Source organism: Rhinolophus ferrumequinum, chromosome 22 (genome assembly GCF_004115265.2).
Source record: "Rhinolophus ferrumequinum isolate MPI-CBG mRhiFer1 chromosome 22, mRhiFer1_v1.p, whole genome shotgun sequence".
Taxonomy (NCBI): Eukaryota; Metazoa; Chordata; class Mammalia; order Chiroptera; family Rhinolophidae; genus Rhinolophus; species Rhinolophus ferrumequinum.
The window spans coordinates 41,928,896-42,000,289 of record NC_046305.1 but is presented as its reverse complement, the minus strand read 5'-3'; the positions used below and the strand labels follow the sequence as shown (position 1 = coordinate 42,000,289).

General features: G+C 47.5%; 1 protein-coding gene across 2 annotated transcripts; it reads right to left on the bottom strand.

The window, feature by feature from the left end:
* Positions 1-35,313: 35,313 nt before the first annotated feature.
* CSF1 (colony stimulating factor 1) lies at positions 35,314-54,225 on the bottom strand. Of its 2 annotated transcripts, none has more exons than XM_033093357.1 (9): positions 53,982-54,225; positions 50,704-50,826; positions 49,369-49,431; positions 47,638-47,802; positions 44,276-44,423; positions 42,074-42,201; positions 41,429-41,481; positions 41,019-41,077; positions 35,314-37,397 (listed from the first exon to the last, which is right to left on the bottom strand). In XM_033093357.1, the coding sequence occupies exons 1-8, from the start codon at positions 54,018-54,020 to the stop codon at positions 41,032-41,034; spliced, it is 765 nt and encodes a 254-aa protein (XP_032949248.1). In that variant the 5' UTR covers positions 54,021-54,225; the 3' UTR covers positions 35,314-37,397; positions 41,019-41,031. The 2 variants fall into 2 exon arrangements, with proteins under 2 accessions (XP_032949248.1, XP_032949247.1); XM_033093356.1 differs by having other exon boundaries at positions 35,316-37,397; positions 42,074-43,095; positions 53,982-54,222.
* Between the last annotated feature and the right edge of the window lie 17,169 nt (positions 54,226-71,394).

Here is a 71,394-nt window from a genome sequence, read left to right as displayed (position 1 = left end):
TGTAGTAGAACTTTTAATGAAAATTTGTTGGCCACAGGGGAGAGATTACATCATACAGCAAACAATTTAAAATCACATTTCTGAAATGTTCTGAAAAGTTATTTTGGCTATATCGTCACCTGGGATTTCTCGTTGGCGACACCACCCCACAAAGCTCCCCAGGCCATTGTGTCTAATCTAGCTTCCTCCTGCTACTCCCTTCCCATCCTCCGCCTCATCTCCCTTCCTGGATTGACTCTGGGAAGCCTGATTCTTTGCTCTGTGATGAGTATTCGAGTCTTCCCAGCTCTCTTTTCCTAAATTACCACCCCACCCCACCCCGCAGTCCACCTTTTTATATCTAGAAACCCACTCGCTATCTGACAGGGTCAACTCTTTCAAGAAAGAAGTTGTGGTTTTCAACACTGGTTTATTTTCAAGGTTGGGAAGAGTGTGAAATACTTGCCTCTGGGGCCCCAGAAGTCTTAGTCACAGAAGCCCATGTTCCAACCACCCAGCCCCGCCCGTGAGGCTGTCTGTTTAAAAGTGGACGATGGAAGCTACTGGAAAGATGCACACTTCTGCAAATCCTGATCTTTACTGTTAGGAGTCTCTCATCTGCCCACTCTTCGAAGCCCCTCGTCTCCTCTCTCAAAGACATTCCTGTAGCAGAAGGGACAGAAAGTTGGGGGGGGTCGGAATACCAGATTGATTCAGAGGTGCCACTGGTACCTACCTCTTCGTCTCCCAGCTGGAACCAGGAGTCCCCCTGCCCACCCAGGATGCTTTGGGTGTACAGCGTGAAGTAGGTTTCATCCTGTGTGTCTGCCCAAACTGTCATCGGATCCCAGGAACCAGAGCTGCCTGCTCAGAGAGCAGAGGCAGAGCCAGTTGGAACAGAGGTCAAACTCCACATCTTTCGAATAGGAAAACACGTGGCTTAAGTTAGCTTGTTTTAAAACATAAAAGAAAAGCATACATGTGTCTGTCCTTTGGATTTGATTTTCTAAACTCCCGTTGTCCAAGAGCTTAGTCTCTGCCCTGCATGTTAGCATTCAAACTATGAGATTCCTCGAGACTGAAGTTCAGCCTCTCTTTTACTCCTCAACCAAAGTAACAGGTTTCCCGTAAGAGCAGGCTCACAGAATTGACTGTTGCTGAGGATGGTAAAGACAGGGCCCTGCCTAGAGGAAGAAATACCTCTGCGGTTGGAGCCAAGAAGGAGATCAACAGGTCCAACTCCACTTACCTGAATGCCTGGCCCACGGGAGGCTGGGAAGGCTGACTTAGGGAAATTGGAAGTGCTTCGGCTGGAAGGCAGGCTTACACTGCCCTGGTGGAAAGGCAGCAGGGGCCAGCGCCAAGGGCATTCCTGGAAACCAGCCTGCTGTAGAGGACATGGATGCTTGCCATTCCCGGTACCGTCAGTGGACTGGAGATCAAAGAGCTCACCCAGCCCGAGAGTGTGATGACATATCAGTGAGAAACACTGTGTGTTGCCCCCACTCCTAGATGGCCCCACATGGCCCCGCTAAGGGGGTTGCCTCTCATGGATGACGAGAGCTGCCTGTCTTCAACACCACCCGCCTCCCCCCCACCGCCCCACATCTACCTGGTGACTCAGCACCTGTGAAATGGGTCAGGAAGGTGTGTCAGGGCTCACTGTCCTGAACAGCATAACCCTCACACAGATCAGAGAAGAGACCAGGGGCCAGTGTTTGAGGAGCGCAGGGACCAAGGAGCGGTGTACTTGTGTGTGGTGGGGGCCAGGCCTCTAAGTGGCCTCTAAATGGCCTAAAGGACTAGAGGGGACCCTGCTCTAGAAAGGAGTAGAAATGACTTGGAAGACATTCTTATCAGAAATGTGGTGGCACTGGGGTACCACATGTGGGCTTGGTCTGGTTTATCAAATTCAACCCCCAAAATCACCTTCCACATTCATTCATTTTTTTTTTTTAATTCATAAAATATACATCAAATGCTGATGATATGCCAGGAGCAGCACTAGATCTTGGACTACAGGGACAAATGAAGTCCTGAGCTCTACCTGGGGACCAAGGGTAGGGGTGGGGGTTGAAGGGATGAGCAAGAAAGGCTTTGTAGAGGGAGACCTGCTTGACCTGAACTCTTGACAGGTAAGCAGCTGGACAAGGTAAGGAAGGGATTCTAGGCTGAAGGACTAGCATGACAAAAAGCAGGACAATGAAACAGCTTGACGTATTACGGGAACTAAATATTTCAGTGTGGGTGGGGCACAGGGTGCAAAGTAGGGCAGAACAAGGGCTGAGGCCAAAGCCAGGTCCTGCAGAGCTTGGTGAACCACGGGTAGACAGTGGTGATGTCCACCAGGATGGGGAAAGCGGGAGGAGAAGCAGGTCAGGGTGCAGGGGCTGCTGAGATAAGGAGCCAGCTTAAGGCATGTTGACTTTGAAATGTTTGTGGAGTTCACTGTCCCCAAGTCCCAGGGGAGCCTAGGTTGGCACCTCTCCCACCCATCTGCTCCCCGCCAGGCTGGCATTCCTCAAGAGTAAGGCCGTACTCTCCCTGTAGCTCCTTCACCTCCTGTGGCCAGGTCCCCCTTTAGTCCTCTAAAATGAAAAGTGCAGAAAGATTGCTGGAGATCTTGGGTGACCATAGAAGTAAGGAAACAGGTAAATGGCTCTACATCCATCCAGCGGATGCCCTCCCATGTTCTTTCTGTCCCAGAACCACCACACGGCACACTCTGGGTGGCACCATTGACATTGTCATTGAGGTGAAGGGTGCCCCTCGAGCAAGATTCCAGATTGCCAGTCTGCCCTGCTGCTCCCCAGGGGCTCCCAGCGCGGGGTCCTCAGGCATGCCTGGTTCCTCCTTCCCCAGCTCCTTGGTTCCCCTCTTCCAGCTTCCCTGCCTCCCCTCTCTGCAATTCCAGCTCTTTGGAGAAGATGAGCAGTCCCCCAGAGGCCAAGAAAGACTCCTTCTCTACCTCCTTTGCTTACTATGACATTTATTATTTATTGTGCTATTTATCATTATTTCAAACATAATCTTTATCGGAAAAGAAAGCCTGTGAAGATAAAAATCTCTTTATATATCTCTAAGTTCACTTCTGATTCCTGTTAATTTGCAGGTGTTCACTTTTACATACCTGTGATCAGCATGTCGTTTGTGTTCTGCTTTGATCAAATTGCGATATTTCAAAGTGCATTATTGTTTACATACCTGTCGTCAGCATTTCCTAAGTGCTCCATCATATTGCCATAGGAATTTTCTCAATTGTTTTTTTTTTATTGTGGGGCATTTGAGTTGTTTCTAACTTAATGCAATATAAATACAGTGTGTATCAGGGTAGGCGTCACAGTGGGAGGGGCTTTCAAGCCAAACAGACAAGGTTGGATCACAGCCCCAGGTCCTGCCAGAGAGAAGGAGCAAAAATGTAAATAATGGGGCCAACTGTCTTGGCTATAAAAAGGGCCCGGGGGGAAGTTCCCTTATGGCTGTAAGGGGACATGAGGAGCAGTGCCCCCGGAACTCGTGATGGCTGACTCTTGGGGAGGCTGCATGGTGTGGAGGGAAGCCGGGCATCTGGGCAGACGAAAACGTGGCCTCAAGTCTTGACTCTGCTACCAACTAAGCTGCTGGGATCCTGGGTCTTTCTGGGTCTGTTTCCTCATGCAAAACGGGGTGATTGCTCCTCCTCTGGGGCTTGTGATGATCCCGTCCAAGAAAATAATAAGTATAAGAGAGCTTTGAACAAGTTACAAGTATTGTGCAAACATAAGTCACTAAGATGTGGTTCCAGACTGAAAATCTGGAGGGGAAAGGAGTTATTGTCGTGAATTTGGAATTCTCTCCTTGCCCTGCTTCCCAGAAGGACAAGAATAAGCAGAAAGACCCGCTGCCTGCCACCTACCCCGGCTTGCTGCAAGAAAGGATTATCATTGCTGGTACTGAGCGTTTGTTTACGCTGGGATTTTACTTCCTTGAAAAGGAGGGCTGGAACTGCCCCAGCCGGGAGCAACGGCCACATCCCTGGCCCAACCTGGCCCCAGGTCTGGCTACTGTGTGTCCAGCAGCCCCTCAAAGCTTCCTCAAATGCTTTCTTCTGGGTTGGACCTGAGAGCCTGACATCCAAGGTGTGATAAAAAAAAGTACGGTGAATGGTTAAATTAAAAATAATTTGTTACAGTAAAAGACACATTGCCATTAATCCCCTTCAAAATACTCTCCTCACTTTGAACACACTTATCATTCTTGCCACTTTCTGAAGCAGTTCTGGAAGTCCTCTTTTCGTGCGTGTCCAGCCACGGTCGTGACTGCCTCGATGTCCTGAATCAATTCAAAATGTTCACCTTTCATGGTCATTTTGACTTTGGGGAAGAGCCAGAAGTCAGACGGTGCCAGATCCAGTGAATAAGGTGGATGAGTACACACCGTAATGTCTTTATTTGACAGAAATTTCCGTACCAGAAGCGACGTGTGACATGGAGCATTGTCATGAGGGAGGATGAAACCGTTTGCCCATTCCATGATTTATGGGACACTTTAAAACACACCTTCTCTCAACCATAGCTCACACCTGACTGACTGCACTGAACAAGCTGAAACTTGTCACACACTATCACTGAGGTTTGATGCGCCGCTTCCCATATTGAAGGTCCCTGCCTTTCCATTGGATGGCACTCAGCAGCACATTCATTGTATTTTTTGATCACAATGGAAAGGCTCCCTGTTCAGATCCACATGTTCACCCTTGGAGTTGCCCTGAATCTTTTACAAGTTTCTGAAATACTGTCTCCCTGGAAGATACCCTGTCTCAAGACAGTAGAGAGTGGGCTGGTGAGGGGAGGTGCCAGTTTGCTGGGATCAGGTACTGTATTGCCTGCCTGTGCCTGTCACAGGCGTGGCCTCTCCACCCGCTGCCTGCCACCTACCCCTAGGACTAGAAACGGTCCTGGAGTTGGCAGAGATGAGAAGTTGGCCAAGCTGATTAGATACCCTGTTGAGGGCTAGCAGAAGGGTTTGCCTTGACTAGAAAGGCACTGGGGCTGGATGGAGTGGGACAGGCAGAAGCCGCAACTTTCCAAACCTCAGGTGACCAGGGCCTTGCCCCCTTTGCCCCATAGGCCCCATGGCTGGTGTGTTGGAGCTCGAGGAGGGAGAATGGTCAGCTGCTGGTTGTGTGGAGGCTGTCGCTGGGTGGGAGCCTGCCTTCCTTACCCTCTCTGGTGTGTAGGGCGGGCCCCATTGCGTCACCCTTGGAGCCTCTGTTCCTAGCTTTGCAGCCAGCTGGGCCCCTGGAGGAGGGACTCTCCCTGTTTTTCAACAAACTTTTAACCATTTCACCCTCCTAGTCCTTCCTATGGGCAAACTGGATTCCTAAGGCTGACCCTCACGCCTGTCTGTCCCAATCTTGGACACCTCCCTTCTGCTCCATGATATACAGGGTTCCACCTGGGCAGCCTTTTGAGGGTTGAAGGCTCCGCCTGACCCAATGCCAGCCTGGCCTCTTCCCCAGGAAAACAGTTAACCTCCCACATCCCCACCCTCCGCGTGTGTCCCATCCTCAGCAGTGAGGGAAGACGCCTCAGCGTGTAGCATGAGCTCATGCCCCTTCTACACAACAAACAGCGCAGACAAAGGGTCAACACAACGTTTTAGACCAAGAGCAAGAGTGGGCCCCGAGCTAGAAACCAGGCTCGGACATTGGCCTCTCCCCACAACCCCGCTAGCTATTTCCTGCAGACCCACTTGGGCCTCTGCCCTCTTCAGAGGGGCTCAGGAAAGGAGTGGGCAGAGCGAGGCTCCTCAGGGGCCTAAGGGTCTGATGGAAGAGAGTCCCAAGTGCACAGTGTTTCCTGCTCTTGGAAGGGCTGGGCCAGGAGGAGGGGGTGGGGCGAGGTGGGTGCAGGGAGGTCTTCCAGTCACTAAAGCCCAGGCCACATTCCCGCTCAGGCCTTTTGTCTCCCACCTCCAACATCCTCCTCACCTCCCCACCAGTCCCAGGGGCTGAAATAGCCCGAAACTTCATCCAAGCCTAGGCCCAGGGCCCACTTTTAGTTCCACAGACTTATCTGGCTGCACCTCAACTTGCCGAATCCTGGGCTGGGTTCTGTGGGGGATACAGAGATGAATGAGGCCCAGCCTCTCTGCCTTCAGGGAGCTAGCAAAATGTACTCTGCTGGCTGTGCTCAGAGACATAAAGACGCCTGTGGAAGAAGATAGAAACGTGGCTTCCTAGGGAAGGAGTGGAGTGGCCTTGTGGAAGAGAGGAGTTTTTGTTGAATCCTAAACAATGAGTAGGATTTCCACAGGCAGACATGAGGTGCACTCTCTCTAGGGGAATAGCAAGAACAAAACTATGGAGGTGTGAAACAGAGCAGGTTCTGGAACAATTACCTACAATCTGGTTTGACCGGAGCACATGGGAAAATACTGAGCTGCTTACGGTTTCAGTGGATATGTCATTTAATTTACCGAAGGGACAAAGACGTTTTGGTGCATAGAACTGTATAAGACCAGAAAATGGAGGCAGAGAGAGGTGAAGAAACGTGCTGGGAGCCATAAAGCACAGGAGTGATTTAAGTGAGTGCTTAGTGATTAATGAGTAATTAGTGATTAGTGAGTAAGGACTAGAACCAGGGTCTCCACCCTTATCTGTCTTAATCCAAGGAGCTAACTCCCCGGAGCTGACTGACCCGGCAGAGCTTGCCACCCCTTAAGGGCCAAGAAGATGTTTGAAATGAAGAGCCAGCGATCAAGGAAGAACACAGACAAAGATTTAGCCACATGAATGTCCCTCATGCTGTTGCATGCAGCGAGGAATGAATAGCTCCGTGACACTTGATGGGAAAGAAATGCCAATTGTCTTTATTTTTCCAAGTTTATTTATGTGTGGTCCCAAACCCCATCCACAGTTGCTGAGAAGTTTAATATCGTTATTAGGGCTTCCTCCCTTGGCTCATTGGATTGTACAAATAAAACAAAGCAAAACAAACCTCCCCGGATAAGCAAAGAGCTAGATCTTGTGGAACTGGGGCAGCTGGTCCTTATTCCATGGAGGTGGCCACAGTTACGGTTGCTCATTGTGCTATGCGTTGAATTTTAATATCATTATCAGGGCTCCCTCCTTTGGCTCATTGGGTTGTACAATCAAAACAAAACAAAACAAAACTCCCCACATAAGCAAAGGGCTAGATCTTGTGGAACTGGGGCAGCTGGTGCTGGAGGTGGTGTACTTGGAACTCTTTTCCCTGGAAGTGGGCACAGTTACGGCTGCTCATTGTGCTATGTGTTGAACGTTGGTCCTTCTGTCTGTGAGCCCTGCTTCTCCAGGCAGGCTGCTTAGCTGCCGGCTCACAGCGGCCTCTCCCGGCAGCTGGCCACTAGAGGTTTTCTCCCAGCCTCCTCCTCACAGCCGTCTCTATACCAGGTTTTGCCATCCTGCAGGGGGGGGGGATGTGTGTGTTCCAGTTGGATCTCAACATCTGCCACTTGTGGACACTCACGATGTCCCACCCTCTTCTGCGGGACTGGAGGTCACTGCTCCACAGGTACGGCAGCTCCCGCTCCCCAACTGGAAAACCAGCTCCAGTCCTCTTTGACCACCAGGACTGGAAGCCCTGGAACCCTCCTGGGAGGATGTGGGAAAAATACTTCACATTCTTTCCTGAAGAGTCCACAGTCAAGAAAACCAGATATGGCTGATGTCTCAACCAGGTATTCTGCCACATTAAATGCTCAATTAATCACCCTGTTTCACTTCCAATAGCAAAAGAAATGGTCAGCAGTCGGCAACCAAAAATATGGTAAAGGCAACGTTGTGCAACCAGGAAGAATGTTTAATGACATGGAAAGAGGGTCATGATAAAATTACTAGCTGAAAAAGCAGCTTTGAAAAATAGCATACGGTGTGAACCAATTTTTTGATCACCATAAAAATTATATATTTAGACAAAGAAAAAAGAACTGGAAAGGTAAACCCCAAAATGCTTGTTTCCTCTGTATGGTAAGGTTATAGGTCATTTTTATTTACTCATTTGAGCTTGTTTTCATTTTCTAAAAATTCCACAATGAGTGCATGCTACCCTTTTTTGATGCATATTTGAAGAAAATTTTAATTTTAAATGATAAAAGTAATGCATACTCATAAAAACAACTAAGCAAACAGATGTGTGTGCCACAAAAGTGAAAACCCTCTTTGCCCAGGCTTAGCATGGGGAATCTCGGGTCTACATCGTATTTTTGTATTTTCGTATGTGGATTTATTTTTTTTATTGCACAAATAGGACTGTCCATATTATTCTGCAACCCATCTTGTGACCCTTTCCCAGTTAAATTGAGATAAGAATGATACCAACCTTATTGGGGGTTTTGTTGCAATCAAATGAGTTAATATATAAAGCACTTAGAGTGGTGCGTGGCATATAAAAGGCACTTCGTGAATTTTAACTCTGACTCTTTTAATGCATTATTTAATTTTCCACTCTGCTATGTTCACAGGCATCCCTTTACATTAGGACTACATCAACTTAATACTTAGGAAAAAAATTTATTTTTTTGAAAATGAAACAAAATACATGAATAGCTGACTTCTCATCTTTTCCTCCCATCGCTTGGAGAGGGGCTGCCTGATGGGAAATTCCCTGTTCACCTACTTTCACATTGATGACTCAGTCTGACTCTTACCATGGGCCTCAAATAGGTCATCTATTCAGCCAAATGCTGTGCTTACCTAGAGTCTTGGGGTAATCTGAACTACCGTAATCCCCCCTTATCCTCGACAATATGTTCTAAGACCCCCAGTAGATGCCTGAAACCGCGGAGAGTACTGAACCCTACATACACAGAGGGTGCCAGAAAAATGTATACACATTTTAAGAGATGTTATCTATGTAGCAGTAGTTCGCCGTAATCAGAAGTGCCTGGCAGCTGATGGTAACCACTTTCAGCACCTCTTGTCGTTGCAGAAGTCAAATGTGACTCTATATTGAGTACTACTATTTTAAAAATTTTTTCATTTCTTAAAATGTGTATACATTTTTTGGCACCCTCTGTAATTAATGCAAACAACCACACGTGCATATATATGTAAGTGTATACTAAATGTAAGATTTCGTATATATACCAGGGGTGCCAAAAAAAAAATGTATACACATTTTAAGAGATGTTATCTTAAAATGTGTATACATTTTTTTTGTCACCCTCTGTGTGTGTGTGTGTGTGTGTGTGTGTGTGTATACTATGTTTTTTTCCTATACATACATACTTTTTCACTTAAAGGAGCACGTTATGGGTTCTCTTTGGCATATTTGAATTGCCAGCATCACTACTCTTATACTTTGGGGTCATTATTAAAATCAGGGTTACTTGAACATAAGCACTATGATACTGTGACTGGTAACTGAGATGGCTACTAAGTAACTTAATGGGCCAGTAGCATAAGTAGCACAGAAACATTGGACAAAGGGATGATTCATTTTCCTGGGCAGGACAGAATGGGATGGCGTGCGATCTCATCATACTACTCAGAATGGTGCGCAATTTAAAACTTATGAATTGTTTATTTCTGGAATTTTCCATTTAATATTTTTGGACCACAGTTAACCATGCGTAACTGAAACCACAGAAAGCGAAAGCATGGAAATGGGGGCCTACTGTATTTACACCTTCCTGGAGGAGGAATAAGCAGAAATGCCCTAGGACCCCTAGAAATCTACATAGTTGTGAACTGCACAGAGGCCTTAACTCACCTGGCTGGTAGAGTTTGTCTCATTCTAGTTGTGGCTGCAAAACAGAAGAAGAAAAAAAGACATCCATTGACAGTGCAGCTGTAGGAAAACAAAAGTGTTTGTGTCATCCATCACTGAAAATGTGTCAGCAGGGAAGACCAGTTTCAATAATTAGCAATAAGATAGTGAGATTACAAAAATCGGTTCTCACCGCAGTCAACATAACTACCATCTGTATTTTGGATTCAGGAGCAAACATAAATAAAACTATATCCAATTCACAGCCCAGTGAATGCCGCTGGCTCAGAATCCAGGAAGTGTCTTCATTAAGATGTTCACAGAATCCTTATCATTTCTTAGGTTCTATCTTTTTTAAAATAAAGGATTGGTCTATTAGGATATCATGATACTCAAATCAGAAATAGACATCACAAAAAAAGAAAATTGCAAACTAATATCGCTCATGAACACAGACTGATTTTAGGACTTACTACAAAGTTACAGTAATCAAAACAATGTGGTATTGGCAATAGGAGAGACATATATATCAGTGAAACAAAATAGAGAATCTAGAAATAGACACATGCAAGTATGGCCAATTGATATTTTAGAAAGGTGTAAAGGCAATTCATTGCAGAAATGATAGTTTCTTTCAACAAATTGTGTTAAAGCAGTTGGACATCCATATGCAGAAATACAAACCTCATACGTTATACAAAAAATTAACTCAGAGTGGATCATGAATTTAAATGTAAAACATGAGAAGAATGAAAAGACAAGCTACAGACTGGAATAAAATATTTACAGTTTATATGTCCAACAGAGGATATGTATCAAGAATATAAAAAGAACTCTCAAAGCTTGACAGCAGGAAGGCAAATAATCCAATTAAAAATGAGTAAAAGACTTAATTATTTTACTAAAGATAAACACAGCAAATGAGCACACAAAAGTATGTTGCACATCATTAGTAAAATATGTATTAAAACCTCTGTAAGGGGCTGGCCCGGTGGCTCAGGCGGTTAGAGCTCCATGCTCCTAACTCCGAAGGTTGCCGGTTCGATTCCCACATGCCCCAGTGGGCTCGCAACCACAAGGTTGCCAGTTCAATTCCTCGAGTCCCGCCCCCTGCGCCTTCCATAGCTAGGACTGAAAGGGCAACAACTTGAAGCTTACTGGCACCCTCCACGGTTGGGATTGAAAGGACAACAACTTGACTTGGAAAAATGTCCTGGAAGTACACACTGTTCCCCAATAAAGTCCTGTTCCCCTTCCCCAATTAAAAAAAAAAAAATCTTTAAAAACAAAAAACCTCTGTGAGATAACATGACATATGATGGAATGGCTAAAGTAAAAATACTGACAATATCAAGTGTATCAAGTGCTGATGACCATGCTCTCAAACACTGGAACATTGTTCCAATACGTTGTTTGTGGGGATGCAAAATGGTACAGCCACATTGGAAAACAATTGGACAAATTCTTATAAAATGAAACATAAATTACCATATGATCGAGCAATTGTGCTCCAGGTAGTTACACTAGAGAAATGAAATTTATGTTCACACAAAAACCAGTACAGGAATGTTTATAGTAGCTCTATTCATAATTGCCCCAAATGGAAACAATTCAAATGTCCTACAACAAGCAAATGATTTTTGAAAACTGTGGTTCATCCATATAATGGATTAAAATGGAACAAACTATTGATACGTGAAATAACTGTGATGAATCTCAAAGACATTATGCTGAGTGAAAAAAAGCTACGCCTACTCTCTCGATTAGCATGAGAATGGTGCATCATTCCCCATCCTTTTACTTTTCATTTATATTTATATATAATCTACATTATGTTTAAAGTGGGTTTCTTGTAGACAACATATAGTAGTCTTGTTTTTTGATCCACTCTGATAATCTCTGTCTTTTAATTGGCATATTAGATCCTTGACATTTAACGTGACTATTAATATAGTTGGATTAATAGCCATCATATTTGTTACTATTCTATTTTCTATTTGTATCCTTATTCTTTTTTCCTGTTTTCCAAAAAAAGAGTCTTCCACTCTTTTTCTGGCTGTTGTGGTTTTAATTGAGTGTTTTATATTATTCCATTTTTTTCTCCTTTCTTAGCATATCAATTATACCTTTTTTTTTTAACTTTTGTTTAGTGGTTGCCTTAGATTTCGCAATATACATTTACAACTAATCCAAGTCCACTTTCAAATACCACTGCAGGACTAGTGCAAGTATCTTACAATAACAAAATACTCGTAATTCCTCCCTCTTCTCCACTGTATCTTTACTGTCATTCATTTCACTTATACATATGAATGTATTATACATATATATGTTATATGCTTATATATTACATATACAAACACATAATCAAATACATTGCTACTATTATTTTTTGAACAAATTGTTATGTGTTAGGTCAATTCGAAAAAGAAAAAGTTTTAATTTAACTTCACTTATTCCATCTCCAATGCTCTTCCTTTTTTAAAATGTAATTTCAAATTTCTGAACTATATCATTTTCCTTCTCTCCGAAGAACTTCTTTTAACATTTTTCGCAGGTCAGATCCACTGGCAACAAATTCCCTCAATTTCTGTTTGTCTGAGAAAGTCTTTTATTTCTCCTTCACTTTTGAAAGATAATGTCACAAGGTACAGAATTCTAGGTGGGTACTTTCTTTTTCTCTCTCAACGCTTCAAATGTTTCACTCTACTGTCTTATTGCGTGCGTGGTTTCTGAGAAGTCAAATGAATTCTTATCTTTGATCCTCTATAGGTAGGGTGTTTTTTTCTCTGGCTTCTTTCAAGATTTTTTTCTTTATCTTTTATTTTATGCAGTTTGAATATGATATGCTTGGGTGTTTGGGGGGCATTTATCCTCCTTGGTGTTCGCTGAGCTTTCTGGATCTGTGGTTTGATGTCTGACATTGATTTGAGGGAAGTTCTCAGTCATGATTGCTTCAAATATTTCTTCTGTCCTTTTTCTTCTTTTGGTATTCCTATTATGCAAATATTACCCCTTTTAGAGTTGTTGCACAGTTCTTGGATGTTCTGTTCATTTTTTTTTCAGTCTTTTTTTTCTCTTTGATTTTCAGTTTGGGAAGCATCTATTGACAGGGTCTCAAGCTTTGAGATTCTTTCCTCCGCAATGGCCAGTCAACTAATGAGCCCATCAAAGGCATTCTTTATTTCTGTTACCGTGTTTTATATCTGTAGCATTTTTTCATTCTTTCTTATCTTTCCGTCTCTCTGCTTATATTACCCACCTGTTCTTGCATGTTGTCTATTTTTTCCATTAGTGCCCTTAGCATATTAGTCATAGTTGTTTTCAATTCCTGGTCTGATAATTCTACATTCCCTGCTATAGCTGATTCCGGGTTTGATGCTTTCTTTGTCCTTTCAAACTGTGTCTCTCGTCTTTTAGTATGACTTGTAATTTTTTTGTTGAAAGCCAGACATGATGTGCTGGGTAAAAGGAAATCTAGTCCTGTACTGGTGTGGTGGTATTGTGTGTGGGGGTGGGGAGAAGTGTCCTATAGTCCTGTGATTAGGTCTCACTCTTTTAGTGAGTCTGTGGCCCTGAGCAGTGAACTTCACAAGTGCTTCTCAGTTTTCTGTTCCCTTAGGTGGGATAGGATGGCTAGAATGGACTGGAGTTGGGTATTTCCCTTCCCTCAGGTTGATTAAACTCTGCTAAAACCCCAGCAGGTTAGGTTCTGGTAAAATAGTTTCTACTGAAAGCAGGTCTTGTTAAGAACAGAATGCTCTGGCATACTTAAAAATGGTCACTTTTCCCCTTCTCCTGCTGGAAGCATGAGGGGATTTTTCTCTGAAATTCTCTATGAGAACCTGGTAGAGTTTCTGGAGCTAACACTCACAAAAGCACGACATCCTCCCCCCACCCCCACCCCCACCCCCACTCCGCCCCAGGGTTTTTAACTCTGACTTGTCCACACTGAGCCTCTAGCAATTCACCAATGACAGTTTAGGTTTTCCACCCCGGTGCTTGTTCCCACGAAAGTTTCTGCTCCAGTAAGTTGTGATTGTCTGTATCTGGCTGTCTGTTTCTCCAATTTTGAGCGTAGCAGTTTGTCCTGTGACCTCACTTGTCTGATGAACCTAGAAAAAGTTGTTGATTTTTCAGTTTGTTCAGCTTTTCCCTTGTTAGGATGGAGTGATGATTTCCAAGTTCCTTCCATGCTGGACCGGAAACCAGAAGTCAACTTTATGCTAATTAAAAAAATAAAAGTCTCTTAAAAATGGTTAAAAGGTACAGCATGGTACTGTCATAAAAACAGACACATAGATCAATGGAACAGAATAGAGAGCCCAGAAATAAATCCACGCCTATATGGTCATTTAATCTACGCCAATGGAAGCAAGAATTTACGGTGAGGTAAAGACAGCCTATTCAATAAATGGTGCTGGGAAACCTGACACATGCAAAAAAATGAAGCTGGACCACCTCCTTACACGATATACAAGAATAAATTCAAAATGGCTTAAAGACTTAAATGTAAGATCTGAAACCATAAAATTCCTAGAAGAAAATATAGGAAGAAACTTTACAGACATTCCCGGAGTAAGATTTTTACTGATATATCCCCTTGGGCAAGGGAAGCAAGGGAAAAAATAAACATGTGGGATTACGTCAAACTAAAAAGTTTTTTCACAGCAAAGGAAACCATCAATAAAACAAAAAGGGATCCTACTGAATGGGAGAAGATATTTGCCAATGATATATCCGATAAGGAGTTAATATCCAAAATTTATTTAAAAACTCACTGAACTCAACTCCAAAAAAAAAAACACAAACCAATTAAAAAATGGGCAGAGGACATGAAGAGACATTTTTCTAAAAAGGACATACAGATGGCAAAAAGACATGAAAAAATGCTCGACCTCACTAATCATCAGAGAAATGCGAATAAAAACCACAATGAGATACCACTTCACCCCAGTCAAAATGGCTATCATCAATAAATCAACAAACAACAAGTGTTGGCGAGGATGTGGAGAAAAGGGGACGCTTGTGCACTGTTGGCGGGATTGCAGATTGGTGCAGCCACTATGGAAAACAGTATGGAGGTATCTCAAAAATCTGAAAATGGAACTACCTTATGATCCAGCAATTCCACTCCTAGGTATCTACCCGGAGAAATCCAAAACTCTAATTCAAAAAAATTTATGCACCCCTATGTTTATTGCAGCACTATACACAATAGCCAAGACATGGAAACAACCGAAATGCCCATCGTTAGACGACTGGATTAAGAAACTGTGGTACATTTATACAATGGAGTATTACGCAGCCGTAAAGAAGAAAGAAATCTTACCATTTGCAACAACATGGATGGACCTAGAGAACATTATATTAAGTGAAATAAGTCAGACAGAGAAAGGCAAATACCATATGATCTCACTTATATGTGGAATCTAAAGAAGAGAATAAATGAATGTACTAATCAGAAACAATCTCAGAGACATAGAGAAAAAACTGAGGGTTGTTAGATGGGAGGGGCGGTGGCGATAAGGGGGAAGGTGAGGGGATTAGAAAGTATAGTCAGTAACCACAAGATTGCCATGGGGATACGAAAGTCAATTTGGGGAATGTAATCAATATGTTGTAAAGATTCTGTAGGGTATCAGATGGACACTTGTCTCATTAGGGAGACCACCTCAAGGATGATGTAGATGCCTGATCACTGCACTGTACACATGAAGCTGAAGCTGAACAATAACGAATGTCAACTACAATTTTATATGTGTATATATATATATGTATATATGTATATATATATATATACACACACACACACACACACATATATATATATATATATTTACAAAAAGCGGAGTCCAGCATTAGGAATAGAGACAGTGGAAATGAAATGGCTGTGTGCGATGTCAGAGGGTTAGTGGATGGGGGAAGGGGGGTTGTCACTGTGTGAGGGATATAAATGATAAATGTCTAACTATTACATTGTTTTGTGCACCTGAAACTAATTTAAAAAAAAAGTAAAAAAAAAAAATGGTTAAAAGGTAAATTTTATGTTATGCACATTATGTTACGTAACACCCCATCCCATGCCCAAACTGTCTCCTCCAAAGCTACCTAAACTCTAAATTTAATAGCTTCCTAAAAACAATAAATTTATTTTGTAAAAAAGAATGAGAAATTACAAATGGGGAACAGGGTGTAAGAAATGAGATGATTTTTCTAAATGCTTGCAAGATATTTCTACCTGATAACGCCATCAACACCTCAAATTCAACATATTTTGAATACTTTTTACTTACTTTGCCTCCTTGTTCTTGATTTTCATCACAGGACCACCTTTCTATTGGTCACCTGTGACGGTGCCCTCTCTCCACCAGTCTGTCAGTTGCTATGTCATGTCTTTCCTTCCCTCTTGTCCCTCTTCCAGTTCATGACCAGTTGTCAGGACTTTTGAAATTGCTTCCTAATATCTCGTTCCCTTAAGAATCAGCTTTGGAGTCAGACCCACCTGAGTTTAAATCCTGGCTCTGCCACTTACCGCTGTTTGACCTTCGTTATTTAATATTTAACCTCTTTGAACTCTGCAGGCATCATCTGTAGAACTGAGGTGATAACCACATTCAACTCACAGGGTGATAGTGAGGACTGGAAACCACCACGTGCCCGGCACTGAGTCTTCAATGCATCATCCATTGCTTTTATTGAACGAGACAGTGTATATAAAGTGTATATAAAGGAGTTGGTGCTGGATACGTACTAAGTTCTCAACCATTCCTGCCTGCTTTATATGATCCTTCCCCTCAGTCCGTTTTAGGCCCTACTGCCAAATGATTTCCTAACGAGCAGTTTTGATTATGTCCATCCCTCGCTTAAAATCTTTCTTCGACACCCTTCTGCCTGTTAAAATAAGCCGAAACTCGTTTGCCAAGTATTCAAAGACATCTTGATCAGTTCATCCTATCTTCCAGATTTTATCTCCTGAATTTCACTACTCACTGGACACCCCACCCCGACCCCACCCCCCACCACACACACCTCTGGTTTTCCTTCCTCTGTAGCTTTGTTTAAACTGTTCTCTCCCTGGAATGCCCTTCCTCCTCCCATTTTGCTCAGTAAATATTTGTTGAGTAAATAGATGGTGTCCTTTGGAAAAGCTCCCCCAGAGAAGCCAGTTCTTATCCCTGCCATATACCCCTCCTGTGGTGGAGACACACAGAGCAGGTTATGTTTATTTTCAGCAGGACTCTCGGTGGGGGAGACATATACACAGAGAGATTTGAAAGAAGTCATCCCTGCTCCACAAGCCCCTCAACCCTTCTCGAATACTGATGCCCCCTAATACTGAAGCCAAGAGATGATGTCACTCATCTTCTGTTCAGTGAACCTCTCAGTTTAGAACATACTTGTTGAGTACCTACCATGTGCTCTGCAACTTACTGGGGATGTGGGGGTCAGAGCACATTTAAAACCATCTGGCTGGTGGAGAGAAAGCTTGTGTAAAAATGGCAAACAGTGCCCGGAGAATTCAGAATCGGGTTCTAAGTTCTGTGATGCCAAAGAGAAGTCTTTGACCCCTATGAGCATGTGTACTAGAGAAGAGGTCAGAGGCAGCAGCCAGATGAGGCTTTGCAACAGCCATGCCTGGGGTGAGTCTCCGTGTCTTGCATGCTTTGAAAATGTACGGTATGCTAAGGCAAACATCTGCTATATGCTGGGGAAATGCAAACCAACGAAATTCCTGTGATAAGCTAGGCCCAGGGCAGTCCCCTAAAAGGCAGCTTTCCAAAACCCACTGGTAACTTGCTGCTGTTGCTGAAACAAATGCAGGTGGAGATTCTTTCTCCCCCACCCCACCAAGAACTAGCTCTTCACACACAGTACAGTCCATTTGGTCCAGCACAAGCTCAGTTGTTTAAAATGCTAAGACATCTTTAATGACAATAGGTAAGCATGATGACAAAGCGGTAAGCACAGGTTGAGGGAAAATTGGGCATATGTAGCCTTGCAACTTTACTCAGGACCTTAGCCCAGCTTAACTCACTATTTAGGTGCTTGACAAGTCTGTAAAGTAGGTTTTATTCCCAGAAGATTTTCAGTGCCTGTGTTATTCAGAATAGGATAAGAGTTACGCTTCGCTTGGAGCACAAACTTGGAAATCAGATGGATTTGGGTCGAACTCAGCTCAACCACTTACTAGCTCTGTGACCTTGAAACTCAGAGAGGTGCTCATTTTGTCAATTGCGCTGATACCACTGATGTTGAGGTTTGTTGTAAGTATTTAATGAACTGATGTGTGTGGAGCTCCTGACAGAGGAGGTGTTCGGTATCTGATGGTTATTGTTACCATAGTAACTACTGGGCAGCCCGCCTATGACACTTCCATCCCATACCCAACCAACCACCTCCTCCAAAGCTACCTCAACTCTAAATTGAACAGTTTCCTCTTTATTTTCCCTATGCCTCCTAATAACAATAATAGTAAATAATAATAAAAACAGTAACAACACAGCTATTATAGAGGGCCCACTACATGCTGTGCCCAATGGGGGGACTTTCGAACTTTATACGCGGTATGGCAATTAAGATCGCGAACTCATCCCAGAAAAAGTGCTACGTACCTCATTGCTGACTATCACTACGGTCACCTTCCAAGTACTCCTCTTTGGGAAGCTATGCACTGACGCCAGTGCCTAGTCCACCCTTCAAAGCAATTTTGGAACTCTTTTTCTGGAATGGCCATCAGAGCTTTCATCGTATTACCCTTGATGTCCTGAATGTCATCAAAATGTCTTCCTTTCAATATTTCCTTTGTCTTCGGGTAAAGAAATAAGTCATTGGGGGCCAGATCAGGTGAGTAGGGAGGGTGTTCCAGTACAGTTATGTGTTTACTGGCTAAAAATTCCCCCACAGACAGTGCCATGTGAGCTGGTGCATTGTCGTGATGCAAGAGCCATGAATTGTGGGCGAAAAGTTCAGGTCGTCTAACTTTTTCACGCAGCCTTTTCAGCACTTCCAAATAGTAAACTTGGTTAACTGTGTGTCCAGTGGTACACATTCATAATGAATAATCCCTCTGATATCAAAAAAGGTTAGCACCATGATTGCAACAAGTTCATGAACTTAATTATCAGACCTCGTGTATATATAAAATTTTCTCCAGAATTGCTCATATCAACCTGCCTTCCATGACCTTAGTTGCTTACTCAGTGGAATGCCCTGGCTGCTGCCCTCATTGCCTTGTCCTCAACAACCCTGCCTGGCTTATCATCCAAAGCTGGGCTAGGGCCACAGTTGCAGTGGTACCAGATCTGTAAGGTGTGACTCTCCTCTTTTCTGGACTCAGATGAAACACTGTGTCATGGGACATGGGATCTGGCACCCAGAAGTGCAGGGCAGCTAATGCCCTGTGGGACAAATGTTGACCTACAAGAGACTGCAGATGGGAGGGAGCTGACAGATAAAAGCCTCTCCTCCCCATTGCCACCATGTCCACCCTGACGTTGATGTAGCTGAGCAATTGTCTGTGTTTCTTCGTGAAGCTGTGGCCAGCTCCATAATGTAGTATAATTCCATCTAATATATACTTTCCCTTCTTTTTGCCCTCACTTCCACTTCCCCCTTCATTCTTGCTGTCCTGGGATTGCTCTCCAGCAGTAAAACATGAGCATGGAAACTTTGTCTCAGCCTCTGTTTCCCAGGAAACCTGAGCCAAAACCATGTATAAAGAAGTACCTAGTAAGTTCTAGTAAAAGAACATTTTTTTTTTGTCTAGTAAAAGACATTTGTCTAGTAAAAGACAATATGAAATAACCCAGTAGAAAAGTAGGCAGCTATGAATAAATAGTTCACCAAAAGTTAACTGTAAAAGCAACTATCAACAACTCTTTTAAAAATGTGAAAACATTATCTATCTCCCTCATAATAAGAGAAATACAAAATAAAATTATGACATATTTTTTCCCCTCATCAAATTGAATAGCCTGATGACATATGTGTCATCAAGGGTGTGGAAAAAATAGGCACTCTCATTGCTGGTGAAATATGTATCAATATATAACCTCTATGGAGGGTAGTTTAGCAATATATTTAAAAATAAAAAAACATGCACATACTCTTTAGCCCAGTAATTTAAGCTCATTGTTGTTTTCTTGGGGGAAAAAAATTGGAAATAATCTAATATCCATCAATTAGAAACAGGTTCAGTAAATTGTGGTATAGCCATTAAAGGGACAATTGTATAGCTATTAAAAACAAGAAAGAGGAGATTTTTAAATGTACTGATATGTAAAGATCTTTGATTTATATTAAATAAAGATATCTCTAGAAAGATACACAGGAAACTGTTAACAGTGTTTCCCTCTGGGGTAGGGCAGACTTACTTTGTGCCCAACTTTTTGAATTTGGTACCACGTGGATCTATTTATTCCTTATCAACTTTACTGAGGAATCAAGGAATGATTTATATAGAGTTAAACCACACCCACTTAAAATGCACAAATGCAATGAGCGTGGAAAAGTGCATGTAATTGTGAAACCACCACCACAGTCATGATACCAAACATTTACATAATCTGCCCCAAATTCCTCCTGCCCCTTTGCTGTCCATTTCACTCTCTGCCCTGCCCCTCCCACAACCACTGGACTACCTTCTGTCATTAGAGTTTACTTTGCATTTTTTATAAATGGAATCATACAGTATGTACCCTTTTGCATCTGGCTTCTGCACAGTGCATAATGATTTTGAGATTCATTCACGTTATGGGTATCAGTAACTTGTTCCTGAATAAAAGCCTATTGCATGGTTGTACCACATTTTATTCATCCAGCCAACGGTTGATAAACATTTGGGTTGGGTTGTTTACAATTTGGGCTATGTGTATAACACTGTTGTTAATCTTTGTGTACAAGTCTTTCAATGGAAATATGCTTCCATTTCCTTTGAGTAAATACCTAGGAGTGGAAAGGCTAGATTGTATGGTATGTGTAGGTTAACTTCCTAAGAAATGCCAGTTTTCCAAAGTGATTGGAACATTTTCCATTCCCTCCAGTACTGTATGAGAATTCCAGTTGCTCTATATCTTTGCCAATACTTAGTGCTGTTGGTCTTTTAAATTTTATAATGAGTATATGAGTATATTGCTGTATTATCTATTTTTAAAGATACATTTAAGATTAAAAATAAAGAAATAGTTAATTACTTACAGCCTTTCCCCCCTCCCAGGTCTGTAAATAATGTGATAATAAGAAAACTGGGTGTTAAAATTTTGAGAAGGGTGGTGTATTCATTTTCTATTGCTATGTAACAAATTATCACAAACTAAGCAGCTTAAAACAACATGCATTTATTATCTCACGGTTTCTGTGGGTCAGGAGTCCCGGTGAGGCTTTGCTGAGTCTTCTACTCAGGTTCTCACAAGACTACAATCCAGGTTTCAGCCAGGCAGTGCTGTCTGTGTTCTTTCATTGAGCTCAGAGTTCTATCCCAGCTCACATGGCGGTTGGCAGAATTCGTGTCCAGTGACCATAGGACTGAGATCTCTGTTTCCTTGCTGGCTGTCATCTGGGGCCTGCTCTTAGCATCTAGAGGGAACCCATGTTTTCTAGCAGGTGGCCCTTTTACAGGCTCTTACAACATGGCAGCTTACTGCTTCATGGCAGCAGGAGAATCTCTCTCTCCAGTCCTCTAAGATAATCTTATATAACACAACAATCACAGGAGTGTCTAGTCTATCACCTTTGCCATTTTCTATTGGTTAGATGCAGGTCACAGATTCTGCCTACACTCAATAGAGAGACTTACTCAAGGACATGACTCATTAGAGGATATTCTATGGTGTGTTCAACACAGGAAGTGTATGTCAAACTTGGACAGTGGTTCTCCAATTTGAGTGTGCGTAAGAGTTTCTGGGGGCCTGTTAAGATTAAGTCAAGATTCCTGGGACCGATGCTCAGATTGTCTGACTCATTAAGTCTGGATCGGGCCCAAGAATGTGTTTTGCTAGGGAGCAGTTCATTTCTCAGATGCTTCTGAAGCAGGTGGTCCCCAGGCCCCATCTACAGAAACACTGTCACGGAGGTTATTTCACACTATGGAGAGGGGCAACCTTGGACCTGAGTCTCCCCTTTGCCAAGAAGCAAGTGAGATTGACCGATTCCATCTTTTCTTCTTGAAGACCAAAGGAGAGGCTGGATACTGCTGATCAGCAGAGCCCTACAGAGGCAAAGGCCATCGCCAGGGACAAAGGAATCTACAAAACAGCAAAACCCTTAGGACAAAGTAATCCACTAGGACACTCATGCAAGGCAAGGCTAGTGAATCGAAGTGCAACCAACTGGTAACATCACATTTAATCAAATTTAAATTATGGTTCTGTCACTTACTAGATGTAAAACATTGACAAGTCTCTTAAACTCCCCAAGCCTCAAAGTCTGCAAAATAAGGATAATAATACCTATTTCCCAGATTTGGTACCATATATCAATGAGACACTGTCAGAAAAAAAAAAAAAAGAAAAAACCTGCATTCAGATATCTGCTAAATCCTACTAAAAAATTAAAATCTCAAAAAGGATTCCAGACTGTCAAAATATTACCACAAAGGTTGGTACTTCTGTTTCTCCACAGAGACAGCTTAAACAAAACAGGAAAGTTAAAAAAAAAAAAAAAGCAATAAAGATAAATACGAGGGACAATGAAAGATCATACAAGTGTATCATTTATATTACATGTCAAGGAGATAAACTTCCTTTTGAGGAGAAAATAAATTTAAAGATTAGATTATAAAATAAATATAACTAGTCATTACCTGTAATAAAAATAATTAAAATCTAAAGACTTTAAAAGAAGACTAAAATGATGAGAATATTTTAAATTCTCTCATGACTGTAAAAACATGATGCAAAATAAAATAGATTTTACAGTTACAAATATTAAGGATAATTACATCGAACAATGAATGCCTAACAAGTCTCAAGTTTTAGGTTTTAAATAATGTAATAATAAAGACATGCAAAAAGCTGGTAAAAATTAAAGAGGAAAACAAAAATATAATTGCATTTGGACTCCTTGGCACTTCATGAACGAGTTAATTTTCATTTTAAAAAAGAGAAAAAGGAGAACAGTAAATCATGAATGAAAGAGAAAAGCAATTTTAAAGCATATAATCCTATTTTTAATAGTGGTGGAAATGACAGTTAATAAAGTTTTATATTGACTTCTTCTTAAAGCTTTGAAATAAAATGTGGAGATTTTTATTCTTTGATGAGAAGAACTATGTACTTCTTCTGAAGAGCCAATATTACACTTGCTGGAGATGTACAAGCTCCTTGACTTGAAAGCAAGAACAGACGGTTCACACAGCACTATTCTTTTCAACATGGCTTTGGAAACACTAGTCATAGCTATTTGGGAAGGACATAAAAATATAGGGATAAAAAAATTACTACTTTTTTGTAGTTGACATGATTACATACCTGAAAGTTCCAAGAAAAGCAGCCCCTAAATTACTAGAAATAATAAATGAATTCAGCAAAGATGTAGCCAAAAGCTACCCACATAGAACAATTGCATTTCTATCCGACAGTGAACTACAGCTGCATATTAATAAAACAAAATAAAAATAGAGAAAGATTCCATTTATAACCACAAATCAGAAATAAATTTACTTGAGGGATTTTCTTTGAGCCATGAGATTTAATCCAAGAATATTATTCAACCATAACAGGAAAAGTAAAGGAGAATGTGAACAAATGGAGAGATATACGGGATCATTATTGAAAAAACAAAATTGAATAAATGTTACAGTGTTTTCTAAGTTAATAGATGTAATGCAATACTAGTTTAAGGCCTTATAAAATAATTATAGAAGCTGAATAATTGACATCAATTTTATGGAATAATAGGAAAAAATAAGGACTCTCTCACAGGGTTTAAAAATGCCTTGCAAAAAACCACATTTATCAAAACTATAGGTCTGCAAACAGAAAGAAAATCAGTGGAACATCTCCATTTGGTGTAGCATCTTGGGCTTAAAACAGGATCAATTCCAAACTGCAAACTCTTCCTGCTACAGTCTGACCCATCTCAGTAAACGGCAAAACCACCCTTCCAGTGGTCTGGCCAAAATATGTGCAGTCATCCTGAGGTCAAAAATAGATCCAGAATCGACCACTTCTCACCGCCCTGCCAGAAGCCACCCTGGTCTCTTGCCTTCCCTACTGTACAGCAGGGGCCTCCTGACAAATCTGCGGGTTCTGCCGGGCTCCTGTGGACTTTCTCAGTACCACAGCCAGAGCACACTGGGCGCCTTCGTCCTCAAGGAGCCTGATGTTCCTTTACAACTGCTGTTCTCTCCACTGGAACCTTCTTTCCCCCAGATATCTGCATGCTTGTTCCCTTCCTTCCTTCAGGTCTTTGCTCAAATGTCATCTCCTTAAGTTCCCCATTGAAAATTCCCACTTTTCACCCCCACGCCAGGTTCCCTATCATTCTTTCCTACCTTGCTTGTCATGTATCCCTCTATCACCTATTTCAAAAATTTGTCTCCCTCCCCCAACTCCTCCACCAGGATGTTTGTTTTGCTCACAGCTGGAGCCTTAGCCCCTAGAACAGTGCCTGGCACATAGTAGGTGCTCAATAAATATTTGTTGAGTGAACGAAACAAAACAGAAATTCCCACAGCATACATGTCCTACGTTATAAACTTAATTTACAACAAAGGAGAAACAATATAATGCAGAAAGATTCCATTGCTCACTAATTGTTTGGGCAATGGGATGGATAATAGAAAGGAACTTAATTACTTTAGAGTAATACATTACATCATGTTGAATAATAAATTGTAGATGGGTTAAAACACACTAATGTTTTTAAGAATGGGGAAAAATAACATGGCATGGTTATCTTGTGTTTGAAGGGGTGGTAAACATCTGACTATTGAAGAAATAAAAAAATATTGTTGAGGACGAGAACTGCATATGTAAAAATTGTTCTAAAATTTACAGTAGACACATATAAAACAAGGTTATAGAAATAAGAACTATGTGAAAATATAACTATTAGAAGTTTATTTTAAAATAGGAAAGAACTGATACAAATATATAGTTTGTGTCTGGATTTCACTCTGTAAGTTGCCAAAGGAGATGAATAGTTTACTCCCAAATAAAAAGGAACAACAAACATCACATAGAAAAATATACAGCCTTGGAAGCAGGAAAAGCATATCCAAACAACTTTAACATATCATTCTAGAACTGTTAAACTAGTAAAATCAAATAAAAATGTTAACAAAACTTTGGGGAAATTGCTTACATGTTGCTGGTGACAATATGAGTTTGTGTAATTCCTTAAACAAACAATCAGATGATATGTATCAAAAGCTATAAAAATGTTCTTATCTTCTGGACTACTTATTTCATTTTAGGAAACTTATCTTCAAGGAAATAAATAAACCAACAATTAAGCAGACAAAAAAGTAATCTATTTTATGCTGTGTAGAAAAGTGAAAAATAGGAAATAACCCAAGTACCAAACAACAGAGGAATTTCTAAGCAAACTTTCTTATAATAATACATTGAACAATTAAAATGGACAACGTAGGGACTTTTTGAACGCGAGACAATGTGAATAGCAGCACAGCAGAACTACCATCCAAGACTCCATATTTGAAGTGTGCTCTTGCTATAATTCAGCCGAAGTCACTTTTGGGATCACACCTAATTTTTGGGACAATGCATCATCCAAGACTGATTGTACCAGACAAAGAACGACCTTACACAGGATTACTCCAACTCTTCAGAATGAAAAGATAAGAAACTTCCTGATGAGGCTTGAGGCAGGAAATTAGGATTTAACTTAGTTCTTGGGTTCTGTTAACTCGGCTTCATGGATACACTTGTCCTGCAGTCAATGGAGAGGAGTACGGCTGGACAGGCACAACTGAAAGCTCAGAGGCCGAGGCCAGCCTCATCAGAGACTGGGCTCCTGCTGAGGAGGACGCAATAAACCATCATCTCAGGAGCCCCGAGCTCCTGGAAAGGAGAGAACTTCACAAGGAGCTCGGCCCTCAGAGGCCACAGGTGTGGAAGGGCTTGGGTGGGAAAATACCAGAATCAGGTTCCAACATTAGGGAATGTGGACCCAGAGCCTTCTGCTTATGAGGCAGAATGCCCGAAAACCTAGGTAGGACACATGGCAGGTAGAGTCCAACTCACAAGCCAGGTTATTAGGAAGATGAGTTTTGCCGAACTGTGCCAGCCTGCCAGGGTGTGAATTGTGATTCCACCATTTATTAGCTGAATACCTTGGGCAAGTCACTTAATCTTGCTGAGGCTTTCTTTCCCCCTGGGAGACATGTAGGATAACGGAGTACCGACCTCACAGGGTTGGTGTGAGGACTAGCTGTGACAAAGCTGATAAAGCTGCATTGGAACTCTTGTTGTTACTATATACTCAGGGTGACTTGCACGCACAGCAAAGTTCCCATGAGCACAGCTTGGAGACTCAGAGAGGGGTGGATCCCGGCAGAACATCAGGAATTTATAACCAACAGTCACTGAACTAAGTGAGATTTCACCCAGACTCATTTTTGGGGGTTGATGATGTTAATTTGGGAGGAGGAAAAAGGGAGGCGTTCAGGGTGTTCACACTGGAGAGGCTGGGCTGGCTTGAGCCTTCGGACCAGGTCGGCTGCCAGACTGGTCTGTCCCCTCACCAGAGGCTTCCTCAGAACCAGCCTTGGGGCCCTGGCTGCAGGAATTCCCCTTAAATGGTTTTTTATGACAAAGGGCTGGTCCCAAATGTACTCCAAATGGGACCACTGGGGACTAGACATGGATGCCTCACAGACACGCTGTAGCAGACAGATCCAGGAACACACCCAAGGATTTAGGAAGTGGATAGTGCGCCCCCCCGTTGCCCCACCCCAGTGATAGCCTGCGATTGGTTGAGAGTGGGTAGTGTCAAAATTAAATCCTGATGCTCATGCATTTTTCCTGGGAACAATTACAAATTTGGCTGCCTGGGGCAGTGGACGGGCAGACATGTGGAGAAACTGAGTGAAGGGGTCTGGAGGAAAGCTAGACATGTCTCTAGGGCACTTCTAGGAAGCTTTGCTATGTAATGTGCTGTGTGACTGACTCATCTTTTAAGGCTTTTTTGAAGTTAGATTTAGATTTCTTTGGAATGTTGTACTGTGATGGTCCTTAAGGCAAAGCAGTCCACAGCCATGGGATTATTTATTCATATAATTATTTATTAAGCACCTACTGTGTACGAGGCACCACATCAGGAGCTGAGATATAGAAGTAAATAAGGTACAGTACTTGCTCTCGAGTTGCTCACAGTGTGCTAGAGAGCCAGGCAAATCCACAATTAAAAGGTAAATTGTTAAGTGTCATGATAATTGCGGAGGCGGTTGAATAATGCCTCCTGCGGATACCCACGTCTGCATCTCTGTGAATGGTACCTTATCCACATGGGCCTGGAATCACACGTGTCCTTAGAAGACAGAGGCAGAGGGAGATTTGACCACACGAGAAAAGGGGACGTGAGGATAAAAGCAGAGCTGGGAGACGGAGGAAGGAGCCACAGGCCAAAGCGTGCTGGTGGCCTCTAAAAACTGAAAAAGGCAAAGAAAGGGGTTCTCCCTTCCGAGCCTCCAGAAGGAACCAGCCTTGATGACACCTTGACGTTGGCCCAGTGAAACTGATTTTTGACTCTGACCTCCAGAACTGTAAGAGAATAAATTTGTATTGTCCTGTTTCCCTGAAAATAAGACCTAGCTGGACAATCAGCTCTAATACGTCTTTTGGAGCAAAAATTAATATAAAACCCAGTATCATATTATATTATATTACATTATAATATGCCTGGTCTTATATTATGGTAAAATAAGACTGAGTCTTATATTAATTTTTGCTCCAAAAGACGCATTAGAGCTGATTGCCTGGCTAGGTCTTATTTTCGGGGAAACACAGTGGTTTAAGCCCCATGTTTGTGGTAATTTGGCACGGCTGCAATAGGAAATGAACACAGCCTGTGAAGTGACGTAAGGGGCCCAGAATGGGACAGACTCTCTATTTTCATGTTGACACACAGGCGTACAGTCATCAGAAGGGAATTCACAGAGGTATTGCCCTTGACTCTTCCAAGTTGGGGAGGACTGTTAAAGCCATTTTACCCAGAACTCTGAAGTGTGGAGAGAGAAGGCATCTTCCAAGCTCCTACACATTCATTCACTCAGCAAACATTTATGGACTATCTGCTCTGAGCTAGGTGCTGTGTCGGGTTGGACACCCATCTGAAGATGAATACAGCAGAATTCTCATTCTCAAATAGCTTACATCCAGCAGGGAAGAACTTGGTCTAAAACCTCTGGTTCGTCACTGCATTGGACCGGTGACTTACCCTCTTTGGGTTCAGTTCCTTCCGTATAAATCATAAAAAGAGTTACTTTACCAGATCGAGTGATAAAAACAAAACTGCAAAATTGAATTGTAATCTGTAAATCATAGTATAGGGTGGAATCTCAGTCTTTGCATAACCCTTCGTAACCTGCAGATTTCCCTGGGCTTTCCCGCTCCTACTACCTTCCCCTTCGAGACGCTCCCAGCTCCTCATTAAGGTGCCCAGAATTGAACCCAGGCTGTGTGACTCCAGTCAGGGCTCATCTCACCATCAGTGCTGTCTCAACAACAGGCAGAGTTATAGGCTGGTCTTTAACAGCCTCTTTTTTTTTTTTTCCTTAAAAAAATGCTGCTCAAGTGAAAAAAAAAATTATAAATGAGAAAATCACTCTTTGTCAAATCATGCGAAAAATGAAGAGAATAGTTTCTGGGAGAGATGATCCATCATCGTGAGCCAAATAGTCAAATGTTGTTTAAAGTATGTTGTATTTGGATCTCTGCTGATATTCCCATATCGGATTACATTGTGCTGAAAAATTGGTGGAGAATGTTTGCACTGGAACAAAAGTCTCAGCTCAGGGTTTGGTTCCTGGTTAAAATTAAAAGGGAAATCATTGGTCTACAAGTTATATTTGTCTTCTCTCTCTGTTTTGTTCCTCTGAGCTCCACAGAGGTGAACTGAGTGCCTTTCCTGACCAGCTGCTAGCTGCACGGAGGGCCGGCTCTGGGAATGGAGTTCAAGTCTGGTGAGAGTGTGTGTCAGCTGTGCTTCCTCCACCTCAGTATTTGAACTTTTAAACCGAAAGGTTATGATTTTTAGGGAAAGTTCTAAAGTCCATTTTAAATCTCTCCTCCTCTGTGAACTCTTCCCCGATCATTGGCTAGGCCGACTCTCTGCGTCTTTGTGTGTCTTTTTCTCTATGTCACTTTTTATGTCTCTCTGTCTCTCTCTCCCTTCCCTACACCCCTTCCTCCAAGGGTAGACTTCACTCTGTATCTCCCAGGACAGTTCAGATTTCAAATATTTTGCACCACAATCCCTACATTAGAATGTGCTAGAAATGCAAATATTTTGACAACCAAGCAATAGCTTCTGAAATAGCTTTTGTATCCCCAAATAAACATTTGCATAGTGCTATTTTCTAGGACAGTTTAGAGACAGGTACTATTACCCTCCCCCAGTTTACAGATGAGAAAACTGAGGCACAGAGAAATTAAATGACTTGCCCAAGGTCACCTTGGTCAGATCTTGTGGACCAATTTTCAGCTCTGAAAATATAATCTCCACAACCATCCATCCTGTCTTTTCCCTTCCTCCCTGGCCTTGTCTGAAAGCTTTGCACATCTATGTTTTTCTTTTCCTCATGGATAGAAATGTTATAGTCACATGTCTTTGAATGCTCCCCCATACCCATCTTGTACATAGTGGAAGCTCAGTAAATAATTGTGGATTACTTAATCAGCTCAAAACCATAGAGGATAAAAGAATAAAAGGATATCTATAAAAAATTGTAATGATGGGTAAAGATTCATGATTATATTAAGTATAAAATTGATATAAAACTGTATATACATTATGATATTAACTTTATAAAAATATAAATATACTAGTAAATACTGGAAGGAAATACAATAGAACGTTAGCTGTGGTTATCACCGAATGGTGTGGCTAAGACTTAAGTGATTTTTATTTTCTTGTTTATACTTTATAAACAGAAAAATAAAAGTTTTAGAATATATCATCCACTTAAAGGGAAACAAGAATAACATGGAAGAGACTGGTTGACTGGCAGGTGATTTATGTTAGCCCCAAGGGGTTGAGCTGTGTGAGTGGAATTTGGGTAGTGGAGTAGTCTGTGTGTGTGTGTGTGTGTGTGTGTGTGTGTGACATCTGTGTCACAATCTGATGGTATACGTGTGAGGGCATAATTTAAATGATTCCTTATGAATGAGGAAACAAAAGATCTCTCTCTCTCCTTAGTATAGTGCAAATGGCCCAGGGACTTTGAAACTGGTCCCAGAAAAGATTAGTTTGTCAGAGCTGGATAAGGGCCTCTGAGATCCTAAAATCTAATCTTCTTGTCTTGTAGATCAATATCTGACGCCTGCTTGCTTTGCGCAGGACATTGATCTGAGTTAACCTAGACCAGAAGGAGAAAGTTGAAATCATAAATGGAATTCTCGCGTCTTCCTCTGTCTGGCTCTAACATGCAGACTGGTCCTGCTGTCCTGGCAGAGGGATCCTCCAGCTTGCCTCCGACAGTGGGCTGCTGCACTGGTCTCGCTCTGCTCAAGGTTCCTGTAGTTGTCCCCAGTTGTCCTCGCTGCTGGGGGGATTGTGTCTCTGTGGCTGTATGTGTGAGGTCTTGTGGTGAGTGATTTGGAATTACATGGGGCCATGGGACTGAGCTTTCTCAAGATCCAAGCCCACCAGCCAGGCCAGCTAAGCCAAAGATAAATTGTTTTCCACTCCTGCTAGGCCCATATGACCGGCAGACTGGTCTTTATGACCCAAATCACCATTCAGAGACATCAAACAACTAGCAACTGACCAGTAATTTGTTCAATTGATCAAACTGCCTTGGATATTTAGATCTTGCCTCAGAAGGTAACATTTTGTGATCCAGCGGATGACTTCAGGAAAATCACAACTTCACATACAGAAGTAGGAGTTTTACAAAATATTTTAAATTATTTTTTCTGGTTATAAAAGTAATATGCACATTTTATGAAAAATTGAAAAATACAGAAAGACTAAGTAAAGAACATAAATCTTCCATAATTGTAACCCTTAATAAAAGCCTCTATTACCATAATTGTTTGTCCTTGCAATTAGTGGTTCCATCTACTCTTTTCCTTCCGTATTGATACACGGCATACTATATGTATTTTTTATCCCTTCTCTTTTTTAAAATATTATATGATAACCATTCCTGATATTACTCAATATTCTTTGAAAACTATGATTCCCAAGGACTGCATAAAATTCCTCTGCAGCAATGAACCACCATTGCGTAATTTTCCCCCTAATATCAGACATTTAAACTGTTTCCAAGTTTTAAAGATAAAAATGTCAGGAGGACAAATGAGACAATCAGTCCTATATATTCCTGATCAAATCACACAACAGCACCTATGAAGCATGCTTGTCAAAAAATTGAACCTGAACCTGATTAAGTCTCCAGATCTGACTTCCAATTTATAAGAACAGAGGACACATTAGGGACACAATGGCACTGCAATCAGAAAATTCCAAATTCCGGGAAACTCTACAGGACAAACAAATCAGTTTTACCAGCAGATAAAGTGCTGCGGGGAAAACACCAGGGGAGGAGAGATCTGTGGTTGAAAAGAGGCTTAAGAAGCACAGCAACTAATTGCAATGTATGAATGCTCTCTGGGTCCATATTCAAACAAACTCTAAAAAAGTATTTAAGAGACCGAAATGGAAACACTAACTTAGATACCTGCTATTAATAATATTCAGGAACTATTAGCTTTTCAGAAGTGATAATAGTATTTGTGATTATGTTTTTATAATGAATCTTTACCTTTTAAAGACATCCTGAAAATTTCACATTTGAAAGGATACATTTGGGACTTGCTTCAAAATAAGGGAAGAGGGGCAGGGAATAGTGTGTGGGGATATAGATGGGTCAAGATTGGTCATAATTATTGAAGCTGAGTGATGGGGACAAGAAGGTTCATTTTACTATCTCTTTACTTTTTGATATTTTCAAAGTTAGAAAAAGGAACGGAGGACAAGGAAGCCAGCATCTCTGGTGGCCAAATGCCGAGCTGAGTTATGGAGTACAGAGCTGTGTACTTGAATACAACAGATCTCATTTCAGTCCTGCTTTTCACTGGCTGTGTGTCCTTGGGCTGCTTACTCTCTGCTTGTTCTCTGAGCCTCAGAGCTCTTATAAAATTGATACCATAAAGCCTGCCCTCACAGGGTTGTTGTGAGGAAGAAACATAATCTTATTTGGGAAAGTGCTTGCAAAACTAAGGGGCATTGCGTATTTTATCTTAAGGGATGAGTAAGAGAGTGTGGCTTTCATAGAAAAGGACTCAGGTATACCATTTGAATTCCCTTGTTGTTTCTTTTATATTTTTTTATGGTTGAATCGTTGTCCTGGGGATTACCGTTAGCCTCTTAAGTTGTAACAAGCAGTGTAGATGAACACGAATTTCATATTGGTTATACCAGCTCTTTCCTGGGTTCCTAACAGAGACAACCGACTCAGCCCCGGGTGGCTGCTGGCCACAGCCTGTCGGTGTGGGCTTTCCTGTGGTCCGAGACCAGGGATGGGGCCACAGCAGCCATAGCCCCTGCAGGGCCTTGGGAGCGAGCCTCTCCGGTTCGGGCACTTTGCCATGGGGCTTTCCAGGCTGGCGAGGTCCGCTGTGTTCACTCAGCAGTCCCAGCATCCAGGGCAGCAGAGCCCCAGCATGCCCCCTTATCGGAAATTGGCGCAGAAAACCAGGGGGCAAAAGTGCTGCACTGGCAGAGGGGGACTTCACCGGAGTGGGGAAACATGGGCTCTTTCTCCAGGGCTGCCCAGCCGCTGACCTGGGCCTCAGAGCTGCCTGGCCACTGCCCACACTCTAATGACTTTAGCACCTTGTTCAAGGGGTCCTCAGACACCCACGCCAGCCCCAGGCCCCCATCAACCCCTTTCGTACCATGGCCCGCAGTCTGCACGAGGTTAACCTCAGCCTTCTTCCTGGTTGCCTCTGATTCACTTTCCTGTCTCTGGCCAGGGCTCAGGGGTTTGGTTTGGGGTTTGGCTGGGCTCTTCTGCCTGCATATTCAAAGCCAGAGTTCCTGACCCTGCCTGCTAACCGGCACCCACTGCCTCCCATGGCCACTTCCCTCTCCAGTCTCCTAGTTGGCCCCTGCCCTCCATCCAGAAATTCTCGAGCTACCAGGTCTCTGAATCCTTACCCTGGTAGGAAGCACCCAGCGCTGCCACCTGCCACTGAGAACTGCCAGCATCCTCGCTCCCCAGTGCCTGCCCCAAAGCGGCTGTGCTTGGCCTGGACACCGTGGGACCTGTCGGCACCAGCAGCACCAGAACACACTTGATGTGGAGGCAGTCCTCTGGAGTGCACAGGTGCTTCCCTTCCTTTAAGCCTCAGACCAGGTGTACCTGGCTTGTGTTCTTAAATAAGTTCTATGGATGCCAAACCTGACCGGTTACTTGCCCAAGTTCACATGGCTAAGCAGTAAGAGATTCAAGTCGACTACCTAAGTCCTCCTGCTCTGAATCCAAAGTCACTATTGTACTATATATATTTGACACTTCTCAAGCATCCCCGTAGCATGTGAAGCCCCGGAGAGGTTTGCTGAGATTCTCTGGCCTTTCATCTGGATACCTTCTAGGGCTTTTACGAAGGCAGGTCAGGACAGGGTTCAGTTATTTTTATTTTTGCCAATTCTCGCTTAAAGGCCTTGAAATATACATTCCATGCACAACCCAGTGATGAGTCAGAGTTCTAACCTAGCCCTATCTCTACCAGAAGCTGGGAAGACCCTTCTGCTGAAATACCTGCTCTGCTTGGCTAATGAATTGTAGTTATTCAATACACATTCCATTGGCTAATACCCATAAGGCCCTAGCAAAGCCCACCAATTAAATCCGGTCAGAATTTGCATTACTACATTCATGCATTCAGTACTGTATTAATCTTTTGACACATAGTTATTGAGTCCTTACTGTGCTCCACGTACTTGTAGGCACTGGGGTGCAAGGAGGAAAGGAGCACAGTTCCTGGCACAGTTCACAGCCAGGTGAGACAGACAAATAGGCTGTGTGGGAGCCGTGGGAGGAAGGAGCTAAGCCCTGGGCGCCCAAGCGGCGTGGCTCAGGCTGGAAAGGCCTCTTAGAGGAGGTGACTTTTAAGTTGAGGCTTGAAGGAAAAAAGATGCAAGTGTCTTCAAAAATCTTTTCTGAGGGAAGAGCTAGCTTAAGGGATAAAGGCCTTTTGATAAAAAGGGAAAAACTTGCTTAAGGGAAATGAGGGGGGCCCAGAGAGGAACAGGGTGGTAGCAGGGGTTAAGGGCAGACAGAGCGATGCCGGAGATACCTTGGAACTTCCATCCTGGCTGAGTTTGCTTGGTGCTCGTCCTTGCGGCCGTATAACCTCGGTGCCCTGAGTTGGAGGACTTGCCTTTTGGGCAGCACTGTCCAATAGGATTTCCATGATGATGCAAATGTTCTGTTTCTGGGCTACCTCATGTGGTAGCCACATGTGGCTACTGAACCTTTGAAATGTGGCTAGTGCAACTGAGGAACTGCATATTTACTTTTATTTCACGTTAATGAACTTAAATAGCCACCAAATCAGACAATGCAGCTCTGCATGCTTCTCACCCTGGTCACAGCTGAATCACGTGAGATGTCTTTAAACATTTCTGATGCCTGGTGTCTAAGCCTCACCCCTGAGATTCTGATTTTGTTAATCTAGGGTGGGGCTTGGGTATCCGTGTTTTTTAAAATAACTCAAGTGATTCTCAGGTGAGCCAGGAAGAACCAGTGATCCAAATCTTTGTCTACCACGTTCTTAGGAGTAAGGAGGCCCCTGCTGTTACAGCTTTGCCTCCGGAGTGTTTGGGCTTCCATCACTCTGGCCTCCCCAACACCCCTCTGTCCCTGGAAGGCTGCATCCTTGGTCTCCTCTCCAAGTAGGAAGATCAGGCCCTAAGTCCCCTCACACAGCCTGCTGGCTCTCCCCCTCCTGCCAGCATCACCCAGTTCCCAGCCCAGAGACAATACCCATTCACCTCAGAGCCCTGCCAGGGCCTGGCCAGCTCCTCCCCTGGACAGCAGGGGTCAGTGGTCAAGAAACCTGGTCCTTGGAGGCCCTGGGCCCTTGGACAGAGCCCAACCAGCCATTTTCCGAGGCTGGGCTAGGCTGGGCTGGAACAGGGGCTGGTGGCCAGGCCTGAGGTTTGGCTGGTTTCTGTCCGTTTTTCTATTAAACAGATATGCAAATGAGGGTGTTTGGGACAGCACTAATACAGGAGACTTTGGTAAGAAGGCTGGAGCTTGCAGAGAACCTTCCTTTCCCATGTATGTTGGAAAAAGCTTTCTTTCTGATCTGGGGCTCATCCAGCACTAGATGCTCGCCCACTCCCATTTTTGCCACCCACACCCCAAAAGCAACTTTTCTCATGAGTCACACGTGGCAGCTTATGCACTTCTTTTATTATTAAATATATAAGCAGCTTCCTATTTTTTAAATAGATATTTAAATGACTTTATATAAAATAATTCACCACTTCCAAGTATAAAAACAAAATCTCACAGTGTGTGAGCCAATGTTCCCTCTCAGCTTTCTCAGAGAAAAAGATGGGGGTTCCTGTGCAGGTGGCCGGGGTGCACACCCAGAGGTGGCTCTGGGCCCCTCCCGCTCCCGTGTCAAGAAAGTAAAGCCAACCCATTGCAGAAGCTCTTTGCTTTCTTGACTTTTAAAATACTATATGTTTGAGGGGTAGGGGTAGAGGAAGAATGCCGTTTTTTCTGTGTGTTTTTTTCCTTCCATTTTTAAATACATATTTTCTAGTATCAAATATAGAGTCTGTGACTAGAAGAAGAAGCCCTATGGGGAAAGGCTTCAGTTGTCCTTCCCTCAGCTGTCAGCAGCAGGCAGGGGAAGTGGGGCCTGCAGACCCTCGCTTTCTAGGGCAGGAAGGGAAGGTCCAGGGCCCCAGCCCAATAGCCAGGTAGGGTGGGGTCTCCCGATGGAGAGCCCAGGGTAGTAGGAGAGGAGAGACACAGCAGCACAAAGGGACCAAGGGCACTTGAGAGCCCTGTCACCGGCTGCTCAGCATTAGAGCCTTAGCCATGGCGGCAAAGGTCTTTAAGGCAGACTTGAAAGCAGATGCCTGGACCCTCCCGACCCCTCTCCCACACTGGCTTGCCTGGTCAGAGAGATGGTGGTATTGGGTAGGCGGCAGTGAGAGCTGGAGGGCTTCTAAGAGGGACAAGCCGTTCAGCCCCAGGTGCCTGCCGGCAGCGGCCTTGCAGCTGTGGTTGGGGCAGGGGACTACTACAGGGCAAGAGACAGGGCTGGGGGGCAAAGATGCCTCCCCCAACCTCAGGTCGATACCCATAATTCCAAAGACCCACTTTTAGTCAGCTCATCCTGCCACTTCTCCCTGTGTCTGCCTCTGCTTCCCCTCCCTTTGTTCCTCCCGCTAGTCACTTCCCTCTTGGGAACTTCAAAGTGCAAAATGCAGAAACCTGGGCCAACAGTACAGCCTAAAGACCAGCTCTGGCTGGAGGCCCAAGCAGTTCTCCCCGTCTGATCCACCTGGGGAGGCATAGGCTGGGTCAGCAGAAGGTCAGGGCTCAGGGGCTCCCTCAGTCGACAGGCGAGGCCGGCTCAGGCACTCAGTGCAGGAAGCTGGGGGAGAGGTTGGAGGGGCGGGAGGACGGACAGATGCTCGCTCACAGGGACGGGCGGCAGGCCGTACAGCAGGCAGATTCAGTATTCACAGTGCAATGGCTTCCTTCATGAGGGGAGCCTCTGCGCGGCATCCGGGAGAAGCTCTGGCAGGGCTGGAGGGACAGCAGGGCAGAGGCCAGACTTGGTCTTCACCTTGGCATCACCAGCTCAGCCAGGCAGCTCCTGAGGGCAGGGCTGGCCTCCCCTGTCCGCCTGGCAACCAGCAGAGGACACGCAGGCAAGTGGAGGGCGTAGACCCGTTCTGGGCTGTCAATGGAGACCTGCAGGCCTTCTCTTCCCGTCTTTCGGGCTGCACACCTTTCTGGGAAATTCAGCCGACGCTGTCCCGCCCTGCAAATATCATGCTTCTCTCTAGACACAAGTCCTTGCTTGTTGGCGTAGGGATCCCTTGGCACCCTACCAGTGGGTCCTCTGGGCACAAGGGCTCTTCCATTCCTCAGTGCCCACACTGTTCTCCCACATCCACAGGCCTCTGGGTCCCTGGCCCAGGCGTTGGATGGAGGGGAGTGGGAGAAGAACACAGCCCCTGAGGGGCAGAGGGTCCTCAGCCGGGCTTGCCAGCCTCCCTCAAGTGGACGGGAGCCTCCAGGGCCCACGATAAATATCAGCAGCGTGGGGGGCATCCTCCGGCCCCCTTAGTCCAGAGTCTGAGGGTCTAGGATGGAGGCACCCCAGCCTGGCTGCTCTGGTCTAGTCCTGGGAGGCAGGAGCTCTCATGGTGGGCAGGCCATATTCCTAGGAGAATGGCTGGGGAGGAGGGAGGTGGATGCCCCCATAGTATCTCCATGGAGAGACTGTGCTGTGCGCCCAGCTGTAGAGGAGAGAAAGGAAGGAAGGTCAGCCAAGTGGGAGTGGAGGGAGGGGTCACTGAGGACACGGGTGGGATTGGCATTAGCGTTCCTGTGGGCTGTTTGGGGTGCTATAGGCAGGACTTCCTCCCATCCTTTCCCTCCTCTTCCCAGCCACCCCAGACACCGCAAGGGACCAGGCAGCTTTCTCTGGCAGGAGTCCAAGCCACTGGCCAGACTGTCCTCACCTCCTACCTCCTTCTGGGGAACCAGAGACCACAGAGGGAGGTAACGGGGCCTGGTGGAGGTCTGAGCAGGGCCGGGGGTGGGGCCGTTGCTCAAGCAGAGGGGTCTGACAGGTAGGGAAGGGGGCACTGGAGTGTGGTTGGACCTCTCCTCAGACAAGAGCGTCTCGCAGGCCTTGGTCCAATGAGCCAAGGGTGAATCCTGTCAACTCTAGCAAAGACTGAGGAGTTTCTCATTCCCACCTCCACACCGTTCATCACAGAGGGTCATCACACACAGTATTCAGAACAGCAGAGCAGTGGTAACTGAAGAGGAAGAACTAGAGGCAGTTCTGGGACAAGGAAACTCCCTCCCTGCCACTTGGCATGCTCACTCCTAAACAACCCTCCTTCTGGAGGGGCCTTCCTGCATCATCCATGGGAGTCAGGGCCCTGCTCAGTCCCCACCCCTCCCCCGTCGTTGTCCCCTTGCCCGGCATCCTCAGAACGCTTTGTTCCCAGCCCAGAAATCCCCTGGACTCCATCCAACAATTTGACTTTGGACCTTGTGTGGACCTCCTCTCCCTGACTGTCCATAGGCCCTCCTGGCAAAGCCAGTGATGGGTAAAGAGGAAAGATGGGACCACAGCCTCTGGCTCCAAGCCCATTCCCATGCTATGAAGGGAGAAGGAAGGGGGAGCTGTAAGCTGGATGTGAGCCATGCTGGGTACAGCTGGCCACAGGCCCTGCTGGGGCAAAGAGGGAAGAAGGACCAAGTGGGCAAGCTTCAGCCCACTGCCCTATCTCCTGGTTCCCTGGAGTGGAGGGGCTGGTGTCCGCGTTTTCTTTCTGAGGGTCCCTCTCTCATCTTTCTCATCAGAGCAGCAGTCAGTCTAGTCTGGGGGCGGGCCCTGAATCTCCGAGACTCTGAGCACATGATCTGGAGAAGCCCTTAGGCTAGACCTACTGATCCAAGGAGGGGTCGGGATGTCGCCCCTGCCTTGGGGTCCCTCTATCAGTGAAATCTTGAGGGGAGGAAGACGTGAGAGCAGGCATGCAGGGAGAAGAGAGTGGGAGCGTAGAAGAGATGGCACAGAGGGCCGGCCAGGGGGCAGTCCGAGGGTGAACATTGAGTCTTAGTCCATCTTCTGCTTACAAGTCCCACGGGGGTCTGAGACATCCTCACAGCCCCACCGGTGTTCCAGCTGACCCACTTACCGTACCGACAAACAAGGGAGACCCCAGGATTACAGACGTGTCGCTTTTGCTCTTGTCTAAATAGGCCCCTCTGACTTTGAGCATTTGTCAGATCTCCTATCTTCTCGGAGTGGCCCAGACATGTCACTCTACACGTGGGAAGGCCCTAAGGCACTCGCTGGCATTTGGCACGGGGTGTAAGTGGAAACTAGTCTGCCAGTCAGCCCAGCTAGTCTGCCAGTCAGCCAACCAGCCAGTCAGACAATCAGCCTGCTAGTTAGTTAGTCAATAATCTCCCCAATCAACAACTAACCAGTTAGGCAGTTACCAGCCAGTCAATTGGTCAGTCAGTCACCCAACATGCTCTTCAGCCAGTCAGTCACAGTCCATTAGTTAGCTGGTTAACTGGTCAGCCAGAAAGCTGGTCAGTTAGAGACAACTGGCCAAGTCAACTGGTCAATCAGCCTTGAAACCAGTCAGTCAACATTTATTGAGTTCTTGGCAAGTGCAAAGAAGCCATCTTTGTATTGGAACTAAGGATAGAAAAAGAAATGCAAAAAAAAGGTGGAAGACACAGTCCCTGCCCTCAAGGGGCTTACAGCCTTTTTAGGGGTGCCAAAGGTACACAAACACATAAAATAAGAATGTTCAAATGTATAAAAACGATATCCAAATAAGTGCAAATCGAAATGGTGTTTAACAAATACAAAAGAGCAGAGGGGTATGAACTAAAGGAGCAACCAGAAGGTGGTGAAGGAAGACTTCCTGCCACTAACTGTGGATACAGGGGAAGGAAGGGAGGGAGGGTGGGGCGGCCTGGAACCACCGGCAGGCGAGGAGTAATAAGGATCACGTCCTTGTCAACAACAAGAGCAAGGACCCCAGAAGGCACCAATCAGTGGGCCGGAGATGCACGTGGGAGGGCGAGGAAGCCAGAATGAGGGCGGAAAACAATTTCCACAGGCGCAGGTGATGGCCAGAAACCACCAGGGTGGTTTTCACAGGGGTGAATATAAAGTGCACTTTGGTTGAAACAATTAAGTTGTCCAAGTACAGGATAGACAGTCGGGTTTGAAAGAGGTTTATGGGACATGGAACTAGGGGTTTTAATGGACCACAAGCTCAACATATGACAACAATACGATGCAGTTGTTTGAAAAACAAAACACAGAAAAACTAATGCAATCTTAATCTGTGTGGAATAGCAGAACACTGTCCAGATCAAGGAAGGTGAACAGTCCCACTGTACTCTGAGCTGGTCAGACAACGTCTGGAGCACTGTGTCGAGGGCTGGGCGCCACATTTTCAGAGGGACATTGAGAAACGAGTGTGTCCAAAGGAGGGCGACCAGGATGGTGAGGGGTCTGAAAACCATATCATATAAGGAATGTTTGAGGGACTCGGCCACACTTAGCTTAGAGAATTCTTAAAGGGGACATGGATAACTGATTTTAGATATTGGGGGAAGCTCTTGTGAGAATAGGAAGACAATCATAGAGGGAGGCAGGGAAGCCAGTTATGCTTCTCACGAGGAAGGACTTCCTCACGGCGCTATTGGGAGATGGCAGGGAGCTTGCCTGAGTCAGAGAGTGTGTAATTTGAAGCTGGGCGACTCCTTGTCAGGGATGCAGAGAGGGGAGGCCCCTTTGTAGTGGGACGCTAGGCCAAATGACCTCTGAGAGCCCTTCCAAGTCTAAGATTCTATGGCTCCATGAATCTAAAAGCAGGGAGGCAGAAATGATCTTGTCTGGGGAGAAGGGTCAAGTCAAGGTGCAAGCAGAGAGGAAGCTGGCAAGGGATGCACGTTAGGGGCAGCTCCTGGAGGAGCTTGGGAGCCAAGCTGAGAACAGTGTGTTGGCGATGCACAGCTACTGAAATACCCCAGGAGGATAAAGACCTTACACAAGAAGATGTTGGTTGTTTTGGGTTGGAAGATGCCAGCAAGACTAGAAGCCCAAGGCAGAAGGAATAACCAATGCAGAAGTAATAGTGCCTGGCCTCGGATGGGGTGGAGGGAATGGAGGCACTGTGGGGAGACCTGAGGACCCGGAAAGGAGAAGGTTGGCCGGCCTGGTGATGGGTGGGAAAGGGAATAGGAAAGAGGGGTATGAGTCAAGTCTGTGGGCCTCAGGGGAGTTGGTGGTATCACCAACAAGTTAGGGTGACTGAAAAAGGATGTAGCTAATTTTAAGGGATGGAGAGAGATCCAAAGCAGAGTCTTACCTTAGAATTCCCTCTACACTGGCAGTTCCACCTGTCTGTCTTCATCCTGGGTCAGGGGGCTGTGGGCAGAGCACAGAGCTGGCATAAGACTTCAGTAGCAACTGAGTAGTGAGGGATCCCCCTAAGTTTGCCCCCAACCCCCTGCACATGTGCTCCAGCCCTCTCAGATTTAGAAGACCCGGAAATGCCTAACCCTAAGAAGAAATCAGGAAATATCCCAGATATCTAGGAAAGAAGAGACACTCTTCCTCCTCTCCACCCCACCTCCTGTTCTGAGCTGCATTTTCTCAGAGCAAGTGGGAGAAAATCTCCCCCAAATCAAGAGGAAATAGACACCAAGACAAGCCAGGCCACCAGTTTCTACAGAACACCCATTCCCCCCCCCCCGAAAAAAATCAAAAAACTCTCACCTGCCCTCTTGTCGCTCCATGGGAGAATCTACTGTCTGAGGCGCTTGGTGGCTCTGGGGACAGAAAAGAGCAGGCTCACTGAGGAGCTGGGGGAGGCTGGGGGGACCATAGCCCCATCCCCAGGCAGGGCTGCCCAGGGAGTCAACGAGATGGTTACCAAAGTCTCCCCCAGCTACCCAGAAGTGGGGATCAGCCCAAGGGCCAGGGGAGCTCCCTGAAGCCTCTCTGCTGGCGATGCCCTGTCTCCCCCACCTGTACAGGCTGTCTCCTACCCTAGGGTCCTTGGGCCCAGGCTCTGCAGAGCCCCAGAGAACACCCTTCCCTGGTGCTCACACAGCATCGCTTTCCTCCCATCTGGGTTCTCAGCCTGCTGTTGGCCTAAGAATATTCTCTCCCACTCCCTGCTGCTCCGTCCCTTCCCCTTGACCTTATAGCGTGAACCCTCCCCATTCTTAAAAAAAGTCCCTCCATTGCAACACCCCCTCCTCTGTGCTCAGTCAGACTCCTGTCTTAGTGTCTGAAGAACCCAGGCTGAACCCACGCTGACCTCCCACCAGCTGGACCTGCTCCTCCACCCGACCGACCGACCGACCGTGCCACTGTCCCCAGGAGATGCCCTCCTCTCCGTCATCAGGCTTGTCTTACCCGCCGCCTGCGCCTGTAGAACAGTAGGCCACCAACGGCGGCGAGCAGGGCCAGGATGACTCCGCCGCAGCTGCTGCCGGGTACCAGTAGGCGGGAGACACGCTCCGGGGGCTGGGGCTGCTCATGGCCTGCGTCAGTCAAAGGAATGGAGTTAAAATTGGCCGGGGGCCTGGCCGCCCCCTCACTTGCTCGTCCTCCTTCCAGCTCTGTGATGCTCCTCCGGTCCCTGGTGCTCCTCTTGCCCTCCAGCTCCCCAAGAGGCAGCACATTGCCCCAGGAGTGGCCGCTGGGAAGCCTTGGCTGAGTGGAGAGGGTGGAGGGACCGTTGAGGCCGTGTGGGCGCAGTGACGAGGCCCTGGCAGAGGCTGGCTCCTGGTGGTCTCTGGGCGGGGCAGACGGATGGTCTGTCTTCTCAGGGGTGTGACTCCAGGCCTGGCCAGTGGATCTCACAGGACCCACCTTGGGCAGGGCGATGCCAGTTACATATGCTGGCTGCAGACCCTTTGCCAGTCGGAAGAGTGGAGAAGTTGCTGAGAAACGGTTGCTCGGTCTGGTGGTCTCTGCCTGGATGCTACCTTCTCCTGGCCTGGAGGAGGAAAGCTCTGCCCCTTGGGGTACAGAACCCTCACTAGCCTCTCCGGAGGCCTCTTCCAGGGCCCAGTTAGTGCCCAACACAGAGTTCAGAACGTCCTCCATCTCAGAGATGGGGGTACTGACAGAGGAGCGGGGCTGAGGTGAGTCTCCGGTGGGGCTGCCCTCGATGCCTGGGGTCTCTGGTGACTCAAAGCTCTGGCAGGTACTCCTGGGTGGTCGCTGCTTGGCACTGCCCAGGTCCACTGTGCGAAGGTGCTGCTCACTGGGCAAGAGGGAGCTGTCCTCCGTCCCCTCAGAGTCAGCCCAGCTCAAGCCAGCCATAGGAGCTATGGAGGGGGCAAGGGGCTGCTGAGGGGAGACAGAGGCCAGGTCACTGCTAGGGGTGGCTTTGGGGTACAGGCAGTTGCAATCAGGCTTGGTCACCACATCTGAAAGAACCATAGAGAGAGGGAGAGAGAAAGACGGGGAAGAGATAGAGTCACCAGCCTCCAGAACAGCTTTCCCAGACGGGGTTAAGAGGGGGATATGGGTCTGGGGGGCCCCTCACCCCCTAACTCAGCCCTGGGGCTGAGGAGAGGACAGGACTGGAGGCGATGTGCATGACGCTGGCTGTAAGCAGGGAAGGTGCAAACTGCAGAAAACAGAGAGTGGGGTTTAGAGGCACAGGCGGAGGGTTACAGTCAGCGAGGACCAGAGAACAGCCCTTCCTGGAGCTCCAGCTGGCCAGATGCCAAGCCAGGGATGCTGAGCAGCCGGCCAGGAGGTTGAGCAGTGGCCTCCAGGACTAACACAAGACACCCTCAAGCCCCAAAGACAATATGTTGGCTAGAAGCAGCAAGGTGGTTTCATGCACAGCAAGGGACCACACAGCCACAGCCACAGGAAGAAACAGGCTGGGGCTGGAATGTGGCCAAGGCTTGAGGCCTTGGCATTGAAGCAAAGACATTGGACTTAGCCACTGGCAGGTGGTAGGGCCTCAGCCTCTGCCTCGGGCAGCAAGGTTGTATGTAGGACGACACACGTGGCACAGGACGCAGAGACGAAGACACGCAGGGTATATAAGTGTGCACTGGGAGACTTTGAATGATGCTCAGACTTCAAATCCAGCCTGTCCCTTGAGGGGACATTCAAAGCATCCTGAGGACTTCTGCAGCCAGGGTATCCTGGTGATTCGCAGCAGAGCTCCTGGAGCAAGGGACCTGACTCCCAGACGGAGCTTCTGCTCTCTCATGGAACCCCCCACACACATTCAGCCAGACTGTAGAGCTGGTGGGGAAAGCCTCGGTGCCTACAGGGCTCTCCAGAGGGGTCCCCTTTTCCGCTCCCTGATCTCACAGCCACAAGCATGATCCTTCTTGATGCCTTGACATGCAGACATATGTAGGTGTGCATGCACACACATGTCAGAACAGACATGTGCCTGGGACCACCCAGAGGTACATGAAGCCACATATGTACACGAAACAAGCACATCTACACACACAGAGGCACGAGTAGCAGCCAGGCTGCCTCCCAGAAGGCCCTCCAGCCCCTGTGTCACCTCCCAGTCCCTCCTCTGTTCCACACGCCTTCCCTCAGCCCACACTTTCTGGCCCCCTCCATACTTACCTTGTCTGAAGCATTCAGCAAAGCTGGTGCTGCAATTCTTGCTGAAAATGTTCTGGTCCTTTTTAAGGAGAGTCTTTGTTTCATTAAAGACATTCTTGATCTTCTCCAGCAACCAGAGAGGCGTCTCATGGAAAGTTCGAACACAGGCCTGGAATGAGAGCAGGGCCCCCCTTCGTGAGGGCGAGTATTGGCCCCGTTCTCTAGATTCTTTGTCAAACTCCCTTGGCCTTTCTCACATCTGTCTTTTTTTTCTCTTTCATTTTCTCCCTCCTCTCTGCCCTGGTTTGCAGCAGAATCAGTCTGAGGCCGTGAGATATGTCATTTATTCCTGGGTCCATATATATATATATTATATATATATACCTATATATATATATACATATATATTATATATGTGTATATATATGTAATATTATATATATATTTATATATTATTTATATTATATATATTATATATATATATATGTATATATATTGCAGGCATGTGGTAATTACCTGGGAATCATGCAATGAATGAGAGACGTGGTCCCTGGCCGAGGGACCAGGAGGGCATGGGCACTAAATCCATTGTCACAAGTGCAGTGAGCCCTGTGAAGAAATACTGAATGATCCTAAATAAGAGCTCAGGGCAAAGATCCCCAAGGAACCAACTGAAAGATGATCAAGGGTTAACCAGGAAAGGAGACAGGGTTGGCAATGGGAATAGACTGTGCAAAGGTCCTGAGGTAGGAAAGAGCCTGAACTGTTGACAGACTGAAAGACAGCTAGAGTGGCTACAGTACTGCCATACAGGAGGAGAGTGGAGAGAGATGCAACTGAGAGAGGTCAGCAAGCGCAAGGGCCTGCAGGGCCTTGTTGGCCAGGTCCAGATCTGCTAACCTGACCCACAGAGCAAAGAGAAAACATTTGAGAAGTTGTTGGGGAGGTGGGTGGGTGGCGCCATGGTGTAGAGAACGGCCTGGAGCAGGCCCTGGGCCTGAGGGCCCCTCTCGGGTGTTGGTGTGTCTTAGAAGGAGGGCGGAGGCTACCCCAGCCCTGTCTGTTGAGCTACTTTTCTCACTTCTGCTCGTGGCGCCCAGGCTCCCCACACACACTGGAGCTCTGAGAAACTTCACACACTCCTGGGATTCCTCCCAACTCTTAAGTGGCTCCTTCTCAGTCTCCTTAGCAGGCTCTCCATCTCCATCTGACTTCTAAAAGCTGGCATTCCTCGGGGCTCAGTCGTGGGCCCACCTTTCCTTTCACACCAGACAATGCCATGCATGCCCCTGGCTTCATCTATGGCCTACTTGCTGATAACTTCAAATACCAAATGTTCCCTTAAACTGCGCCACCCAGGGGAGAATTAGGGGTTTTGCAAGGCTGTGAAGTCCTTGAAGGCATCTCTGTATCCCGTGGTCTGTGCATAGCAGGCCCTTAATAAATGTTTACCAGATAAATGATGAATGAATGTCGGGATGAGAAGACCTGGGCCCAGCTCCATCACTCACCAGCTTGGTAACACTGGCCAAGTGAACTATCCAGTTTGGGCTAATTTCCTCATCTGCAAAGTCAAAACGACTTGTGCTAGCTTCCTGCAGGGCTGTTGTAAAAAAGAGAGGAGCTGGCTCTCTCGCTTTTCTTCACGGGGAAACCAGGAACCATCAGACAGAAGGTCCCAGATGCCCACCTGTCTCCACAGAGCTGTGCCCTTCTCTCCTCAGGAGCTCTTCATCCCTCCGCGGCCATCTCCTCAGGAGACTAGCTCCTCTAGCTTCAATGGCTCCCTCCCTCCTGGAGTCGGTCCCCCCCCCCCCCCGTAATAACCAGTGCCCCTAGGGTGGGTGGCTTGTTAAAATACACATTCCTGGGCCCACCCACAGACCCAGTGCATCCGACTCTCTAGGTGTGCACACTGAAATCTATATTTTAAATAAGCTCCCCAAGTGATTCTGGTGAACCTTAACACTGGAAAACAACAGCTTTAATACCTCTCTTATGAAAAGAGCCTTCCTCTCTCAATCTCACACTCCCTCCAGCAACCTCTCTTTTTCTGCACCCTTTTGGAGCCAAACTCCTCTACAGTGTTGCCTCCATTTCCTCTCTGTTCACCCCGATCTGCACCTGCCACCAGCAGTGACCTCCATGTTGCCAAATCTAGTCTCTGGCTGGGACTTGCGCCTCCTGCTGGTCTCCCAGCCTTCCTACCTGCTCCCTACCGGCCATTCTCCGCACAGCAACCAGAGTGGTCTCAAGCCTAAATTAGATTAGCTCACTTGCCTGTTCACCACGGCTGCCCCCGCACTTTAGACAAAATCCTACATTTTGGACCCCAGGTGATCTGGCTCCCATCGCCTCTCCTTTCTCCCCGTCTGCCCAGCCTTTGGGTTCCTGAATGTACACGTTCCTGCTTACCTTAGGGCTTTGTGCATAGCATTCTCTGTTCTGGAATGTTCTGACCAGGCTTATTGTTTCCTCACCTAACCCATCTATGGACCTCAAATGGGTTTCTTACTCAGAAGGCTTCCCTGTCTCTTCCTGCCCACCCCCTTCTAGAATCCCGTTTCTCCCTCTCAGAGCCCTGTGTAGCTCTTCATGGCTCACTGCCTCACGTCCTCCAGGTCTTCCCTCCCCTGGTTTTCTCTTCTGCAATGTACCTATTGCCCTCCGACAAACCACATATTCTACTTACATGTTCTGTTAACTGTCTCACCACCCCCACGTGTAGGCTCCGTGAATGTGGGGATTTTTGTCAGTTTTTGTTTCCCAGTGTCTAGGACAGTACCTGCTGCACAGTAGGCACTCATTAACCATTTGTTGAATGAATGAATAGTCCTCAGGGTTTATAATTCCACTTATCTGTGCCACTGTTTGTTTAATGGCTGCCAACCTCACTTCACTACAAGCTCCATGACGGCTGGAACTATGTAGCTCTTGTTCATGAAGACATTGTGAAGGCCATGTTTCCCCAAAAATAAGAACTACCCCAAAAATAAGCCCCAGTTAAGATCGTCAGCCAGACGGACGCTGTTAGTATGTTATGACGATGTTCCAGAAGAAGATGACGTGACCTGTATTTGAATAAATGTCAATTGTTGTACATGAAAAAATAAGACATCCCCTGAAAACATGCCCTAATGCGTCTTTTGGAGCAAAAATTAATATAAGACTCGGCCTTATTTTCGGAGAAACATGGTAGCACTGTGTCTCCTGAATGCTAAGTCCTTAGCAAAGGTTTGTGGGAAGAAGAAAGGAATGAGCGAGTGAGCGAACAGTGACAGAGTGAGGGAAGTGAGTGCACTCTGCACCTGTGGGCAGGGAGGGGGCCCCAGAGCCACCTGTGCCTTTCCCCAGTGCTTCCAGCTCCGGACGGACCCTCCTACCTTGTCCTGCTCTTCCCTGGGGAAGCAGTCCTGCAGCATCACAGAGAGTTCCTGCAGCGTCGCCAGGGCCTTGGCATTAGAGGTGTTGTCTTTGAAACGCATGGTGTCCTCCATTATGGCTTTCACCAGGAAAAATGCCTTCTTAAGGTAACACACCGGGTCTTTCTGAGAAAGGAGAACCTGGAGTTGATGGTCTGGCCAATGTGGTCTGGGAGTCCAGGCTCATGGCCAGATGGCCCCCACCCCAGGCAGATGGAGCGCTGCAGCCCGCCGCCCCCTCCCCCAGGCCACACCACTCTAGTACTAAGGAGGATGCTGCCCTCAGCTGGCCTTTCCTTCTCTCTCTTTGGGACCTGGCACTGCTGGGGAATGGGGTAGAGGGAAAGACATGTGGATTCCGATTAGAGAGAACTTCGGGTGTCTGGGGGATGAGACTTTAGTCAGAATGGAAGTGCATAGGGAGGGTGGGTTCTGGAGAACTTCTCTCTCTGTCTCTCTGTCTCTCTTTCTCTCTCTCTCTCTCTCACTTTCATAAAGAAAGTACTTTACTATATGGTTCCTTCTAATCCTTCAGGCCGTAGAGGTACACCTCATGGTCCAAAGAATAACCTCAGTGTTTTGTCTCCCTGAAGACGACGGTGGTTGCCTCAAGAGAGGTTCTGCTTTAGCTCTGTATTCCCGGCACGTGGTCCTGTAGGTTCCCAGTAAATGCTTGTTAAGGCATGAGTGAGCGAATGAATGAAATACAGAGGTTATTCTTTGGACTGAAAGGGGGGGTCTCCAGTTCTAATGGAACTATGTATGGGCCAGATGTGGAGAAACTCAGAGATGGGAGCAACTTCTGGGCATCATGGCAATTTTGTATGAAGCACAAAGATGAACAAACAAAATACGGGATGGGGTGGGGACACTTGGAAAGGCATTACAGGTATCAGGAAGAGCTTGTGCGAAGGCCTGGGGGCAGGAAGGAGCAGGGAATGGGCGAGTGGCTGGGGCTGTGCGTGGAGACTGGAGCTTGTAAACCCAGGCTAAACAACCTGGGCTTTCTCCTGGAGTGAGGGGGGTGCCTGACAGGTTTGATGAAAGGAAGTGAAAGTAACACGTTAGGGTTCCAAGAAGTCCCTTTAGTGGCAGGCTGAGGGGTGCATTGACAGCAGGGAGCACATTTCGGATGTTCTTTAAATTGTCCAAGCAAATAATGGAGTGGGGCTGGGGCAGGACCCAGAGCTGCTGGGAGGCCAAACCAGTAGCACTTGGTGTCTGGTTGAGGATGGGGCAGGAAGAGGAAGGAAGCGGCCAGACTGACCCCCTGGTTGCTGGCCTGCCTGCTGGATGTAGGTGACATACTTAAGCAAAACATGTGACCCAGAAGACATATTGTTTTGCCTCAGGCTCTAAAGAACCTGCCTGGGTTCACATCAGGCCTTCACCACATACTAGCTGTGCTCCCTTAACCTCTCTGGGGACAATAAACAAGATGAGTGCAGCACACAGTAGTTCCATCAGGATTAAATTAGTAAAGTGCCTGGCACATAGTAAGACCTGACATGTGCTAGGGACCAGGAGAAGGGAGCAGCCAGGGAAGTGACCCCTAGCCCTGGACCCTGAACCCACAGGGATCCCCATGCCCTCACCCCGCCCAGCTTTAGGATTTCTCCGGCCTTCACACTACCACATATTCCCACCCTGGGAAGTGCGTACCACTGCGCCTTGTAAACAGCCATAACTCACCAACTGTTTCTGGTCTACAAACTCAAAGTCAATTGAACACGAGGTCTCCATCTGACTGTCAATCTGTAAGAGAGAGCCGGCCAGTGGTAGAAGGGTGTCTGCAGCTTGACTGAACTTGCCTAAGAATGGGGACTAGAGTTCCTGGGTGGACTAGGGTTTGTTCCTTATCCACCTTCCCATCAACCACAGCTGGAAAGACAGGGCCAAGGCTAGGGGAAGACCTGTGCCTCCCACGTGCCCAGTGGAGGGCTGTGGAAGAATAAGAAGTCTCTTCCTTCTACCTCCCACTCCATGAAATCTGACAGGTGCCAGCTAGTTATAGGGAAGAACTATTTATTAAAGGATATAGGACAAAATCTCCTGTGGGAGGTAGTGAGCTCCCTGTCATGGAAGGAATTCAAGCAGAGGCTAGATGAGTTCTGGGGATTCAGGATCTGTAGGGGCTCGGGCTAGATGCCCTGAAAGCCCTCCTTGGCCCCCAGAGTAGTGGTTCTGTGAGTCTAAGCCTCAGAGAGTACTGTGGCTCTTGGTCTACTTTGAATTACTGCGGCAGCTTCCTGCAGGAGGAGAAGTATAGGGGTAAGAGAGGCAGGAGGCCCAGCCCTAAGCTCAGGGCTCTGGAGCTGGCCTTCCCCAGTAGTGCCCCACCCTGCCTGGCTGGCCAGAGAGATGGTAAATTCTCTTCTGAGCAGGACAGCAGCCATGACAGCAACCTGATTCTGCTTGGCTGAACCATGTTTGGAATTGTTGACAATTCTGCTGGCCCAGTTAGCATGAAGCGCAGGCTCCTTCACGGCCCTGGGTGAGCAGGCCATCTCAGCTCCAGGGCTCAGGCAAGAACCAGGGACGTGAGGGTGGAGGGTAGCGAGTTAGGCATGAGCCTCCCCTCCAAATCTGGCTGAGGCCCTGGGTGCCAGGCTGGCAGCACATCTGGGAGTCCAGGAGCTAGAGGCAACATCTGGACACAACGGGCAGACTGGGCTGGCTCCTTAGAGGAAGCATCCTACTGGGGGACAGACGGCAGGCCTAACAAGCCTTTACATAGTCCACGATTAACATTCCAGGCAATCATTCACCCAGACAACCAGCTAGAAGCCCATTCTGTCTCCTGCCTGCAGGGGAGCCAGCCAGGGCTTCAGGGTTGGAGGGGAATGGGTCAGAGGCCCTGACTTTGAGAAGGTCAATGAGGGGAGCATCATGGGAGCTGGGTGGGGGCCACGAGCCATGTCCTGCACAGCCTTGTTTCTCTACCTGCCACCCCTCCCTGACCCTGCTCCCTGTCTTCTGCCTCAGTTTCCCTAGCAGGGAGAAGGGTAGGTATGGCCATACACTCACCAGCTGCTGCAGGAGCCGCAGGTGTCCATCCCCAATCATGTAGCTACAATTCTTCAAGTCCTTCTCGGTAATACTCCTGCTCACCAGGAGACAGACCAGCAGCAGCCGGGGGCCCAGCCATGTCTGTGATAGAGAGGATGTCATTTCTTCCCATCTCTCACTCTCTCCAGAAAACCCCATGCCCTCATACCTACAAGGCTACAGGCTCTTTCCCTCACCCCAGAATGCAGCATTCCCCAAATCCAGCTTTCTCAGGATTGCCTAACAGCCATGACACAACCTGGCTCTCTCTCGATAACAACCCAAATTGTCATCTCCTCCAAGAAGCTTTCCCAGATTAACCCAAGCCAAACCTTACTGTACACTGAACTTGTAGTGAAGATCTGGGAGGTACACTGCCAGTCTAAATTCCAATTCCACAGCAAACTCCTGCAGCACACATGTCTACCCATTATTCTGTTCCTACAACATCAAACACTGAGCCAGGCATCCTGTGAACTGCCCGCTCCTCTCAAGTCCATGTTCATGTACCGGCTTCCAGACTTTGAGCCGGAGACCTTTCCTGGCCCTTCCTCCCACCTGATTCCACACTGGGCTGGCTCTGCTACTGGAAAAACCAAGGGCCCAAACTCAGCTTTACTGGGAACCGATCCCATGCCAGAGACCTTTGGAGCCCTGACTGTGTGTATCAAAAGCAGCCCAACCAATTGATCAGAGGCAGGCAGCAGTACCAGCTCCAGGCCATCCCCGGCTGGCACCTGCCATCAGAGCCCCATCAGGCTTTGCATCCAGCCAGCTAACTCTTTACATGGCCAGGACATTTCCTGAGATCTCTCCCCTCTTTCAGCACCCACCTGGCCCAGAAGCTGCTCCCCCTGAGTGACAGGACTGGCTCTGACACCCTGTCATTCCCCTTCCTTCCTCTCTCCCTCCTCCTCACCCCTTAGCCCTCTCCCTGGCCCTAAGTCTCCCCTTCTCCAACCAGAGGTAGAGAAAAACCCTTGGGCTTTCTTTCCCCAGCTGGAGGTCGCCTCCTGGCAGCTGATGCCCCCAGATCCCGGGAAATGCTGTCAGGGTGGGGTGAGGGCTGGCACCTTCCTGAGCTCTAGGCTCTGCCTTGGTAATCCAGATGATAGGACACATACTGCAAATAAATGGCACATTGGAAAAACACGGGGAGGCTGTGACACAGCCCACAACAACCTGCTGATGTACATATAACTAAAAGCCCAAATGTTTGCCAGCTCTTACCAGGGAGAAGAGACCCTGGCCGGGCTACCAGGGAGGCTGCAGAGAGGAGGGACCTTAGTGAGACCTTGAAAGATGCGGAGATGTTGGTGGCAGAGAGAGGGAGGGTGAGGCCGGGAGCGAAGAGGCACAGGATGGCCCATTGCCATTCAGCACTGGCATGGGTGAGGCTCCTGGCCTGACCTAGGGAAGGGAGAGTGTAGAAGGGGGAGGACTGTCACGGGGGCACCTTTGGGCTGTGTTGGGCAGTTGAGGAGGTAGCCCTGGGTGGGAATGACTGCCCAGGTCCTCAGGAACCTCTGGTTCAGGGCCCAGTAGAGGAAACGGGAACATGCAGAAGGTATGTCTGCTCCAGGCTGGCTGTCACCGAGGCTCTGCGCCTGGTGTAACTGGTACGGAGGAAAGGGCCATGGGGACGGGAAGCTCAGGAAGACATCCTTGCCACAGCACTTCAAGATAGTGATGTTTGGGGACAGCAAAGGGAGGGCAATGCTTAACCCCAAGGGCAGACTGGTTTTGGAGCTGTTTCAGGCTTTAGTGTGGGAGGAGTGCAGCCCCCATGAGGGAGACCTACTTTATGGGTGCCAAAGGGGGCCACCCCTGCACCTGGGTCCCAATTTTGTCTCAGAGGAGGATCTGGACTGGCACCAAAGAGTTAACATTCTAGCTTGTATCTGGCTGGGCTGCCTCTTCTCCCGCTTCTTTCTTCCTCCCACCCACACCAGCCTTGGCGTCTGGGGCAGCCAGGAAGGAGTCTGTTGCAGGCTCAGAGAGATGCTGAGACGTCTCAGCCTAGCTGTCCATCCTCACCTGTCCCCAGTCTGTTCCATCTTCCCCATCAGTAAGGTCCCTGGAGAGACCTTGGCACCATGCGTCCTTGGGCTGTCCTGTCTAAAACTACCCCCCTTTTCTGTTCTTTTTCACTTTCCACATGGTCTCACCTCCAGCTCCTTATTTTGTCCTGCTGCTTCTCACCTTGCCCTCCCGGGCTTCCTCTCTCAGCTCTGCTCTCCCTCTCCCACAACCTGCAACTCCCTCCCTGACCCTCCAAACATTTTTCTGCTTCTCTGCCCCCATATTTCTCCTGCCATTCTCCTCCAGGGTTCCGCAGAAGCAAACCCATCGGGAGACACCTACTGTTCATGAACCGGTGCAGCCATGTACTTTCTAGGAGCTGCAGCAGGCACTGCCCTCGGTGGGGGCAGGACTTTGCCGGAGCCGTCCTGAGCGGCCCCAGCCCCTGTCCACAGCTCCCCAGCACCAAACCCTCCTTCTACCTTCCTCTACCATCACCAAGCCCAGGATCTCTCCAACGGACTGCACCCGAGTTTGCAAGAAAAAGATTCAGAGCTAGCCCCAGGCAACTCTGGAGTCTGGTCCCCCAAAACAGAATTGATCCAGCCACCCAAGTCCCCAACAGTTCCTGATTATGAGCTGTAACATGTAGAGGCTTGCCCAGCTCCTTACTTCTGCCAGCAGTTCCTGGGCACAAGCCCTGGCATTCCATAAGTGGATGACCCTGAACTTTCTCCATCCAGAAGCGCCCACTCCCCAGCAGAGTCTGGAAGCATGTGCATGGCGGACGAGGAAGGTACCCACTGGGGAAGGTGCTACACTCAGCACACAGCCACCCCGCCTGTCCCGTAGCGATAGCCCGTCAGAAGGGACAGAGGCAGGGGCCCCCTAGGACATGGAGCCCCTGCCCGTGGCTGCAAACACCTCTCTCTCTCTCGCCAGCGAGTGGCTCAGTGTACCCCTCCGTGCAATGGGGTGAGCAGCCTTCCCTTTCCCAGGGAAGCGCCGCAGCCCCCGGAGCAGCTGCAGGGCCGCCTCCGGTGTCAGCCCGAGTGCAACCCCGCCGCGCCGGCAGTCCGAGCGCACGCAAAGATGGGCTGGCAGCCGGAACCCGCGGCCGCGGCTGGAGAGCCTCGGCAGCCTGCGTGCCGACGCAGTTGGCTTCGAGGGGCTGCGCCCGCCGCCGAGCTCGCGTCCCAGCCCGACCCCGCGCCGCCGCCGTGGCCGCAGCTTACCGTGGGAGGGCAGCGCCCGGCGGCGCCCCGCGCGGTCATACGGGCAGCTGGGTCCCGGCCCGGCGCGTCGGCCGCCCTCGCTCACTCGCTGGCTCGCTGGCCGCCGCCGAGTCCGCGCCCCGCCGAGGGCCGCACCGCTGTCCTGGGAGTGCGGAGGGCCGGCGGCGGCGTGGAGAGCACCAGGCTGACTTTCACTTTCCGCAGCCGGCTCCACCGGCCAGCTCCTCGGCACAGCCTTTTAAAGGGAGTTTGGGGGCATGTGGTTTATGGGAAATCACCTTGGACAGGCGCCAGACACACACACGCGCGCACACACACACACGCGCGCGCGCGCGCGCGCACTGACACAGACACAGACACACTCGAGAGGCCCACTGAGCCGCCTCCCCGCCCCCACCCTTGGGCTGGGCTTCCCCGCCAGTCTTCCAGTGGCCTTTTCTTCTGTGCTCAACTCCAAAGCCTTCGGCAAAGTAACGCGGGCTCCACCGCCTCGCGCCCCTCCGCGAGCGCGCTGCGGCACCGAGCCTTTCCCTTCCTTTCCTTTCCTTCTGGGCTTTCCAGGCGGATCCGGTGCTCTCTCCCTCTTTCTAACATTCCTCTCAAGGGACTTTCCCTCTAGGCCTGAAAATTCCCAAATCTGACCAGGAAATGGGCTGAGAACAGGGACAAACACTGAAGACTGGAGCCTCCCCGGCTGTGCACGAAGCCGCACCTGGTGGAGCCTGAGTCAGCGGGTTTGCAGGCAGTCCCCTCCTTCCGAGGAGCCCCCAAGCAGCCCTCCTAGGGTCTTGTCTCCAATTCTTGGGGCATGGTCCAGGCAGGGAGGCTAGCTACCTGACCAGGAGGGGAAGGATTGTGTCCTGGGCTAGGGGGCTGGGAGGCTCTGCTGTGTGCCAGGGGCACTCTGGGCACTTGACCTGCGGGTGATGTAAATGCTGGCTGGTACCCTTGCTCCCTGCTGATCGCTAAAACATAGGGCGATTGGCCCCTGGCCCCTAGATTTCCCTTGGAGCTTTTGGAAATGCATTTACTGAGAAGATTGATCACGTTTTGTCTCTACATAGAATGACTGTAACGGAGGCCTAATAAGATGAACCTGTTAATATAAAGCCAACTTCAGGAGCTTTTTCTTTCTTCATTATGATTCAATGTTTCTTTCTTTCTTTCTTTTTTACTTTTTTGTAATAGTTTCACGTTTTTATGATTCAATGTTTCAATCCCATTGTGAGACCACCTCCTGGGAAATACATGATATGGGGCCTAGCCTGGAAGAGGCATCTCTTGTCACTTGTTCCAGCCCCAAGCAGTAATTTTATACTCGAAGGCCCTTGCTCATTACTGGTCCCTCTGCTTGGAATGCCCCTGGCCCCCCCTGTGTTGAAGGCAAACTCCGCATCCTTCAAGGTGCAAATCACACCACATCCTCCACCAGCAGATCCTTCTTCAACTCCCCAGGCCTTTCCCTGTGTTTCCACTGGACTTGGCTCCTTCCTCCTCGGTGGCTCTGATAAGTTGTTTGCCATTCATTCATCCTCCACATTATTCTAAAAAATATGTAAGGTAGTACTGGTAGTTATATTCTGCCCCCACCCTGGACTGAGACTTCCTCCAGGTTGGTCTTACCTCCAAGTCAATACTCCCTAGCACATAGTAGGTACCCAGTTAATAGTGATTGAGTAGAATGAGTCCATTTGAGAATCATTAATTCATTTGACAAATGTGCACCATGTGACTACTATGTAGCAGGCACGCACTGGTCCTGGGGATAGGATGACGGACATGCTGACATGGTTCCTATTTTCATGGGCTAGGGAGCAGTCAGAGCTGAGGACTGAGAGACAGGGATAGGTGCTCAGAGCCTTGAGGAAGGAAGACAAGAGACAGGGCCCAGCTTAGAGGAAGGAAGTTGAGAGTTTACGTCCGGCGGGCATGTTTGTCAAGTGGTCCCTGTACAATAATGATTTAAGATAACATATTAACACCACAGGTCTTAGGACTGATGAAAGTTTATAGGAAGTACAGTAACATGAGGAGATAAAAACTCTTGACTTGTTGGAAGGGAGTCAAATCTTACCTGCTTCCTCATTCATCAACCCAGCCCTGTCCCGGGCTCACGGAGGGACAGACACCTCTGCCCCTGGAAGGCATGCATCATCCCTGTCAGCACAAGGCTTGGGTCCCGATCCCCCCTCAGCTGAAATTCTTTACATTCCCAGGTTTGAACCCTGACCCCACCACTTACAAGCTATCTGAACTTGACAGCTCTGCCTTGTCATTTGCTGTGTGAGTGGACAATCCTCTCTCAGTCTCAGTGTCTTCTTCATCTATAAAATGGAGACGTTAATTTATCTTTGTCATTAAAATGTTCAGTAATGAATAGGGTGATGCCGGTGAAGTGTTTAGCACAGGACCTATAGGTTGTAAGTGCTATTATTATTATTACTATTAATTATCTCTCCACTCACGTTGGTCTTAAACAGTGGCGCAACATGGTGCAGTGGATTTGGGAATTCCAATGCCAGAGTTTAGTCCCCGCTCTGACACTCGTTTGCTGTGCAACTTTAGACAAAGCCCTTCCTTCTCTGAATCCCTCTTTCCTCATTTGTACAATGGAAATAAGCCCTTTCCTCAAGGAGTGGTGGAAAGGTCAAATGGATGACATATGGGGGTCTCCAGGGCAAGTAAGTACTTAGTTATGAAAGAAAACTTTGGAATAGTAGGCTATGGGATGCTGGAGCTGCAGAAGAATGACAGGGCCCTGGAAAACCGTGAATCCACAGTGGGACTTGCAGCTGTCTCATCTCTGTTACATTAAAAGGAAAGGCTGTGTGTGAATCTGCTTGACTTCAGACAGGTTTTACCACCAGTCAGGGGGAAATTGAGGCTGGAAGAGCTTATGGAGTGCCTGCTGGGGCTCCCTCGGGCAGCATCTCCTATGCTTTCTCCTGCAGTGGGCAGGTATTCCTGATTCCTGCCCCTGGCTGGCTGGCTGGCTGAGAGACCTTGGGCAGGCAGGTCCTGGCTGGATCTCAGGGCCAAGCCAGCAGGGTGGCGACATCTGCTTGTGGCTCCTTAGCTGTTCACACCTGTGCAAGCCTGCATGTTTTATGGGCAAGGAGTGTCAGAAACACAGAACTAACGTTTTTCCACCCCATACTGCTTCAGAGGACTGAGTGGAGATCCAGACAGGTGTAGCCCTCCCCCCACCCCTTCCAGAGTCACACATGAATTGGCACCATCTGAGGTGAGGGCCTCAGGAGAGAGGTCTGGAATGAACCAACTCTGTATCCCTCCTGTGTGCTCGCCTTGGTGGGATTAGCTGCTGTTCTCGCCTCTGACTACTGGTGGAGTCATGTCCGGAGCTGGGTCCTAGGGGACGCATTGAGGAATTTGGAACAATCTGAGATTTGGGGTTTCAATGATTTCCTAATGTAGCATCATCAAGAAGGCAGCGCTCAGCTGACCCCGGAGGAGGGCAGAAGGGAGTAGCAGAGGGACCCTGCTTGCCAGAATGAACCAAGTGTGGGAGGAGGGAGATTAAAAAGAGAAATGGAGATGGATGGCAGGAAGTGGGAGGAAAGCCTCATTTGCTGGTTGTCGAAATGTCATTTCCTTGAAATTATTTGACAGGCAATTTCCCCTCAGGATCTTTTTGAGGGAGTTGAATTCTATCACAAAGGGTTTCTTTTCTTTCTTTTCCTTTCCTTTTCTTTTATTTTCTTTTCCCAGTCCCTCTCTCCCTCACACACACACAAAAGTGGCCCATGGCTCTTTGGGAAGTGGACCGGGGTGGATAGCAGTGGCCTTGGAAGCCCGGCGCTGCAGAGGGCACACTGCTTTCCTGTCCCAGTGCTCCCGGCAAGGTTGAATAGGAATGGTAGCTCCCATCCAGCTGGCTTCACAGGGCCGCCGTGAAGACCTCGTGTTTGGTAAACTACTGAGAGCCAACATTCAGTACTGTAGGAACCCAGCGATATAGATGTTGAGACCACTCCTTCCCCCGGCTGGAGGAGAGCCAGCTGTCCCCCTTGTCCTTATAGCTGCACAAACACCTGTACTGGCTTCAGGGCCATGCCACCAGGAGCCTTCCCCCGGAAGGCAGGCATTGCTGGGTGGCTGTCTGTGCCAGCAGCTCAGTTCTGTCTTCAGCCCTGAGCTTACTGCCACTATCAGGTGGGGCACGTCTCCTGCACCAGGTTAGTGGGCTCCCATGGACACCTCAGAGTTGACCTGTCAATCTAAACATGAAGGAGTAATTTATCTAGAGTGAATTTTGGCTTCCTGAGTGCCTTCCCCCCACCTCACCGAGTCACAACTGCTCTGTTGAGGACACTTCTCAAATGAAAGTTTGTTCTAACCCTCATCGGAAAAAGAGAATCACAAAGAGGATGTGTCTGCTGGTGTCTAAGCAGGCCCACTTCGTGTCTCTGGCCCTGCATGACTTCAGAGTTACCTGGAAACAGGAAGTGAGAACCCAGGCCATGTGTAGTCATCATTAACGCAATAAGCACTTTTGAGTCCCCACTGTGTGCTGGGCCCTGTGCTCATCCTGGTGAGTTGAATTACATGCCCTCGCTGTTCACCAGACTGCCAGGGAGACAGACATGTCAGGGACAGTCCAACATTAGGCAGTGAGTGTAATGATGGGAAAATGTCCAAAGTGCCCCAAAGGCCAGAGTGGCATGGCTGCTGGAAGTCACTGAAAGGGGCCAGAAACCTGGAGCAGAGAAAAGCAAGGGGGTTGGAGAGTTCAGGTCCCAAACACCTCATGTGATTTAAGGTGATTCCTGGCCTGGGTTCTCTAAGTTGGTTTGCCCAATGCCAACTGGGAAGTCCAAAAGGAAGCTTCCTCACATGAGTACCAGGCATGAATGGGCAGGGGAAGCCTTTCCAGGGTTGTCCTATGTGAGGAAAGGAGAGGCAGGAGGGATGCCCACTCCAGCCTGCGGGCTCTCGTCTCTGTGGCTGCCCTGAGCACCAGCCCAGGGTCCCAGCCCAGCCCAGCCCAGCCCATCCAGACAGGTGGCAACTCTCCTTCCCATTGACCAGTGCTGGGCACTTCTCCCCAGGGAGGGGAAGAGTCAGAGCACTGGCATGTGTTGAGGAAGAGGGTCAGCTTGGGTTGAAATCCCAGCTCTGCCTCCTGCTGGTTCTGTGACCTTGGCTAAGTTACTTCACCTTTCTGTGTCTCAGTTTCCTCATCTCTAAAATGGGGATAATAACAACATCTTCCTCACAGCGCTTCTGTAAAGTCGAATTATGATGTGTAAAATGCTTAGAACATTGCCTGAAATACAGTAGATGCTATGTAAGGGGTGGAGCTATCATTATTAAGGAACTAGTGAAGCTGGAGGCACTGTCCCTGCCATCTAGTCAGTGCTGCTCCAGGCTCAGTTCAAAGACGACTCCAGTATGGCTGTGCTAAGGTCTCCTCAGCAGTGCCCTAGCCAGGGAATAGTGGGAGTGAGGAGGGGGGACACGTGGCCAAGGCTGCTTGCACTTCAGGAAAGCCCCTTTTCTGCTATGAACATCCCTCTGGATCCTGTGGGGAGGGTCCTTACTCTGGGGGCCAGGAGGATGAGGGGTGGGAGGCAGGCTTAATCCTGGAGCCAGAGGGGTGGACAGGGCCTGTGCTCACACATGGTCTGGAGCCTGGAGCTGCTGACAGGAGCAGGAATGCAGTGTGCGAAGGAGCTTCTTCCCTTCCCCTAACCACAACTGGCCCACAAAACTGCCACAACCAATAGGTCCATTCATTAGGAAGCCTCCTGCTGGGAGCCCAGCACAGCTCCCACCCCTCTCCCTCACATTCCAGCTCCCAGGAGCTGCTGGGTTGCTGGCCGCAGAGCAGCCTGGCCATCAGGCATGGAGCACCCTTCCTTTCTCTCCTTCCAAGGACAGGAGCCTGGGGCAGAGTCCAGGCAAGGACACAGTGTGGCACGAGGGCTCTGTGCAGCTGTTAAGTGAGAATTCTGTTCCCAGAATTAAGTTTCTTCTAGGAGACTACAGTGCCCAGCTCTGTGCCAGAAGCTCAGAGGAGCCAAATCTAGATGATCTGGTTTTCGACGTGGTACGTATAGTAGGCGGAGCAACGGATTGGCTGCAGCTCAAATCCTGGTATACCATTTACTAACAGACATTTTGGCAACTTGCTGGAACATTCTGAGCCTCGGTTTTCTCATCTGTACAATGGGGGTTATACTTATTATGACTGCACATCATTAGTGATAGGATCAAATTAGAAATTTCCTGGAAAACACTCTGCACCCTTGGAAGACTCTTGCCGACGCTGGCTATCATTAGTAAAGGATTCTATGTTTGAAGTAAGAACTCTCCGTTCAGATCCCAGATCTGCTAGTTTCTAGCTGTGGGAACTGGGGCCAGGTAGGAACCTCTTGTGAGCCCCAGGTTCCTCATCTAAGCGGAAATAATGCTGCCTGTGTTAGAGAGTTTGTGAAAAGTCAATACAGGCTATAACTGGACCCTTGTTTCAGAGTGGATGTCCAGTGAATATTAGTGACAATTATTCACAGAAGTAATAGTGATGAGATGGCCAGAATGAACCGGAAAGTCAACTCGGCTCAACGCATCTTCTGTTCCACTCAGCTGCAGCTCCACATGCTGTCACCACTCAATAAATACTTGCTGATTGATTCAGAATGATTGATCCTCGACTCCGGTGCCAACATCCCTTGAAAAAGATGGAAACCCCAAGCCTCCCTACTCCAGGCCCTGAGCCTGCTCTAATGGGGGGAGAGGAGACTTGCTCCCCAGGAGCCCCTTTCCCCTCCCTTCACCCCGTTCTTAGGTCAGATATTTGCTTCCCTGAAAGCTCATAAAACACTATTTCACTGAATTGTGTTTTCACTTACGCAGGAAGACTGTCATGCCAAAGTTATTTTATTATGAAGAAAGCAGAAAACCATAGAAAGAATATTTTTAGAACACCGCAATAGAAATCATATTCCAGTTTTTCTTGAATTAAAAAAAAATAATGTCATGAACTATACACCTAATTTTTTTAAGCCAACTTCAAATAAGGGTCTTCCTAGAGCTGAGTTTTAGGGGATCCTGGACTGTGGGCTCATGTCAGCTTGGACACTCTGTGCCCCTAGGGAAATTTCACTCCTCTTTGCAGGTGGGAGCCAGAACTCAAGAGGAAAACTGGACATGTACCTCTGAAATCACTAGGTCTTCTCCAAATATTAATTAACTTGCTCACGTAATGAACACCGAGCACCTACCAGTTGCCAGGCCCTAGGCATCAGGGCTACAATCACTGAACAAGACCCACTCCTTACCCTCAGGCTTGTAAACACGCTGCTCCCACACAGAGCAAGGGCTGCTAGGGGGTTAGAAGGCGGTGGGATGAGAAGAAAGTCAGGAAGGCTTCCAAGAGAAGGAGACCCTTGATCTGTGTTGAGAGCGGAAGTGCCTCAGGTGCAGAAGGGACATTCTAGAGAGAGGGAACAGCATGCACCAAGGCCAGTGGAGGTGAATGAGAGCGTGGTGGGCTCTGCGAAGTATAATTATTCTGGAATGACTGGAGTTGGGGAAGCTAAACAGAAGTGAGACAGACCAGACCAGCCCCCTTCCTCAGGCAGCTGTAAATCATTCACCTGACATTTGACTTCACCTTGAGGGAGCTGGGGGTGGGCGCTGGTGACAGGTTCAGAATCCATCCATTCAGTGAATGTTTTCTGGACTTAGGGCTCTGTCCTTAGGTTCGGAGGGGCCCATGAAGAGGCACATATGGTACTGCACGGACTTTTGTCCTCAGGAAATGCAGCATCTAATCAGAAAGTGAGGGGATGCGGGGGTTGCTTGACCACGTTTAACAGTCACAGGAAAGAAGCCTGGAGAGTAAAAGGCTAAACAGATGGAGAAGCAGAAGCCACTGAAGGAGCAGCGTCCTGGGGGCAGGGGGGTTTAAGATCAAGGATGCAAGGAAAAGTTTGTGGTCAGGAGAAGGGATGTTTCCCCTTTAAGGTCAAAGAGAAGGGTTTGGTAGAAGGAAAAGGGCCCAGGAGACGAAGTTGAGAGAAGCTTAGGTGCTCAGTGGTAGGTCCAGCTAGCGAGGGAAGCAGGAGGAGCCAAGAGAAGTCCACTGCCTTGCCTCATTCAACAAACAAGATGAATGATTACTGAGCACTACCAGGGAGAGACCAAAGCCACGGTTCCCGCCCCAGGAGCTCACGATCACTTTCTGCCTGGCCTGCTGCTCTCACCCACCCCTCCCAAGTTCTTGTGTTGAAATCATGTCTTCTAAATCCGTTTGAAATGTCCCTTCCTCAGGAAGCTTGTCCACTGCAATCAACAGGAATGCAACGGACAGGCTCCTCCCTCCTTCCTCTGGACCCCAAGATGCTCTGGTCTCCGTCTCTCTCTTGTGCGTGTCTCCCTTTTTCTGTGCACACTTCTTACTCATCCTCCAACTAAACTATGAACTTCTTGAGGATAGAGATAGCCTTTTATCTCCCCTAGAACCCAAATATACTAGTGTTCCATAAAAGTTTGTTGAATGGATGCATGAATGAGTGAATGAATGAATGAGTGAATGAATGAATTTCAAGAACCCAGGTCATTCCCCCTGCTGGAAATGACCTTCCCTTGCCTGAGCTCCTTCCTTTCCCACTGTGGCCTGTCCTGGGCTGGCTGCTGGGTCACATGTTTGTCACAGGTCCTCTGCACTTGGGTGAAGCCATGGGCTCCGGCAGGATACCAGAGCAGAAGGTTTGCCCTCACTCTGTCAGTGAGCCCGGCATGAGCAAACCTGGGGGTGGGGAGAGGGCTGTGCAGGCTCATCAAATGCTCTGGAGACCTGTGTCTGTTTACCAGGATGCTGGAGCCACCCTCAGGCCTTCCTCCGCGTGGTCTCCCCTCTCTCTGCTCTAGCCCGCGTGTCCCTGCTGGGTGATCCCATCAGTGGTCACTGACAGCCGCGTGGCTAAAACAAAAGGGCTTCACATGCGCCCTTTGTCTGATCACAGGCCTTTCTCATGTTGGTCCCAACCTCTGCTTCGGCCTTATCTTCTGTTATCCACCAGCAGGCCCCATAGAAACTGGATACCCATACACTCAGTACATCTTTATTCTACAGACTGGCTCAAGGTTAGTTGCTGGAATTTCCAAAATAAACGACAGTCCTCTCTCAAGGAGCTCACGGTCCAGCAGGGCTGGGGGCGGGGGATGGCGGTTAGGCAAGCAAGCAGCTAACTACAGCAGCTGCCCATAGTTAGTGCCACAGCAAGAAGCCTAGCTTGCTGTGGGAGCCCCAGAGAGGGTGGGGGGTCAGGAAGGGCTTGCAGGGGAGGGGAAGGGTGAGCCAAGAGAAGGAGAGAAGGGGGAAGGGGTGGGCGGTCCAGGCAGAGGGAGCAGCAAGGGCAGAGGGAAGAGTGGTTTCTTACGGCCCAGTGTGGGTGACAGAAAGTTTGATGGGGAGGGGGCTGGCAAGGAAGGCAGGCGCTGGGCCATAGAACCATCTCTACGCCATCCCCGCCTGTGGAAATAACCCTCCTTAAAGCCTGCTCAGCTGCCACCGGCTAGAATTCCTATTTCACCAACCCCTATGGCTTCGTCTTTCTCAGAACCTGGTGGCATTTGTATTCCTCTGATGGCCCCTTGTCGTGTCCCAGCTTATTTTAGCCTTACGTGTGTGCCTGCCCTACCACCTCCACTAACTGGGAACTCCTCCAGAGGAGGATGTGTCATTTTGATACTCTTCAAAAACATTCAAAGAGGACCTACTGTGGGCCAAGATTGGGGTCCTGTTACTGCACGGCAAAGACTAAGAGGGACAAATTGAATTGAATGCCTAAGTCCTCACCCAGATCACCTCTGTCCCTTTCTCAGGCTCACCATGCGTCATCAGGAGGTTGCTTGATAAGCAAGGAATCTGTCCAAAGGGAGGGCAGTGGTCTGGTATCTCCTGCTGGGTACCTTTTGGCAAATCCTGTACCTGCTCTGACAGGGATAAAAGTAACTCCCCCCGTAGGGCCTTGCCCTGAGCAAAGGTGATAACAAATGTGGAAGTGCTAGGTAAACTTTAAAGCAGGCTTAGAGGCCAGAAGTTGGGGGGCGGGGTACTTTTCCACTGCTCCCCACCAGAGTGCACTTCCAGAAGATGCTCAGTCCAGATCAGGACTTCCTGCCTGGACTAGGCCCACCAGCTCGGCTCAGTTCACTGCTCCTTTCCAGCTTGCCACCCCCCACCACTGTTTTGCATTTCTTATCAGTAAGGAGAAGCTTCCAGCATTACTAGGAGGCCCTGTGTGCGGGGCTGTGATTCCCAAGACTACAGTGTGTCCTCTGATTTTAGAGGCTGTATTTCTTGGTTCCTTTAACCTCCGGGTTGAACTGCATCCAAATTTCAACATCAGAAGAATGGGAGGTTCTCAAACATATTCAGATCGTGGGGCCCCTAGAAGCCAGAGCATATTTTGTAGAACTAAAAAATAAAACTAAAATGTAGTGTGTGTAATCTCAAATCACCCTTACCTGTGCTAAATCAGAGACCACTGTGTCCCTGACAAGCAGTAGCATTGGTCAAATATGTAAGGTTTGAAAAGCATGTCATGACCTCAAGTCCTAAGTGGAGAACAGTCTACACTCAGTCTTCAGATTGAGGGAAGGGGACTCTTTATTTATGTTTGGGGTTGTGGGGACTCCTGCTCCAGGGAACAGAATTGGAGAGCTCTGGGTCTCAGAGTTGGGCCAGGCCTCAAAACCAATGGCCCAGGGTCCTAAGGGCTTTGTTGACCTCCAGCTGTCCTGAGTTTCTCTGTTTTCCATTTTCCTTTCTTTTTTATAGGCTATTCCCACTATGCCTAAGACCCTCCCTCTCTTTTCCTGTCCCTTCCTAGAAAGGTAATAGAATGTGGCAGCTAGCTAGGAAAATGGGCCTTGGAGCAAGACCATCTGGGTTCAACTCCAACGTCTGTACTCACTAACTGTGTAACCTGGGACAAGCTGTTCATGCCTCAGTTATACTATTTGCAAAATGGGAATAATAATAGCCCTGACCTCAATGGTATTGGTGAGGAATAAGTGAGTAACAAAGGGACTAGCCCACATCATAATTAAAATGCTAATGATAAAGACAAGGAATCTTAAAAGTAGCAAGAGAAAAGCAGTTAGTTACCTACAAGGGAGTTCCCATAAGATTGTCAGCCGATTTCTCAACAGAAAATTTACAGGAAAGAAGGGATTGGCATGAAATATTCAAAGTGATGAAAACCAAGAACCTACAACCAAGATTATTCTACCCGGCTGGGCTATCATTTAAAATCGAAGAAAAGAGCTTCCCAGACAAAAGCTAAAGGAGTTCATTACCACCAAACCAGTATTACAAGAAACATTAAAGGGACTTAAGAAGAAGAAGGAGAAGGAGAAGGAGAAGGGAAAAAAAAGATTTAAAAAATATGAATAACAAAATGGCAATAACTACATATCTATTAACAATTACTTTAAATGTAAATGGATTAAATGCTCCAATCAAAAGACATAGGGTGGCTGAATGGATAAGAAAACAAGACCCTTACATAGATTGCCTACAAGAGAGTCACTTCAGATTGAAAGACACACACGGACTGAAAGTAAAGGGATGGAAAAAGATATTTCATGAAAGTGAAAAATAACAAAGAAAAAATCTGGAGTAGCAATACTTATACCAGACAAAATAGACTTTAAAACAAAGGCTATAACAAGAGACAAAAAAGGACCCAATAATCCCACTTCTGGATATTTATCCGAAGAAACCCAAAAAACAACTTCAAAGGGACATGTGCATCCATATGTTGATTGCAACATATGACCAAGATGTGGAGGCAACCTGGGTGTCCGTTAATGGATGCATGTATAAAGAAGAGGTGGTACATATATACAATGGACTATTACTCAGCCATAAAAAAGAAGGAAATCTTGCCATCTGCAACAACATGGACGGACCTAGAGGGTACCGTGCTGAGTGGAATAAGTCAGACAGAGAAAGGCAAATATCATATGATTTCACTTACGAGGTCTGACAATTAAGTTCATGAACTCATCCTACAAAAAGTGCTACATACTTCATTGCTGATATCACTACGGTCATCTTCGAAGTATTCCCCTTGGGAGTACTTATGCACTGATGCCAGTGCCTAGTCCACCCTTCAAAGCAATTTTGGAACTCTTTTTCTGGAATGGCCTTCAGAGCTGTCATTATATTACACTTGATGTCCTGAATGTCATCAATATGTCTTCCTTTCAGTATTTCCTTTATCTTCGGGTAAAGAAAGAAGTCATTGGGGGTCAGATCAGGTGTGTAGGGAGGGTGTTCCAATACAGTTATTTGTTTACCAGCTAAAAACTCCCTCACAGACAGTGCCGTGTGAGCTGGTGCAATGTCATGATGCAAGAGCCATGAATTATGGGCGAAAAGTTTAGGTCGTCTAACTTTTCCATGCAGCCTTTTCAAGCACTTCCAAATAGTAAACTCGGTTAACTGTTTGTCCAGTTGCTACAAATTCATAATGAATAATCCCTCTGATATCAAAAAAAAGCTAGTAACATCATTGCAATGAGTTTGTGAACTTAATTGACAGACCTCGTATATGTGGAATCTAGAGAGCAGGATAAATGAACAAGCAAAACAGAAACAAGCTCATAGATAACAGAGAACATTTTGACAGTTGCTGGATTGGGGTAGAGAATGGATGAAGGGAGTAGGGGATTAAGAGGTACAAATTGATAGTTACAAAATAGTCATGGGGGTGGAGAGTATAGCATGGGAAATAAGTATAGTCAGTAGTACTGTAATAACTATATATGGTGTCAGATGGGTACTGGATTTATCAGGGTGATCATTTCATAAGTTACATAAATATCTAATCACTGTATTGTACACCTGAAACTAATATAATATTGTATGTCAACTGTAATTGAAAAAAATATATATGAAAAAAACCGTAAAACAACAAAAGGGTTAACAGAACTTTTCTGTAAAGGGCCAGATAGTAAATATTTTTGGCTTGCTAGCCATACTGTCTGTCACAACTATTCAACTCTGTCATTTCTATCGTACAAGTAGCCACAGACGATACATAGACCATCCTGAGTGCAGACCAATAAAGCTATTTATAGCAATAGATGGGAAGCCTGGTTTGCCCTGAAGCTGGTAGTTTGCTGACCACGAGTCAGCAAAAAAGTGTCTGGCGTGTTGTTAGCACCTAGTAAACATTAACCATTATTATTCATTCATGAATAAACTAAATATTTGAGCCCCTATTGTATGTCAGGCACTGTTCTAGGTGCTATGAGTATAGCTGTGAGCAATACAGATAAGGTCCCTGAGCTGGTGAAGCTTACCTTCTGGATGGGGGACAGGGATAAATGAGAAAACAAGTAACAGAAAACCAGGTAGTGGTCTGGGCTATTATGAGAAGGAATTAGGGGCTGTGACAGTGACAGCAGGGTGGTCTACATTTGACGTGCTGTCAGGAATGGCTTCTCCGAGGGTGTGACATTTACCCACAGACCAGTGGGACAAGGAGCCAGTTCTGTGACAACTGAGAGAAGAGAATTATAGGGACACACCAGCTCTGGCTCCCGCTGCTGCCCTGAGCCCAGTTCCGAGGCAGCAGCAGAGTCTGCACTGCCGGAAGGACCAGGAAGAGGGAAGTGAAGAGGAAGGATAGGACAAAAGGAAAAACTCAGGGCACTGTGGTGGCCGTGGCACCCTGTTGGTCCTCAGCCGCTCTTCCAGGCTGTATTTCTTTTCTCATCGTCCCACCCCTCAGCCAAGGTCCCCTCTCACCTCTCTCCTCCCACTGCCTGGCTCAATACCCTCAGCTCAGGCCTGGCAACCATTTCTGCTCTTCACACATGCCTCTGGATCCTAGGTTTCCTAAAGCCAGCTCCCCACTACCTGTACTACAGGTAGCCAGAGGTCTCCCTCCCACTGTCCAGCAAGTGAGCTGGAGGGTCTGGATTCTGCTTCCGCCTGTGCTCAGGAAGTTGGAACTCCAGACCCAGGGGTGGATTTCACTGGAGCCACTCTCAGACAGAGACACTGGCACTGGAAGAGAACTTAGAAGTCCTGCCTTCTGGTTCACGGTTCCCAAACTGTTTGGTTGAGGAAAAAAACACCTGTGTGCATGTGGATTTGAGACCCTGCTCCAAATCCCCTCTCTTCCCTACCTCCACACCCAAATTTTCAGATCTCTCTTTCTTTTTTTTTTTTTAACATCTTTATTGAGGTATAATTGATATACCAAAGAGCCATACATATTTAATGTGTGCAATTTGATGAGTTTGGACATATGCATATACCCGTGAAACCATCACCACAGTCAAGGTAGTGAATGTAACCATCACCTCCAAAAGTTTCCTTGTTTTGCTTTGCTTTGTTTTTTGTGGTAAGAATGCTTACCATGAGATATTCCCTTTTATTAAACACTGTAAGTGCACAAAACAGCATTGCAAACTATAGGCATTGCGAGCTTTCTCTTATCAAACGTTCTGGCTCACAGAATTCTGTGTGATGGCCTAGCCCAAGGACTAGGCCACCATGTATGATGTCACTCTTCCACAGAGAACAAATTCTAAACTCTGGCAACCTTTGGAGTTGCAGCCAGACTGCCACCGTGACAGCTACCGTAGGTAAACTGTTGCCAGCCTCTCTGTCAGAGGGAAGGGTTTTCCGACCTGGTCCCAGTTCCAGGTTTCACCTTCTGGGCTCCTGTAGCCTTCCGCCCCCTCCAGTTCTCACTCCTTTAAGAAGACTTGTTAGACTTTGTCCCCAGCTGTGACTGGCTCCAGCATCCCCCTCAGAAGGCATGCGTCAGACTAGCCTGGGAGGGCTGAAATGGCGCCTCCTGTCTCCTCCGTGGCTCTCGCGGCTCCGCAGCTAGCTGTCACAGGGTGTTGAGGGCTATCTGACTCACCAACAACTGGTATTGTCAGGCTGGCTGTCATGTGGCATGTTGGGTCCCGAGTGGGTAGGCGGGCAGCATGGGTTGGGGCAGGTGTGCCCCCAGCCCCTTCAGGGGGCCTCCCTCTGCACTCTTTGTTGTCCTGTGTTGCTGTCTTGGTGCCCAGGAAGCCAGCGGGGGAAGGGAAAATCTGACCTCTCTTCCTGTCAACAATGACTTTCTGCTTGGAGCTGCCCCTTCTGGGATGAGTCAGCAGGAAGGGCAATGAGTCCCTGCCTGGAGGAGGAAGCACTGGTGTCAGAGCATTCCTTCCACAGACTGAGGCTGCCAGAAGCCTGGGCAGGGGGGTTGGGGGGGTCTTACAGCTGAAAGAGGGCTCAGAACAGGCTTCCTGCCCCCCTCCAAACGGCGGTGGTCTCCATATCCTCCCTTCTCCCCTAGGCTTCTGCAGATGGCCTGCAGGCCACACCAGACTGATATTCTGAAATACGTCTTTGATCATGTAACAGTCTGCTTAGAATCTTTGCAGGCTCTTCACGGCCTCTAGAATAAAGTCCAAATGCCTTAGCCTGGCCCCAGCCTCCCTTTTTGACTTCCAATCAGGGTGGCCTCCTCCGCTGCTGAATGGGACAGGGCCTGTGCCTGTCTCCACACCTTGGCTTGGTTGTGACCCTCCATCACTCCCTATGCCCGAATGCCTCATCCTTTCCAGATGCTCCCACACTTTTAACCCCATGTTCATTCTCACATCATCCATCCATCCATTCAAAAAATACTTGCTGAGCACCTTCTACGCCAAGCGCTGTGCCAAGAGCTGAGGTTTCTCCCACTAATAAGCTGGACAAGATAAGTGCTTGTGGAGCACCTGGCAGGCTTGCGGCCAGTGCAGAGACCTAAACAGGCCCTTAGCAGTGTAGCAAGGTGAGCTCAGGGTGCTAAGGGACACCGGAGAGGAGCGTCGCACCAGCCTTGAGAAGATCGCAGTGGGTTCACTAGAGGAGGTGACACTGCTGATTTCTTGAGGAACGGATAGGAATTAGGTAGGCAAGGGGGAGGAAGGGGCAGTAAAGATACTGGGACTGGAGGAAGCAAAAAGTAGGAAGGCCAAGGCAACAGATAGTGCATTCGAGGAACTGAAAGTTGGTTATAAAACTGGGGTGAGGGCGTGAGTGGGAGTGACGAGAGAAGAGGCTGAGTTACCCGGTGGCCCTGCACAGTTGGTACTTTATCCTAAGAACCATGAGAAGCCGATGAAGGGTTTATAGCAGAGGCATGCAATGAGCAGATTTGGACCTTAAATGGTCCAGAATGACTGGAGTATAGAACACAGATTGGAAGAGGGCAAGTGGCAGACCCAGGGACCTGTTAGGAGGCAATTTGGACTGGACCGGAGGCACTGTTGGCTTGAGTCAAATGATGGCCGGGAAGCTGAGGCCAAGAGGAAAGGTCCAGAGCTCTTTCCAGCTAACAAGACTTGGCAATTGCCCAGGCACACGGGTGGAGGCCAGAGGAGTCAAGCGTAGTTCCCAGGTTCCTGATTAGATGGGTGGGCAGTGGGGCCATTTTACTGAGAGGGACAGGTGTGCGGGCAGGGGCATGATGAGTGCAAACTTGGACGTGTTCAGTGCGAGCTCCCAGAAACCAGCTGAAGGCAAGCAACCCAGGGGGGTAGACAAGGCCAGATCTCCGGAGAGAGGTCTGTGGTACAGATAGACTTGGAGGCCCCAATTATATACAGTCATTAAACTGGGAAAGGATGAGATTTCCGTCTTGCAGGAAGCCTGCCCTGCTCCCTTCAACTTCCTGCACCAGCCAGAGTTCTCCTTTGACATATTACATATTGCTCTGTGGGATTTAGTTTTTTTCTAAGTATGTATTACCTTTCTGATCAGAGAATTACCACAGGTCAGCCAGTTAGGAGACCCTTGCAATGTCCTCATGACAGGGATGAGAGCCTGACGCAGAAAGAGAGAAGACAGATACAGGAAATATTTAAAGAGGAGGTTTAGTGGGACTTGTGATGGCTGGGTGTGTGCGGTTAGGGAGAAAGAGGAGTCACAGCTACTCCCAGCTTACCAGCATGGGAGTTGTTTAGACTAGAGGACAAGAAGAGAAACAGGTTGTGGGAGGAAGAAAAAGAGTTAAGTTTTGGACTCACTGAGTTTGTGGTGATGCCTGTGGAACCTCTAGCTGGAGGAATCCAGTAGGTCACAGGACATTAGAATCTGAGGCTGAGAGTAGAGTCTGGAGTTATACATGAGGCAGTCTCATCCACCACTCACTCTTTACAAGCTCCTGTCTCACCTCAGGGCCTTTGCATGTGCTCTTTCCTCCACCTGAAAAACTCTCTCTTCAGACATTCACATGGCTTGTGCACTCAAATAATTTAGTTTTTTATCTGGAGTAGCCCCTAACCCCATCATTCTCTATCTGCTTACACTGCTTTAATTTTCATCATAGATTTTTATCACTTCCAGCGTTCTATCATAAAGTTGTTTTATTTG

Excerpts from the sequence above, each read along its gene's own strand:
- CSF1 (XM_033093356.1), bottom strand. The coding sequence starts at position 54,020 with ATGACCGCGCGGGGCGCCGCCGGGCGCTGCCCTCCCACG. Across the intron at positions 43,096-44,275 it reads TGCTGAATGCTTCAGACAAG|ATGTGGTGACCAAGCCTGAT; the intron begins GTAAGTATGGAG and ends TGGTTCTTTCAG. Across the intron at positions 41,482-42,073 it reads TCTACAGGCGCAGGCGGCGG|AGCCACCAAGCGCCTCAGAC; the intron begins GTAAGACAAGCC and ends TTCTGTCCCCAG.